The sequence below is a fragment of the Medicago truncatula genome, chromosome 7 (genome assembly GCF_003473485.1).
Source record: "Medicago truncatula cultivar Jemalong A17 chromosome 7, MtrunA17r5.0-ANR, whole genome shotgun sequence".
NCBI classification, from domain to species: Eukaryota; Viridiplantae; Streptophyta; class Magnoliopsida; order Fabales; family Fabaceae; genus Medicago; species Medicago truncatula.
Genome location: NC_053048.1, coordinates 30527566 through 30594980, shown reverse-complemented (window position 1 = coordinate 30594980; position 67415 = coordinate 30527566). Strand labels below are relative to the sequence as shown.

Genomic DNA, 67415 nt, shown 5'->3' with positions numbered 1-67415 from the left:
CAGTGCAAATGCTAATATTTAAGTATCTTCGTCCTGTCAAGCCAAAGACTCCGTCTCTTGACTCTCCAGACAAAGAAACTTAAATAGGGGCAGCTGTTATACCCTGTTTTTGGACCTAAAAATACTGGGCCCAATTTCATTTCAAACTTTGTCAATTATCAAATTTCAACTGCACGGTTCAATTTGTCTCTGCCTCGCAGTATTTTTAATCACAATTTTACCTATGTTTTTCTTGCATAAAACCTTTCAAAATGTCTTTACTTGTCTTATAAGTCATTCAAAAGTGTCTCTGAATCATTACATTGCTTTTTCTACAGTTTATTTCAAAATTTGCAAAAGTCATACAGAAGGGTATTTTGGTCATTTCCTGCAGTGGGACCCATTTTCATCCTTGTGACTGTCTCTGAGTCTTTTCAGATTATTTTTAAACATGTCATCAGTAAACTTTGTTAAAATTCATTTCAAATTTGCGTCTGAGTCAGCGTCAAGTCAATTTGAATCTGTTTAGGTCATTTTTAGCCCTAGGGGCATTTTGGTCATTTCACACGAAATTTTGGCATGGGGAGGTTACTTTGAAGTACCTCATTTAGGCCATTGGTTCGTTTTAGTCCGTTTTGTCAATTTTATTTGTGTTTCGCTTTACGTTTGGTCAAATTACCAATTTTATTTTAATTTTTAGTGTTTTTATTATTTTTGCATTTTTGTCCTCAAAGAGTTCCAAAATTGCAGTTCAGTCCACCTTTTTTTTAATTTTCATTTCAGTCTTTTTTGTCAAATTGCAGTTTAGTCCTTGAAGTTTTATTTTTTGCAGAAAAGTCCAAAGTTCATTTTTCAGGTCCAGGCCGTGCCATTTCCATACAAATCCAGGTGTCACATTTTCATTGGCTCAAGTGTACACATGTCAACTATATAAGCATTGAGTCAGAATCAAAGCCGGGGATTACACGCCACTTCACCAAAACAGATTCAATTTTTCTCTTTCTTGTCAGTTAGATCAAACCAAGAAAATCACAGAGAAATCACCAAGAACACAAGAACCCTAAGATTTCCAGAACCAAATTCATACACAAATTCATTGATTTTCACATCAATCCTCAGAGATTCGTGTGAATCTTCATCACCGGATTGAAGATTTCCCCTACAATTCAAAGTGCGAGCTCACATTGAAGCAAGCTCAAGCACTGATCATAGGGATTTTTCACGCAGATTCAAAAAACGTTGAAGCAAGCTCAAGCACGTAATCACAGAGAAGCAGAGAAAGAATCAGAGAAGATGAAGATGAACCGGTAAACCGATTTATTTTCGGTCCAAAAGCAAGCAAAATCATCAAAACCGTCAAGAACATTCAAGTTTTTCCCAAAGGTTTTCCTCCATTAAAGGTTTCAACCAAAACCTTAGGTAAAACTCATACTCTTTTTCAAAAGCAATATCACTGTTAAACCTAAAAATCACGCAAGCAAAACAGATCCAAAGGTTCCAGAATTCAAAGAAAACCATAACCGTAAACATCAAAATCTAGATCCGTAAGGATCAACGTTTTGAAAGCGAAAACAGGCGTCAAAAAGTAATCAAACGACGAAACGATGTAGATCTTTAAAGATCTAAATGATCTCATTCAAAAAAATCAAAAATCATTTCAAAACCGTAAAAGCTTTTTCAAGATCTACGTCGTTCCAAGCCGTTTTCAAAAAAACAAATGCCGGATTCGTGTTTAGGGTAAGAAGGCGAATCGTTTGATGTAGAAACTTTGAAGTTCTGGAAAATTAGGTCACCGGAGTGGTTTAGGCGCGCCGGAGAAGATGAAGCTTCCGGCGGACCTTCAAGGTCTCCGCCGTGGCTTCATCCTCACCGGCGGTGAGGGTTTAGAGAGAGATGAGAGAAGAGAGAAGAGTTAGAGAGAGAAAGGTGTGTGACAAATGAAAAAACCGGCGCGTTAGGGTTTTATATAGGGCGCTAGACCGGACCGGTTCAAGACCGGTCCAATCCCCTGCGTTGTGAGCCCTTAGATCTAGGGTTTGGGACCTTGGATCAATCCAACGGTCCCTGAGTATCCCTGTGAGATCCGTTTCCTCTGGTTTTGGGCTGGGCCTTCTGTTGTACGTTTTTTTGCTTCTTTTGCTGCTTGCACCATTTTCTTTGCTATTTGCACCTGTGGCCTGCTCATTCTTGTTTACAAAATTTCTAAAAAAAAATCCTAGTTGTTTCTTGGTACATTTTTGGCATTTTTATGGTGTTTTCCTGCATGTAAAAAATATCAAAATGGCATGAACAAATTTCCATGTGTTTTTACACTTTTGGTATACTTTTTGCTATGTTTTTGTTCTTGATACTTTGATATGTGTTATGAATAAATGATACCATATCTTATGATGAATATGCCTCTGGACATGTGCTTCTTTTTGCTGTTTTGAATATGATTTTATGGATTTCTTGTTTTACAAGCAACAAATGTTTGTTTTAGAGAATAAAGTGTCAAATTTCTCTATGAATTTGGTGTGATACCTTGCTTGCATATGTTTCCATTAATTTCATGTCATGGCTTGAAACCAAATTTCTTGCAAAATTGCCATGATGTGATGATTATGGGTTGCAAGCACCTTTAGGTATCACATCAAAGTTTTTAGGTTCATTGCCACTTTATTACCTTTTCTTTGCCATTTTTATGCATTTCCTTTTGATTACTTCCAACTATTGTGTGCTTTATGATTACTAACCATTTCATCTCATGTGCCATACCTTTCATAGCATTCCACCACTCTCTCCACTTTCTTTAGCTTAGCATTTATTTTTTTTACAAGTTTTAATTCATTTGGTAATGTAATTTGTTATCATTGGTTTGTAGCTTGGCAAAGGGGCCATAGAATGTATTTAGGCAATTTTTGTAATATGGACTATGGACACTATGGCGCACCGACACGCACACACTCACCTTAGATGTATGCATAGGATTGTATGGTTAGACAAGCGTTTAGGTTTTAAACCCTTAGAGAAAATCCATCCTTTTTCCAAAAAAAAACAATTGAACTTCACTTCAAAAATTTTCATAATAAATATGAAGTCAACACTTCATTTTTTTTCCTTTCTTTTTTTCTTAAGAAAAATTCAATCCATCTTAATCATTTAGACTTCCTTTCTAATCACTAATCAAACCTCGCTTTTTTTGCTAAATCTAATGCTCATGAAGCCTCCCAATCTCCTTCTTCAAAACCTTTTTTTTCAAAACTTAAAATCAAACAATTAAAACAAAAACAAGTCTTTTTAGCAAGAACTACGAACGGTTTTGATCCCTTAAAAGGGTACGTAGGCAATGAGTCAAAACTCATCCAAGCCGAAATAAAATCCAATTCTACTTCTTCTCTCCCCCATTCTTAACTAAATAAGCCTCCCATTTTCAAAAAGTAAGTAAAAATAAGCGTAGAAATCAACTTAGGAAAACGGCTCCTATAGAGGACTATAGTTACTCCGGGTGCCTAACACCTTCCCGTAGTAAAACCGACCCCCGAACTTAGAATCTAAAGGTTTTTTTCTCAATTTTTCCTTCCCAAGAAAAAAGAGAGATATCAACGGTCAAAAGGTTCAAGTCCAATTAATGGCTTGGCACCCAAAAACCATGATAACACAATCGTTACAATTAAATCAACCCAAGTAGTGTTGGAAGTACAACCTACGTCCATAATGTAATGTAAACATTAAAATTTAAGCAATAATATGAACATGCATTTTACTGTTGATTTTTATCTTTGATTTCATATGATGGTCATATAACATTTTTTCTTATGAATTATAGTAACTCGTAAACATTTTTTCCATAAGACCTTTGCAAAATTAACATCGTATTATATAATTCTTGGAATTGAGTTTGTCGCACAAAATATACTTAAACTATGGAATTGATAGATTGTTTATGAAACTATGACAAACCAAGTCACACATCGATTGAATTCTAGAAACATCGATCAATTAATAAGGAAATAGAAGCAAAAAAAACATGGAAATTACCTTCAAAATTTGAATCAAAATGAACATATAAACAATTGAATACAAACTCTTGTAATAAACAAGTATACTAGAATTCGATCAATTGTTTGAAAATCATATTACTTTATGAACACCAACAAGAACATCATTTAGTTAGTTAATTTTTTTTTTTTTGTAAAATATTGGAAATAGACAAAGAGAGTAAACAAAAATCTTAAATATTGAAAAGAGACAAAGAGAGTAAACAAAAATTTTACTATGTAAGATACATAATCGTGTTTATAATCTTCCGAGGAGTCATAATCATCAGCATCTAGAATCATTACATTATGATAATGATAGAGAAAGCAATAAAAAAACAATAGAGTGGATTTGAAGCCATTCCTCAAAATTATCATAATCATAAGGTTATTCTCTTTTATAAAATAAAATCCGAAACTTGAAACTTGATGAGGATTGAATAAATAACATACTTTCAATCCCAACCACTAGAGATGGTTAGCACGAACACGAGCATCAGAATGTAAACAATTGTTACCGAGAGTTAGACCTACCTAACATTGGGCTTGAAAAAATATATGGCCCAATGACCACTCAATCCACTTTCTCACTTTTGTTTTACTCTACTCAAAATATATTGACTACTTTCAACTTATAGTCATATTTTGTTGTTGTTTCTCACATTTGGCTATTGTTGTTTCATTATAAAACATAATATTTAATTCCATCTTAGTTTTTATTTAGTACGAATGATAGACCAATCAATAGCCACCAACGAGGTAGTCAACATAATTTTGGCTTTTTATAATTTGTTTTTTAAAAAAAAAAAAAAAATCGTTTTGTCATAATAGAGTCAGAGTTTGTAATTTTTTACTATACCAGCTTTTTCTTTTTAGGCCTAATTTTGTATACTATTTATCAATGATGAAAAGTGTAATAGAGATTGATTTGTTTATTCAAAAAAGCTTAACAACGTATTTTATCTTTGTTGTAAAATTTTTATTTTATTAAAGACTAATTTTTAATATAAGAGTTAGGCCTCCAAATTTATTAGAGCGGGTTGATGATGTGCGCTATCATCACCTATGAGAGCTAGAAAACACATCATGCTTCATTTTTTTTTTTCAGAAAAGAATGCAAGAAAGCAAAATGGTTATCCTTTAAAAATATCGATATTTGTGAGGTGAGATGCCCTATCCGTATATAAAATTATTACTTTTAACCAAAGTAATAATAATTTTGTATACTTTTTTTTTTAAGGAAAAAAAAAAGTATACAAAATTATTATTACTCAATAATATTTCTAACTCTAATACAAAAAAAAAAAAAAAAAAAGTAAATCATTTTATTAAAAATTAAAGCAAATTTTTACATATATCACTTTCAATGAATAAAAAATGAGAATTTTTTCTTATAATTGTAACCAGGGTGTATGTAATACATTTTTTTTTTTGAAAGGAAGGGTGTATGTAATACATTGATTAACGAATCCTAACCCAAATGTGATAAAAGGTGACATTTTTGAAAAACTAGTTGCAAAACAAACAGTGAATATATAATTTAATTTTTTTTTACCAAATGTAATAATAAAAAATGTCATAGCAGAGCAAGGGGTTCGATTATGGTGGAATACACGCCAAAACTTCATTTCAAAAGAGGGACAACAAGAAAGTTGGGAACTATATTTTTTTGGTCAAAGAAAGTTGGGAACAATATGAAAACCTTAAAATAGACTCTTTAAAAGTGAAAAATATACTCGGAGAATCATTTTACTTGCTAATATATGGGTTTAAATATAAATGTAATGGGGGTTAGAATTTAACATTATTTTATATTTATAACATATGAAATATTCATTATCACATGATATATATGATTTCAAGAGTTATATTTAACACATGAAAATTAGAAATAACGAATTCTAAAAAAAAAGAAATATTGGTGGTGCTATTGGTGATTGATACACATGACTCCAAAAATCATATTTGATACATGAAAATTTGTAACATCAACTGTGTATGATTAAAAAATGTTTGATTTTTTAATTCAAATTTAATTATATATTATTTGTGTTTTCATCCTTTTCTAGTTAAATTTTTAATATTTATATTTTTAAATTAAGTTCAATATCAAATTATCGATTAGGTGACAAAGTTTATATGGTGCCCCACTTGTCACAAGGTTGGTTTAGATATATGCATCAAAAATATTTTGGGACAATTTGTCGCTGATCTTTTTTTAAATTTCTAAGGCTTTGTTTGTAAATTTGTAGGAGAAGCAAGAGGAGGGTTGGGAAAAAAGAAGAAGGATGAAGTGGAAGAAATAGATTACATTTAGAGAAGAGGTTTTGAGGGGTTTTTTCCTTCAAAATATACAACTTTTTTCATCTAGGGGAACTGAATTCCTGGCTCTGCCACTGTATGCCCGATATTACGAAAGTTTATATATTATCATTGTACGTACAAGCGTGATTAATACGACACTAGTTAGATAAAATATTGGCTTAAATGCTCTTTTGGTCCACTAACTATTTAATTGGTATCGCTTTGATCCATTAACTAAAAAAAAGATTGTTTGAGGATTTTAAGTTTTTTTTTAGTCTCGTTTTGGTCCCTTCTGTTAAGTTTCCGTTAGTTTTAAAAAAAAACGTTAAGTGTGGACACGTGTCACCTTGTCATTGGCTCTGAGATTTTTTATTTACAAAAAAAAAAAAATTGAAAAAAATTTAATTTTTTTGTAAAAAATCCCAGAACCAATGACAAGGTGACACGTGTTAACTCTGGAACACGTGTCACTTTGTCATTGGCTTTGGGATTTTTTTTTAAAAAAATATATATATTTTTAAAAAAATAATATCTTTTTTGTTAAAAAAAAAAAAAAACTCAGAGTCAATGACAAGGTGACACGTGTCCAGGAATTAACTTTTTTTTAAAATCCTAACAGAAGGGACCAAAACGAGACTAAAAAAAAAACTTAAAATCCTCAAACAATCTTTTTTTTAGTTAAGGGACCAAAGCGATATCAATTAAATAGTTAAGGGACCAAAATAACATTTAAGGCTAAAATATTTAAACAAACAGTGGTAACATTATGAGAAGCTATCCAACAGTTAATTATTCTATTTATCTTTAACAAACTGTACGTGTGATATTCTAATTAATGCTGAAAGTGACGAACGGCATTTATGCTTTACTAGCTTCAAGTTTACGACACAAACCAGCTTTAATATTCTGATATGAATTCCAGCACTAGAATCTTCCTGTGGTGAAGAAACATTACTTAATGGCTAAAGCTGTGTGACACTTTGAGCAGAAACATGCTAATTGATCGGTACTCCCACCTTAATTAAAGGAATCTTGAAAATTAAAGGAAAAAATATAATTTTATACCAATAAAATTAGTTTTATTATGTTTGGATAATTTTAATTATAAATTATTCGTTATTCTATTCCAAGATATCAATTGAAGTTGAAATTATCGAAGAACACTTGTATGATGAGATAGTTTGAGTCTCTTATACTTTAATTAGAGGTTTTGAATTCAAATTTAGTGCTAAGAATACATCATAATCAAAACACTTGAACATAACATTTGGCGTCTATTTGTGATCTATCTGACCCGTTATAAGGATTGAACTTTGCACTTGTGTGTGGATGATATATGAAGTTGACATTTGTAGCTTTTGTCCCAAAATATAATTTTACGAAAATGTTTTGTGTGCACCCCTTGAAGGTGTATACGTCCGAAAACAAAGAGAAAAAAGATAAAAATAAAGTGATGTGATGGTTTGGTGATGTGATAGGACATGAGAGATAAAGAGAAAACGAGATGTTGAATGAATGTAGAAAAATAAAGAACGTCTATCTATCATTTTTGATAATTTTATTTTCAAAATTTATAATTAAACTTTCTTTTACATGATTTTTTTTTTTTTTGTCAAATAATTTAATAGTTAGAAATTCATCATTAAGATGATTAAGTGGGGAGTTCATTGTTCAAACTCTCATCCCTACGTATAGAATACGACATCTCTACCAACTGAACTATGTTCATAGGAATTTTACATGATATATCCAATCCAACCGATTGTTGACTAAAATAAATTTATTTAAAATCTAGTTACGATGGGTATAAAACACGTTTAGAATAAATTGATTTGGGAATTTTCCATTTTAGTGCAAATTAAAGTTGATTCTCACTATAGAATTGTCCAATCTCCCGATGCTCTAAATAATAACCATAGAAAATTTGTTAGTGAAATCACATTAATCCCATTATTTCCCTTTAAATAAGTCCCTCTTCACTCACATTGCACACAAGTCACAACCACTATCAATATATCTAATTCATCGCATATATAAACACCAAATTCACCATTAAAAATGTCACTCTTTCCCAATAGCATCTTTGGTCGAAGAAGATCAGAACCAAAAGATCATCACCAAACATGGCACCACCCATCATACCAAAACCATGGTTATGGAATTTCTCAAACCAACACACCCCATCATATAACACCACCACCTTTCCACAACGAACCATCACCAATTATTAACACTCAAATAGAGTGGAAAGAAACCCATGAAGCTCATATCTACAAAGCACACCTTCCGGGGCTGAAACGAAGCGATGTTCGAGTTGAAGTTGATGAGGATAGAGTTCTATGTATCATTTGTGAGAAAAGTGTTGAGAAGGAAGAACAAAGAGGAGGGTGGCATAGAGTTGAAGTTGCTAGTGGTCATTTTGTTCAACGTCTTACCTTGCCTGAAAATTCTAAGGTTGATCATGTTAAGGCTTATATGGATAATGGTGTGCTTACTATTCATGTTCCTAAGCATAGAGTTGGGAACACACGTGTTAGAAATGTTCAAATTTCTCATGTGTAAAATGTCTACAACCGTGTCTCTTACCTCTATATGAAATATTACTATTTAAAGAGAGACAAATTTATGAAATAAAATAATGTTTCATGAGTTTATATGTCTCTTTAAATAAAAGTGTTCATTAAATTAAGAGAATTTCAACCATCTTGTTTGAAGAATATAAACTAAAACTCTAGATCAGTAGCTTTGTAGAAGAGACACGGTTAACTAAATGTATAAATAATGAATAACTTATAAGTTGTGTTCTTCCATAATCAATATGCCTTATTTTTTTCATCCTTTCTATTGATCCATGTATATACATCAATTATAGATTCGAGGGCCATGCCTTGTTCATTTTGTTTTATGGAAAACATGATAAGAAAGTATTTCGAAGAATTTGAGTTACCCTTCTTAAATTGTATTATCTCTTAAAACTTTTTCAACCAAACATAGATATGTAGTTGGATGAGATAATCGGGAACTCTATATTTACAATTTTTTACAATTCAATTGAATTCTTTTTATTATTTTGTTTTGGGTTTTGTTATCTAAGGGCACTCTTTAAGATTTCTCAATTAAGAAATTATTCTTTGAAAAAGTTTAACACTTTAATTTCCGATGCATTAAATGCACAATTTTCCATAAAAAATTACTACTTAAAATCCTTAAAGAATGCCCTAAAGGCACTCGTTAACATTTCCCTTTTGTTATTTAGACATAATAGTTAAAACCTTTCATTCTATAATTTGTTTGTTTGGATAAATTAATTAACTAAAAATAAATTAAAAACTAGTTTAAGCAGTAGCTTTAAATGGACCCCACAAGTGGACTGTGAAATTGGACCCCTCAGATTAGTCGGTCTTTTGGCTGAATATCAAAAAATATTTAAAAAAAAGTTATCACAAAATAACAAATACGTTCTTGGCAAATATAATAAGACAAAAAGTAGCCACAAAATCTATCTCATTTATGTTGAATTTTTTTTCTTCTTGTAGTGTCTTCAAACTATTTCTTGTGATGGTATGGGAAATCTTTAGGGTGTGTTTGCATTAAGAGTTTGAGAACATTTTATAATGTTCGTAATTTTAAAAAGAAAAGCAAATCCTCCCCTCTCTCTTCTCCTAAACCCTCAATCCAAACACACCTTTAGAGTATAAGTTTCGATAAAGTATATGTTTTCTCTTGATAATCTTTAGAGTATTTTTTTTTGTTTGGAAGGTGGTGAAGGATATGGGAAATGGTGTGGAGGGAGGGATGAAGATGTGGTGGGACAAAGGATTGATGTATAACAAAAATATGAGAGGTCAGACAGCTTATGAGAAGGGGAATTAGGAGGATTTTGTATGAGTTTTAGAGTGTTAGTGTGTGAGTGTGTGTTTATATATATTGACATAAAAATTAAAGTAATGGAGAAAGAAAGTAAAAATATAATGTGAGTATGAGAGAAAAAATTGTTACAAAAGTTGTTAAAAAATAATAGTTTAAATATCTTTCTTAAAAATCGTGGTTGGGCTTAACACAAACCCCACAAAACCGGCTTGTGATGGGAGGATGGCCCCCACTTACAAACACATTGTCATGTCATCACCTATCCGATGTAGGACTCTTAACACACCCCCTCACGTCCAGCACTTGGGCTTGTTGGTGCATGAATCGGTAGGTGGCCCTTGAATTCGACAAGCTCTGATACCATGTTAAAATTTAGGATCTAACTCATACTTACAAAACCGCATTGTGAAGTGAGAATTACACTCACTTATAAATACATCGTACCATCTCATATCCGATCTCAACAATCATTTCTGTATATGTATTGTTATATAGTATATGGTTGCCATTTTGGACGTAATTCACACAGCACAAAAAGCATACACATATCTCCATCTTAAAAAAAAAAAAAAAAATTTAAATAAACCTGAAAAGAGATAAAGGAAATAAATGGAATATTCGTTAAACAGCAACTATTTTTGACAAAATGATAAAGTCAGAAATTAAATAAGGATCGGGTTATTCTAGGTTTTTGTTCTAATATAAAATATAATAAAATTCATTGAGAACTAATTAATATAATAAATGAGTAATATCCGAAAAATAGAGTAATATAACAAATTTCTAACTAATTTATATTAAAAGTTCACATTCTTTTAATAGATTGATAAAAAAAATATATATGTTGTCTCTACCAAATTTTTATTTATTTTTATATGTTGAAACATGAGTTCAAATTTTCCACTTCAACATTCAAGTCTAGACCATTATTTATACACTAATAATAAAATCTTGTATGGAAAAGCTAATAATAAAAGCAAATTAAAGGCATAATTGGAGGGTCCCATTTCTCTGAAAATCCTACAATGCTAGAACTAAAGTACTAATTATGCATAGCCTTCTTTCCTTTAATCTCCCTTTAATGAGTTTTCTTCTTCATAGATACTACATTTTATACAAATGCTTACCTTGTTTGCTTGCAAATGAATTATAGAACAATATTTTCTGTACAAGAATAAAATCTTCCTGTTCAAATTTGCCATGTTCCAACCGACACAATGTTACTATAAATGTACATTATTCCTAATACATGGTAGTAGTCACATCACATAACATTATAATAATTTTTAAAGCCACATCACTTGAAAATGTCATTCACCACCACTGCAAACGGTGTTCCTTCCAACTCCACGGTGGCGATGATGTTGGGCCGGCGAAGAATTCCAATCCACACATCATTCTATTGGGGTCATAATGTAGACATACTATTCCATTGCTGGCCCGGGGACAGCGCTGTCATGTACGCGGTGGCGCTGATCCTCGTGTTTGTAATGTCGTTGTTGGTGGAGTGGCTTTCATTTACCAATATTGTTAAAGTCAAACCTGGGACATCAAACGACGTCGTTGGCTCACTTTTAAGGACGGGCCTGTATGGTGTCCGTACTGGATTCTCGTACTTGGTTATGTTGGCTGTTATGTCGTTTAATGGTGGTGTGTTTCTAGCTGCAATTGGTGGCCATGTTATTGGGTTTATGGTGTTTGGAACAATGGCTATTTTGAAGAAATCTAGTGGGTTGGATTCTTCTTCCAAACCATAGATATTGTTCGATCCATCGTTTTTGGTGTGATTATAAAAATGTCGTATTGTAATAAACTGCCAAGGAAAAGAAAGTATATATAATGGTGATTTTGTGAGTTATTATAAATAAAAAAGTTCTTTGATGTTGAAATGTAAGAACTTTATGTTTTGTGCTCCATTTATGAAATGTTAAATAAAGAGATTTTTCTATAAGCTTTTGAATTTTGGTTGCTGATCAATCAACATGCATATCGTTGAACTTCTTAAAAAAAAAAAAAAAGCATTGTTGAAGATGATGTGTGTTCAAATTGATTCGAGCATGTTGAAATATCAATTAATTTAGGGACTGATTTAGATAACGAAAATGTCAAATCAATTTTAAGTTAAAAATAAGACTAGTTTTGCAGTTAGGGGTGTTCAAAACTAAACAAAAATAAATTGATAACCGCAAAAAAAATATGTTTTGTTTGTATGTCTTCAGCTCAATTTTACACTCATTCATACAATTTGGTTTGATTTGCGGTTTTTGTTTACCCACCCGAACCAAACAATCCACAAACATAGAAACATTAATTCAGCTCAAACACTCACTGAGCACACCAAAAAGTCACTCAACCCTATATTTTTCTTTTTCCAATTAACTAATATACGGACAAATATGTAATCGTTTTTAGTTCATTTTCAAAGAAAAAAACTAAATCATATCTTGACCATCTCTCCTCCAACTCGGCTAGAAATGGCAACACAACCCTCCTCCAATTAACTAACATGCATTTTTTTTTTAAATATTGTTTTCGCTAGGGGTGTTCATGGTGCATAACTGAACTGAAACTGAACCACATTAATGGTTCAGTTCAGTTCTTAAAAACCACTTTGAAAAAAAATGGTTTATATCTCAAACCAGTTTCAGTTCGGTTCAAAACCGGTTTATAACTTTTAAATCAGTTTAATTCAATTGAATTAGTTTAAAACCGATTTTCTTGTTAAATCCAGATTCTTTTATACCAAATTTAAGTGTATTTTGAATAACTGGTTTTTAATGATTTTTTGCTAAAAAAGAAAAAAATTGGATTTTAAACCAATTTTCCAGTGAATTTTTTATAATTAGTTTCTTCAAATAAGAAATCAACAAATCAAAGCCTTTGAATTATTGAATTTCTTAACTTCACCAAAAATAATGACGCAACTTTGCAACAAGCTTGAACCAAATCAACTAAGGAATTGAATCTGGATTATAAACTGTACAAATCACACGCCGTTGAAGCTTTGCTTAAATGATTCTTCGGCATAGCAGCTGGAGGAGAGAGAGCTCCACCACCATATCCGGCGGCGTCCAGTGATGAGACCAAACAGAAGTTACCGGTGTTGCAGGTCTAGCCGGCGAAACGAAAGATGTTGATGAAAACTCTGGAGAGAAGTAACCATACGAGTCTCTACCCATCCTCTCTTTGTCTCCCCTATCCATCCTCATTGTCTCCTCTCTTCCTTTCTCAATAGGGAGTTATAAAAGCAGTTCAAATACAGCGTTTAAGTTTGGTTAACTGAACTTTTTTAAATATGTGGTTCAGTTTATGAACCATTTAATTGGTTACAGTTTTTTTGGGATGTGATGTGGTTCAGTTCAGTGATTTGGTCCAGTTAACCATATTTTTGCATACCCCTAATTTTGAATGTGGGATGGGGGCAGGGTTGGATGTTAAATTATTACCCTAAACGAAATTTGGGGGGTGCAGGGCAGGTACAGAGAAGCGGGGGCGGGCAGGTAATGCTAAAACCCGCTCCCGTATCTTTCGATTGCCATGCCTGAACTCGGGCACCTCTCCTCCATCATCTTTCTAGCGGTGTTGGCTTTAAAGTTGAATTTTTATTATTATTGTTTTTGGAGTTAGACTCTATCATAAGAACCTTATGTTTGTGTTTAATTGTTGCAACTTAGTTAATTGTTGCATATTTTTTAATTGAAATCAATTGTTAAATGTTGCACCTTATATCTATTCACCTTAAGTTTATTTGGAGTTATTTCTTAATCATTGCGGTTAAATAATAAAAATTGTTGACATATTTTCTTAAATTTTGCATTTGTCTTGGAAAATTTCGTACCAGCCTAAACTGTATGTTTTTTTTTTATATTAAGAACTACTCTATTAGTAGACTTGATGTGATGGTTCATTAGTTTATAATAATATTGCTCAATTATTCAGTCAAATAAACTTAGATTATCATGAACATATTTTTTTCTGGTTTTCAATTACGTATACACTTAAAAACAAAAACAAAAAATACGTATACACTTCAACACAATTAGTAGATAAATTATTTTTTTACTTTACTATCATCAAAATATCAATGAGTAGTTCTAATATATATCATGATCAAAGAGATTACAAAATATATAGGAAAAAGAGAAAAAGATCAATGTTTCAATAATGTGAATAACATGATTAAAACTTAAAAGGACCAAACTACTGACTATTATAAATAATATTCCCTCCGTCCCTTAATAAATGACCTAGTTGACAATATGTATTATTGACTTGATATACTTTGACCATATTTTTCTACTAATTCACAAAGATAAATAATATCATGTAAGATGTTGTTGAATTCGTCTCGATGAGTATTTTTAAAATATTAAATTTTTATAATTTTTTTTAGTAAATAATTGAAGATATTAAAGATAAAACATATGCATTGATATGTGTGTCAGAGTCAACTAGATCATTTATTTAGGGACGGAGGGAGTAAATGATAAGACAATATTTTCTTTTATAATTTTTAAATAAATGTTCGGATGCATTCGTTAACATTTTTTATTAATAAAAGGTTCAACATCACAAACCCAATAGTCTCTTATCTACCAAAAATAATAATATGCCAGTAACAAGTCAAATCAAATCCTTTCCTCAATTTCCTAATTCTATGAACCTAGCCACAAAGCCATATCATATTCGAAATTGTATATATAAACCTAAAATATAATAAAACAAAAAAAAATGGATGAATGCAACAGAATAAGACAAAATAATGGACAGTGTAGTAATCATGGCCCGTTTGTTTTAGATTTTAAAAAAATAGATAGATATTTCTTTTGTATTTTTTTTTAAAATTTACTCAAAAATGGTAAAATTTATTTCAAACTCATTTCATATAAGTTAAAAAAGAGATTTTAACTTTTACTAACTTAAATATTCATTGTTCGAGATTTTATATGGTAAAAATCACATATTTTTTTAAAATGACATTTTTTAAAAATGATTTTTATAAAAAGCTATTTGAAATAGCTTTTTTTTAGAGAATTTTTTCAAAATTTTAGTATTCAAAAAAAATTATAACAAAATGATGAAATACTTAAGATGATATTTTAAGATAAACTATTCAAAAGGATTTTTCATTTGAAGCTTTCCTTAAAAATTTCTGTTAAAAAAATTATAACAAAAACACATTACACTACCAAAATCTATTTTAAAAAAAGTTATAACAAACTGGCCAAAGAAAAATGGCAAAACTGATATTGCTAAACTGTTATCCTTAACACACTTTGAAGATGATCAGCTACAGTGAAGTAAATCTATGAAGAAAAAGAGAACAATTTTAATTTTAAAAACAAATAAAATAATATAAAACAAAAGAAAATTGGTTACGTACAACTTATGGTAAAGAATTATATAAACATTTGATATGTTAGAATGTATGTTTGAACTTATAATATCCCACCTTTTAGCACTTAGACTCTATTTAGCTAGACTGAATTTTGAGTTTACAGTGGATTACTTATAACTTATAACTCTAAATGACAAAAATAAACCTACTTAGTAACATTTTTCTCTCGAGCTCATAGTTATTTTTACTAGTTTATAACATATTTTTTATAGTTTAAGTGGCTTAAAACTTTGTTTTATATTACGTATTTTATCTTACTGAAAAAAAAAATTGAATATTAATTTTTAATATCATTTCATATTTATCAACCAATTTAAAATCTATATTTACCAAATACATAAATTTAATCAATTAGTTTTTCTTTGAATGACAAATAAATATATATAAATAAATGAAATCGAAAAATCTCATACAAATGTACAAACATATATAAATCATGAGTACAAGAAGTACTCAAACCAAACAATAACAAAGTCAAATGAGCTCTCCCACAATAAAACAAGAGCGAAAACTGAAACAACACCAAAAAACTATCTAGCCTCCTATCACGATCAACACACCTCAGTCGAACAAGAGGAAAACTAGGAATAAACCCCACAAACAACCAACCCGCAGACAAATCCACCACATGCCACGATCGGTGCCAACAAAGACTGGGTTTATGATCCCAGTCATAGAAGGAACATATGTCTTCTACTCCAAAAAGATGTGAGCATTTCAGGATTTCTACGAGGACCGCACAATAATTTGCCATACTAATAAGAAATCTAACCTCTCCTTTTCCCTCCCACCTAAGTCTAACATAATTGTTATACCCTGATTTTGGACCTAAAAATACTCGTTCAAATTTCTTTTTTTAACACTGATATTTGTCAATTCTCTGTTATTTTACTCTGAACCTTTACTCTTTTTTCATCTGCATATTTTAATGTCTCTGTCTCAAAGTATGTTCAATCATGATTTTCTTGCATAAAGCTATCCAAAGTGTTTTCCTTGCATTACAAGTCATTTAAGCACTCTCTGAAACGTCGCATTACTTTTCTTGCATTTTATTTCAAAAATCATGCAAAAGGGTATTTTGGTCTTTTCCTGCAGTGGAACCCATTTTAGTCCCTGTGTTTGCCTCTGAGTCTTTTCAACTTGTCTGTACGAATTATTGTTGAGTCTTTGTTAAAAAAATCATTTCAAAAATTGCATCTGAGTCAGTTTAGTCCCTAGGGGCATTTTGGTCTTTTCCTGTCAAAATTTCGGCAGAGAGGTATTTTAAAATACCTCATTTTTGTAGCTGGTTCATTTTAGTCCTTTTGTTGATTTTATTTTTGGTTTCACTTTACGTTTTTTCCAAATTACCAATTTTAGTCCAATTTTATTTTTAATTGCATTTTAGTCCCCAAACAGTTTCTAAGATTGCATTTCAGTCCCAAATTCTTAAATTTACTTTTTTAGTCTTTTTTTTATATTGCTGTTTGGTCCTTCAATTTTCCTATTTTGCAGATAAGTCCTTAAGGTCAAAAGTCCAAGGCAGAGCCAAGCAAGGTCCAATTCCAGGTGGCATTATCTCATTGGTCCAAGATCACACATGTCAGATTATAAATAGTGCACAGTGCCACACAAAGCCATGAATCACACGCCAACTCAACAAACACAATAAAACTTTCTCTCTCCTTTCTGTTAAGATCAAAAATCAGAAATTCCCAAGAACATGAAGAACACAAAACCCTAATTTTCTGCAGAAATCATAGAAGTTCATCAGAAATCAACGAACTTCGTATCAATTCTCAGAGATTCGTATGAATCTTCACCACTGAATTGGAGATTTCCCTACAATTCTAAGTGCGAGCTCACATCGAAGCAAGCTCAAGCACTGATCATAGGGATTCTCTCGCGTAGATCTAAGAAGCAAGAAGCAAGCTCAAGCACGTAATCACAGAGAAAGAAACAGAGAAAGAATCGGAGAAGATGAAGAAACCAAGCCAGTAAACCGATTTATTTTCGGTCCAAAAAAATCAAAGATTCGTCAAGAACATTCAAGTTTTCCGAAGATTTTTTCTATCAAAAGTTTCAACCAAAACTCAGGTAAAACTCATCTTTCTCTTTAAAAAGTTGTAATCACGGTTAAACCTGCATGAAAACGAACAAACAGATCTAAAATTTCCAGAACCATGAAAAATGAAATCGTAACCGTAAGCAACAAACTTAGATCCATAAGGATCCAAGCTTTATTTGTGAAAATCAATGTCAGATTCGTGTTTAAGGTTTAAAAACGAACAAGAAAATGTAAAAAAAATTGAAATTTTGGTTGTTTTCTCGTCGGAACCCTAACTTCTCACCGGAGAAGATGAAGTTTCCGGTGGAACCTTCATCTTCTCCGGCCAACAACCACCGGAGAAGGGAGGAGAGAGGTGAGAGAAGAGAGAAGAGAGAGAAGCTCTGAGTTTAGAGAGAGAGAGGGGGGTTAGCAAATGGAAAAAACCGGAGCCTTGCCTTTTAAATAAGCCAGTGAACCGGACCGGTCCAGTCCGGTCCATTCCCCTTTGTTCCTGGCCGTTTGATCTAGGGTTTCAGGGTTCTGGATCAATCATGTGGCTCCTGTGCGCCCAGGCTTCTAGGTTTTGGGTTGGGCCTGATTTCCTTTGGTTTCTCTTACGTTCTTACTTTTTTTGTGCTATTCACACCATTTTTCTTGCTATTTGAACCAGTGTTTGATCAAAAATCTTGATAAAATTTCTAGAAAATTCATGCTTGCTTTTTGATGTTTTCTTGATGTTTTTATGACATTTTTGCATATTGAGGTTGATAAAATCTTGTATGATTGATTCATAGCATTTTAATTCTTTTTGGATTATTTCTTATGAATTTTTCGTCGTATCTTTGACCTTGATTTGTGGATATGTGATAAAAGCCTTTTGATGTGTTGATATGAGATAGTTATGCCTATAATCACATGTTGATCTTGCTGTTTTGCATTGATTCATGAAACCTTGATTTTGTGAGCAATATATGTGTGTTTTGGGAAATGAAATGCTAAGCCTATTTTAAAAAAGGGGTTGGTATGAAATCACGCATGAATGCTTCCAATAATTCCATGTTATAGCTTGAGATAAAGAAAACCATTTCAAATTTACCATGGCATGAGAATTAGAGGTGTCATACCCCAATTTTTGACCTAAGGTCCCACTGACACGTGTCGCTTAACCCTGATCAATCTCTGACGTTTTAGTAAAAAAATTCGGCAGGGAGGTATTTTAAAATACCTCATTTGATTCCGAGTGGGGCCCTCTTCTCGCAATTTTCAATCATTTTATTTCCATCTTTTATTTTTAAATTAATCCTAATTTTTATTTTAATAAATCAATATTTCTTTTAATTCAAATTACTTCTTTTTTTTAGATAAGTCCAAAAGTCAAATCTGCACTTAATTTATTTTTATTTTCTCATTTATTATTTTATTCATTTGTTACTATCCGGAAAAATCAAAAAGGGTCCCAATCCAAAAGCTACAGCTATCACACGCTTGTGCAACAATTCCAGTCCAAATCCAGTTCATGTACTAGCAGATAGGCGCGTCAATTTTCCAGGAAATAAGAAACAACCACACTTCAATTCACTCCAATCCAAGCCAATTTTTGCTCAGATTCAACAAACCCTAACCTAAATCCTCCCACTATAAATATAACCTGCAAAACAGAACACAACAGAACAGAACACAGGAAATACAGCAAAACACGAAAAAAAGAACACGGCAGAGCACACGGAAAACACACAGAAGGAACGGAACAGCCAACACGGAAAAAGCATAGAGAAAGAATTACATCGAGAGCCAGCAACATCACAGAACCAGCCAGAAAGAAACCAAATCAAATCAAAATCAAAAGGTATAAAAAATTTCTTCCCTTTTAGATCTAGGTTGAACCGTGCCTATTTTGAAAATTTCATACATAAAATTGGAACCGGAAGGAAGAATAGAGTAGGTTTAGAGAAAAAAAAAGTAAAAAAATATAAGTTTAAGGTTCCGGCACGGTGGCGCCGCCGCACCGGCCGGCCAACCGTCGCCGGAACCCACCTCACCTTGGCCGTCGGAGAAGAAGATATAGAGGAGAGAAGAGAGAACTTTTAGTGAGAGAAAAAGAAGTAGAGAGAGAATGAAAATGAAAAATGAAAGAAAAAACCGGCCACTGCATATATATAGTGCCCTGAACCGGTTCGGTTCTCCTGAACCGAACCGGTTTAAGCCCACTTCCCTAGCCTGTTCTCTAAGCCCAATTCCCTTTCTGCTTGCTATTCTGCACCCCCCCTGCTTACTTCCTGCACCCCCATCATCTTTCTTTTTGCCGTTTTCATGCTTTTTTTAATTTCCCTTGCATTTATTTTTTTCTCTAGCATTTTTATTTTCTTTTATCTTATTATTTACCAGCATTCGCATATTTATTTTATACCTTTTATTTACTTGCATTGATTTAGAATGTACAATAGGCATTGATGTAAATAATTTATTTATTTTTCTTGTCATTTATTTTCTGCAGACCTTAGAATGTAAATAGGCTTTTATGTAATAGTCGTAGATGCATATGTGTGTATGTCTCTTCTCTGCTTGGTAGTTTAGGTTAAAGGTCCTTATGGTGGTCCAATGCCCCATGAGGTACCTACGCTTTTGCTTTCTCGCTCCGTTAGTTTTAACTTCAGTTATTATTCAAAAAACAACAAAAACATGCAAATAACAAAAATCACAAAAAAACATTTTCATAAACAAACCTTGATCCTAAATCAAGTGAACGTTTTCTTATTTTATTTTCTTAATCAAATATCAATCAATTTAATCATACTTTGAGTCATCTTCCTTCTAATAAAAAACACAAATCAACTCTTACTTTGCCATTTGGCTTTTCCTTTTAAAACTTTTTTTCAAAACTAATAAAAAACACAAAACCAATCAAACGTCGTTTTCTACCCCGAACTACGAGGTTTTGATCCCTCACGGGTACGTAGGCAGAGGACCATGTCCTTCCAAATCAATAAAAAATGTAGATAAATTAGGTCTCACCTTCTTTTTCTTTTAATCATCACATTAACTTCTTTTTCAAAAGCAAGCAAGTTATAGCACATTAAATTAAATAAAACCAAGAGGTTCCCGCAGAGTACTACGGACATAGAGGGTGCTAATACCTTCCCTTTATGTAACTAACCCCCGAACCCTAAATCTTTTCAAATAGGGGTAGTTTGAACTTTTTTCCCCTTTTCTTAATAAAATTAAATGTTCAGTCGTGAAATAATTAGTGAGTCAAAAGCTAATCAAATAGCCTTGATCTCCAAAAAATGACGCGACAGAAATGGCGACTTCACTGGGGATCCCCTAAGAGGGTTGAGCCTAACTTGGCCTTATTTAATTCTCTATGCTATAACTTGCTTAAAACAAAAAAAAAAACAAAAACAAAAAACAAAAAGATGGAAATAGTTGTACATATCTTCTCTTTTCTTTCTCCTCTTTTCTCTTAAACATGAGTGGTGAGATAAGTCCTACACCCGGGCTTGAGAGAAACATAAGATAGGACGGTGGTATAACCAAAGTGCCTTTCCGAGAGTCAAGTCTCGTGTTTGGGTTCATGTGGTACAACCCCACTCAATGGAGGGATCTTGGAAGTAATTTATGTCGGCATGAGTAGTCGTGTTGGCATCGTATTTTCAAGTGACTGTCAAAGTTGAGGACCTTTAGTTACCTTAAACCCATCTTGGCCTTTTAGGACGTAGTGCGGTGGCTAATCAAGAGTAGTCTTGAACTAGTTGATACGCGATACTACACTCAAACGAAACTTTCCTACGAATCTTATTGGATCAAGAGTAGTCTTGTAACTCGATAATATTCGGAAGTGGTTAATGACTTTGGGAACTTGGTAGAACCCGTGATACAGGTACATTTGAAACCATAGTCCCTACCAAATGGCGTTGTTACCCTTAAGCTCCGACATTGTGGACCTAACATCACCACGTTTTCACCGTTTGTGTAGCATAATCATGCATACATGCATTCATTCATAAAAACTTTTTCTCACTAATATCGAAGGACTTAGATAAGTTCTTGTAAACATCAAAGATAGGGTCCTTATAAGAAGGAACACCAAGAAATCCAAACTTCAAAAATCTTAACTAAGCTTTAGCTTTTGTTAAGAACTTTTTCCTTGGTTTCGTTCTTACTTTTGAAAGGGAACCAATTGCAACGTCTTTACAATTTTTAAATAAAACAATGTTCCTTATCAAGTTTACAATTACTTTGACAAGTCCTTCAAAAAAGAAACGTGTCTGTTTTTGCATAAGCATGCATCATTTGCATTCATAGTTTCAAGTCAGAGTCTTACACTGTGTCTTTTCTACTAAAGGTCAGTCCATCTCAAAAGAGTCATGGCATCGTCATCTGGAACCCACTCGCATTTACAACACTCGAACAATCATGAGGAAAAGATGGAGTTCCTCGAACAAGAAAATCAACTGCTTCGTGAGGAAGTGGCAGTCATGCGAACTAAGATGGATGAAATGACTGAATTGATGAAAGCATTGACGGCTGCACATAATCAACCACCACCTCCTCCTCCTATCAGCACTCAGGCCGAAGCAACCGTCTCTATTGCCCCCGAATGGGCGATACCTGTCAGTATTCCACCAAATTCTATGCCAGAAGGTCGTCCTTGGGGTGTCCCTATTTGTCTCAATGAAGTATTCCACCCTATTGCTTGTGAATCTCAGATGCCTACTCATCAATATGCAGCTCATGTTCCTCCGCTTCCTGCAAAAGCTCCTCCAGTTGTCATGACTTACTCAACACCTATGATGCATACCATTCCACAAAATGAAGAACCCATCTTCCATTCAGGGAACATGGAGCTCGATGATAGAATGAATGACTTGCGGGAAAAATATGATGAAATGCATCGAGAAATGAGGGCTCTCCGTGGGAAAGAAAAATTTGGAAAGACCGCTTATGATCTCTGTTTGGTGCCGAATGTCCAGATACCTCACAAGTTCAAGATCCCAGATTTTGAGAAGTATAAAGGGAACTCCTGCCCCGAGGAACATTTGAAAATGTATGTAAGAAGGATGTATGCATATGCTCGAGACGATCAGGTCCTCATTTGCTACTTTCAAGAAAGTTTGGCTGGTCCCGCCTCAAAATGGTACACGAATCTAGAGAAAACGAGAATCCAAACTTTTCGTGATCTATGTGAAGCTTTTGTGGAGCAATACAGTTATAACATGGATATGGCGCCGGACCGAAGTGATCTTCAGGCTATGACTCAAGAGAGCAAGGAAACGTTCAAGGAGTATGCCCAGCGATGGAGGGATACCGCTGCCCAAGTCAGCCCGCGTGTAGAAGAGAAAGAAATGACCAAGCTCTTCTTAAAAACTCTCAATCAGTTCTACTACAAGAAGATGGTCGGAAGCACGCCCAAGAACTTTGCTGAGATGGTTGGTATGGGTGTACAATTGGAAGAAGGAGTCCGAGAAGGACGATTGGTCAACAATACCCAAGAAATTGCCGACTAGGTGGAGACAGGATCTCTCTTGCACCTTCCATCAAGGGGCACAAGGTCCTGACGTTGAGCACTGTTTCTCCTAGGAAATTGAAGTCCAGAAGCTGATCGACGACAATGGGTTGCATTTCGAGAAATTGAATCCGAGTGTGTAGCTGCAATTGGGTCGACGTTTTACCTTCTGCTATTCAATTTGTTTCCAGTGATGTGTTTGTTCGTCTATTATCTTTTCAAAAAAAACATCCTTTCATCCCGCCCAGGATGAGAGTGAACTAGTGTAGGGCTTTTTGCTTTAAGATTTGTCATCATTAATAAAAAGGTCGTTTTGATCCCGACTTTACTTTCATTTTGTGCTTTTTCTTGGAAAAATGGTAATACAAAAAACCCAAATAATAATTAATCATTCACAAATATCTGCATAATCATAACTTTTGTTTACTTGTCAAAATCAACAATAAATCATGCATTAATAAACCCGTTGAACACATTTACCATGTACTCTCTTCCAACTTTGAGTTCCTTGTATCCGAAGCTGAAAGAGGCATGAATGAAGAGACTCATGACAAGATCTCTCGCCTACTGGGGCATCTAGCCATCAAAGCTACCAAACAAAAATCATGAAGATAATCCAGAAGATGGCACTCACTTACAAAGACTAGTTCGAGGTGCTACCATTCGCTTTGCTCGGATATCGTGCTTCAGTACACATTTCAACAGGGGCATCCCCCCTCTTTCCCTCAAGTATACAACAGGGAGGTGATGCTTCCCGCACGATCAAAGTTCACAACAATAGGAGTTATGTCAAAGTCCAAGCTTGAACAAACTTAAAATGCATGACGACCTTGTACAATCATGTCAAAAAAGTTTGAAAACAAACTTTCAACAAGAAGGTTCGTCCCCGTGAAATTCAAGAATGAGACTTTGTGCTCAAAAGGATACTATATTTCCAATCAGACTCCAGGGGCAAGTGGACGCCTAACTATGAAGGATCGCGTGCAATAACTTCTCCAACTATGGATGACAAACTCGCACTTCCTATGAATGCCGGTGCGGTCAAGAAATACTTTGTAAAAAACAAAATAATAAAGCTCGATAAGTCGCAAACCTTAAAGTACGGCTTAGGCAAAAATGAGCGTCTCGGTGGACTGAAAACCCAAAAGGGCGGTCCAGGCAAAAGTTAGAGACATGAACAAAAATGGTCATCCTGATAGATTGAAAACCCCAAAGGGCGATCTATGCAAAAGTTAAGGATCAAAAGACAAAGTAACTGCATCCGGTCGGGCACAATCCACTTGGGGCATCCAGCTATCAAAAGACCTCCGACTCGAAGCATCTGCAGATCAAAGACTCGGAACAGGGGCATTCAAAGTTGTTAGGGAGAATAATGGTTACAGTGTTCAATGTACCCTCCCCATTACATTTACCATTTTTCCAAAATTTTCAAAAAAAATCCGTGGAGCCATGCCCTTGGCAGGTCACCACTCAATTCATCAAACTTGAGTCTGTGCCCATTTATTTGGAACTCTCATTTATTCTATTTGCATAATTTCTTCTTAAAGCAAAAAATTTCAAAATACAAAACTTTTTTTACATCTCTTGAAAAGTGTGAACAACAAACACATTCTCTTTGAACTCGTGAGTAGGTGAAGTATACATCAGCATCCGCCTCGATAACGGTTACACTCCGGAAGAGAAACATGACTAAGTACTATGGAGAGGTCCTATACTTTGAACAAAATGCTGTCACAGTCAAAAAATACAAAAAAATAATACAAAGAAGTTCGCTAAGTTGAAAACCTGAAAAGGCGACTTAGGCAACAGAGAGCGTCCCGGTGGACTGAAAACCCGAAAGGGCGGTCCAGGCAAAAATTAGGGGCAAAACAAAAAATATTCCCGGTGGACTGAAAACCCGAAAGGGCGGTCCAGGCAAAAATTAGGGATTTTTCAATAAAACAAAAGGCATGACTGCTGAAGCATACCAATGGAAGGACACACTGTGCCGGTTTACAAATGGCGACTTCTTCAGACTTCTTTCATCGACAATGGGCTCACCCCCCAGGAGGCACCAGTGGCTACCTAGTGCCAGGTTCTTACACCATCAACGACTCGATTTGCTCACAATAATATCATCTCCAAGGAAGGTTGCCGAATGTTTGTAATGCAATGTTGGTCCGACTCCCATCTTACCTGTCTTGTCTCAGTTCATCGATTCACGAGTCATGTACATTCATATATCCATACATTCATGCAATCATACATTCACCATTATTTTCACATAATCATACGTTTACGCGTACACGACATATGCATAACATCAATTCACACATAATTGCATCAGTCAAAGCTTACCATTGTGTCAAGCCGCAAGTTTCTACAAATGAGCGTCTTCCATTTCAATTTCAAATTCAAAAGTGTCATCCCCGGCGAAAAAGCCGTGCTAGTTATGTCACTAATCAATGTCAATTTCAATTTCAAATTCAAAAGTGTCATCCCCGGCGAAAAAGTCGTGCTAGTTATGTCACTAATCAATGTCAATTTCAATTTCAAATTCAAAAGTGTCATCCCCGGCGTAAAGCCGTGCTAATTATGTCACTAATCAATGTCTATTTCAATTTCAATTTCAAAGTGTCATACCCGGAAATAGCCGTGCTAGTTATGCCACTAATCAATTTCAAATTCCGAAACGTCATCCCCAGCGTAGCTGTTCCAGAGATGTCACCAATCAAACATTTCAAGCGACCAAGTCCAACCAACGAACAGCTTGTGTTGTTTATTTCAAGCGACCAAGTTCCAACCAACGAACAACTTGTGTCTTTATTTTAAGTAACCAGTTCCAACCAACGAACAACTTATGTTTCAAGCGACCAAGTCCAACCAACGAACAACTTGTATCTATCTCTTTACCTTATAACGAGTAACCAGTTCCAACCAACGAACAACTTATGTTTCAAGCGACCAAGTCCAACCAACGAACAGCTTGTATCTATCTCTTTACCTTATAACGAGTAACCAGTTCCAACCAACGAACAACTTATGTTTCAAGCGACTGATTCCAACAAACAACTTATGTTTCAAACAACTTATGTTTCAAGCGACTGATTCCAACAAACAACTTATGTTTCAAGCGACCAAGTCCAACCAACGAACAGCTTGTATCTATCTCTTTGCCTTATAACGAGTAACCAAGTCCAACCAACGAACAGCTTGTGTCTATCTTATATCTTTATGTCAAGTAACCAGTTCCAACCAACGAACAGCTTATGTTTTTATGTCAAGTAACCAGTTCCAACCAACGAACAGCTTATGTTTTTATGTCAAGTAACCAGTTCCAACCAACGAACAACTTATGTTTTTATTTCAAGTAACCAGTTCCAACGAACGAACAACTTGTGTTTATTTTTTTCCTTCTTTATAACGAATGACCAGTTCCAACGAACGAACAACCTATATTCACCTTTATCAAGTCACCAGTCCACCAACGGACACTTGAGTTTACCTTTTATTTTGCTTCAAGTCACCAGTCCACAAACGGACGCTTGAGTTTACTCTTCATTCTCTCGCAAGTGTCATCCTCATTACGTCTAATCTATGTCATTTTGTCTTCATACAGCTATTTTACAGATAGTGGACAACCCTTTTCCCCAGTGAAACTGTATTCCCCTAGCAGAGTCGGATCCCTTTCTTCAAAGAATTTGGGTATCCCATTGTTTTTATTCCAGCCAAGTCACCGTTGTCATCCTGCATTCATAATTACATCATGAGCATTCATAACGTCTTAGGCCAAAATTGGTGCACTTTTATATTTAAGTCTCTTCGGCCCATCGAATCAAAGATTTCATCTTCAAATCTCTGAACGAAGAAACTTAAATAGGGGCATCTGTCATACCCCAATTTTTGACCTAAGGTCCCACTGACACGTGTCGCTTAACCCTGATCAATCTCTGACGTTTTAGTAAAAAAATTCGGCAGGGAGGTATTTTAAAATACCTCATTTGATTCCGAGTGGGGCCCTCTTCTCGCAATTTTCAATCATTTTATTTCCATCTTTTATTTTTAAATTAATCCTAATTTTTATTTTAATAAATCAATATTTCTTTTAATTCAAATTACTTCTTTTTTTTAGATAAGTCCAAAAGTCAAATCTGCACTTAATTTATTTTTATTTTCTCATTTATTATTTTATTCATTTGTTACTATCCGGAAAAATCAAAAAGGGTCCCAATCCAAAAGCTACAGCTATCACACGCTTGTGCAACAATTCCAGTCCAAATCCAGTTCATGTACTAGCAGATAGGCGCGTCAATTTTCCAGGAAATAAGAAACAACCACACTTCAATTCACTCCAATCCAAGCCAATTTTTGCTCAGATTCAACAAACCCTAACCTAAATCCTCCCACTATAAATATAACCTGCAAAACAGAACACAACAGAACAGAACACAGGAAATACAGCAAAACACGAAAAAAAGAACACGGCAGAGCACACGGAAAACACACAGAAGGAACGGAACAGCCAACACGGAAAAAGCATAGAGAAAGAATTACATCGAGAGCCAGCAACATCACAGAACCAGCCAGAAAGAAACCAAATCAAATCAAAATCAAAAGGTATAAAAAATTTCTTCCCTTTTAGATCTAGGTTGAACCGTGCCTATTTTGAAAATTTCATACATAAAATTGGAACCGGAAGGAAGAATAGAGTAGGTTTAGAGAAAAAAAAAGTAAAAAAATATAAGTTTAAGGTTCCGGCACGGTGGCGCCGCCGCACCGGCCGGCCAACCGTCGCCGGAACCCACCTCACCTTGGCCGTCGGAGAAGAAGATATAGAGGAGAGAAGAGAGAACTTTTAGTGAGAGAAAAAGAAGTAGAGAGAGAATGAAAATGAAAAATGAAAGAAAAAACCGGCCACTGCATATATATAGTGCCCTGAACCGGTTCGGTTCTCCTGAACCGAACCGGTTTAAGCCCACTTCCCTAGCCTGTTCTCTAAGCCCAATTCCCTTTCTGCTTGCTATTCTGCACCCCCCCTGCTTACTTCCTGCACCCCCATCATCTTTCTTTTTGCCGTTTTCATGCTTTTTTTAATTTCCCTTGCATTTATTTTTTTCTCTAGCATTTTTATTTTCTTTTATCTTATTATTTACCAGCATTCGCATATTTATTTTATACCTTTTATTTACTTGCATTGATTTAGAATGTACAATAGGCATTGATGTAAATAATTTATTTATTTTTCTTGTCATTTATTTTCTGCAGACCTTAGAATGTAAATAGGCTTTTATGTAATAGTCGTAGATGCATATGTGTGTATGTCTCTTCTCTGCTTGGTAGTTTAGGTTAAAGGTCCTTATGGTGGTCCAATGCCCCATGAGGTACCTACGCTTTTGCTTTCTCGCTCCGTTAGTTTTAACTTCAGTTATTATTCAAAAAACAACAAAAACATGCAAATAACAAAAATCACAAAAAAACATTTTCATAAACAAACCTTGATCCTAAATCAAGTGAACGTTTTCTTATTTTATTTTCTTAATCAAATATCAATCAATTTAATCATACTTTGAGTCATCTTCCTTCTAATAAAAAACACAAATCAACTCTTACTTTGCCATTTGGCTTTTCCTTTTAAAACTTTTTTTCAAAACTAATAAAAAACACAAAACCAATCAAACGTCGTTTTCTACCCCGAACTACGAGGTTTTGATCCCTCACGGGTACGTAGGCAGAGGACCATGTCCTTCCAAATCAATAAAAAATGTAGATAAATTAGGTCTCACCTTCTTTTTCTTTTAATCATCACATTAACTTCTTTTTCAAAAGCAAGCAAGTTATAGCACATTAAATTAAATAAAACCAAGAGGTTCCCGCAGAGTACTACGGACATAGAGGGTGCTAATACCTTCCCTTTATGTAACTAACCCCCGAACCCTAAATCTTTTCAAATAGGGGTAGTTTGAACTTTTTTCCCCTTTTCTTAATAAAATTAAATGTTCAGTCGTGAAATAATTAGTGAGTCAAAAGCTAATCAAATAGCCTTGATCTCCAAAAAATGACGCGACAAGAGGCCACAAATGCTTTAAGTTTCATACCAAAATTCTTAGGGTTTGCCATTATTTTATTACTATCTTTGTGTCATTTTATATGCTTTTGTCTCTTGTTACTTTTATGATTTCTTTCACTAACAAGTTTATCTCCATATTTCATACATCTCATTAAGCATTGCATTCCTATTTCAATTTTACATAGTTTAGTTTTTTTTGCATTCTTTTATTTTCATTTGGGAAATGTAATATTTAGATAGTTTAGTTTCCATTTTAATTTTCGCAAGACCGTAGAATGTATACTAGGACAAAATGTAACGGACTATGGACTATCTCTAATAATGTACACCGACACAAGCACCGACACTCGCACACACGTTGCATGATTATCGATTTAGGTGTATGTTTAGGAATTCGACGCCTAGCGAAATTCCTTCTTCGAAATAGGCTAAATTTTTCAAACAAACTTTGGAGTCAATACTCCAATGCCCTTTTGTGAAATAAAAATAAAGATCAAATTCGACATTTTTCTTCTATGCCTTACGGCTTCTCTCCTCCTCTTCAAAAATCATTTTCCAAATAAAAATAAGATCTCAATCATCTTCTCTCCCCCATTCTTCACTGAAATAAAACTTCTTTTCTTTCAATAAGTAGGCAATAAAAGTAAAACGTAGAAATAAGCTTAGGAGAACGGTTCTTATGGAGTACCATAATCGCTCCGGGTGCCTAACACCTTCCCGTAGCGAAAACGACCCCCGAACTTAGAATCTAAGGGTTTTTTCTCAATTTTGCCCTTCCCAAGAAAAAATAGAGACTATCAAAGATTGAAAGGTTCAAGCCAAATTAATGACTTGACACCCGAAAATCGCGATAACAATAATACTAAGAATATTTGATAAATCTGAAGGTAAAACAAACTCCCACCCCAACCATCTATGCACATGATACCGAACATGACTTAAAAAATGACATCTAACAAAAAGGTGATTAGTTGACTCTACATACTTGTTACAAAAAAAAAAAAAAAAAAAAAAAAAAAAACACAATAAATAACCCCAAGGTCAATTGTAATCCTCCTAAAAAAGATATTTTAATGGGTCGAAATCTTATCTTGAAGCAACTTCCAAGAATAATCTTTCTCCTTGAGAGGAGACCAAGACTCCTACACCAAAAGATACTAGATAAACCATTCCTCGAAACCCAAAAGTCTAAACCTTCATTAAATCTCTAAAGACATGATAAACTCTCCAAAAATTACTAACTCACACTCAAAAGGATTTCTCCTCCATTTAAGATCTCAAGTCCACCGATATAAACATTTAGCTTATTTGCCATCACCGTAAGTTCATCTAATATCCACTATTTTTTATCATATAAAGTCTTGGTGTGTGTGAATTTTGTTACTAGTATGTTTGACTTGTACTCTTTGCTTTAACTTCGTGTATAACCGATATAATTACATTGGGGTTAGGATATTACTCCGTCTGTCTTAAATTAGGTGTCATCTTTTTTTTTAAAAAATTGTCTCAAATTATCTACCCATTTTATAATGTCGATACACATTTATTAATTTTTTCAACTAAATACCTTTATTTATTGCATTTCAATTATCTAAAACTACTCCAAAGATGTTTTAGTAAATTATATATATATTTTACTATTAAAATTAATATTATTAATAATTTACTTTTTCAAAAAAATATTATTAATAATTTCTTTAACTATCGTATTAAACTGAAATGAGAAACCAAATGTGAGACGGAGGGAATATTTAATTTATCTTTGGCTTAATTGCACTTTTGGACCCCTATCTTTTCAAAAGTTGCGGTTATGGACCCCTAACTAATTTAAATACAAAACAACCCCCTATGTTTTGATTCTTTGGCAGTTTTGGATCCCCAAGGCAAAAATAAAAATAAAAAATTGACACGTGGCACCTCACTTAGGGTGCCACGTCAGCGTTGACCGAGTCAACAATGGACTGGGGGTCCAAAACATAGGGGGCTGTTTTGTATTTAAATTAGTTAGGGGTCCATAACCGCAACTTTTGGAAAGATAGGGGTCCAAAAATACAATTAAGCCATTTTATCTTTTACTTCAAAGGTTTTACTTTATAAATGTTTTAAGCAAATATGTGTATGATCTTTGTGACTGTATCTTATTTTCTTCAATTTCTTTGTGTTTGTTATATGAAATGTGTCTCTACATACCACATTCTTGGCTGTGCATATAGAATTTTTGAATTCTGGGTTTTTTCCATCAAGAGAAATCATTATTCTTCACTTCTTTTATTAATAAATATTTTTCAGGTTAAGGGTGTCACACTTAGAAACTTCCACATTGCAAAAAGGGACAAACATGTATCTTGAGGAACATTGTGGCTAAGTAACGGGTAGCACTTGGGTGACATTTGGTCAGGGGCGAATCCATGTTTGGGCAATGTGGAGCTATAGCTTCACATGTTTTTTCTTTTTATTTTATTTTATTTTTTTTATAATAGATAAAACGCAGCAGCAGAATATTGAACTTTTACAATGTGTTTCATGCTTGAGTCCCGCAAAGTCATTTGCAGCTTTTGATGTGAACAAATTATTGAGGATGACTGAGTTTTATCAAAATAATTTTATAGATGTGCCGAAAGTGACGTTACACACTCAACTTAAGAGTTATGTTATAGATGTTTGTGAAGGTGAGAAAAACACAAGAAGGGGGGGGTTGAATTGTGTTTTCTTTTTCTGTCTAAAAAAATTCTTCTTCTGATAAAACTTCAGAAGCAGTTTGAGAGTGCTTCTGATGAAATGATCAGAATCAGATATGCAGCGGAAAGAACAGAGCAGAGAAAAGAAAGACAAAGACACAAGCAGTTATCCTGGTTCCTTCCACAACACGGAAGTAGTCCAGTCCCCCTTGCACTTCCAAGGAGATTTCACTATAATCACAAGATTACAACTGCTCAATACTTTCTAAGTATGAGACTTCACAAAACTATGCTCAAGCACACACGCAAGAGTCTTCCAATGCTCAAGCACTAAGCAAGAGACTTCTAATGCTCAAGCACGCAGGCAAGAGACTTCTAATCAAACAAAAATACAGAGAATTGAGTTTGAATTGAACACTTGATATACAATCAGTGGTGTTCACAATACAATACAGAAAAGACTCTAGACTATGAATTTCTAAGATGTATCAAATCAGTGCAGAAATTCAGTGTGCTTTGTAGTATCAAATTGACAGAGTTTTGGCGCTTTTGTATTTATGTATATCTCTGTTTTATCTTCAAGTCTTCACTCCTTTATATAGAGGCGTGAAAGAGACGTTGAGATAATCAGCACGTCTAAAGAGTCGTTTGAAATCCTTTGATTATCCACCAGTGATCCTTTGCCTGATTTGGGTGTAGTCCTTTGAAGAATAAACTTCAAATTCATTCCCATCTTGAGTTGTACAAATTCTGCAGGCATGGCTGTTGTTTTGTCTTGTAGCGTAGACAGAAAACAGAGTAGTGGAGGTAGTGGTTGTACACTTGTACTTTGTCAACTCTATTAATGAGAGACAAGTGCTCAGTGTTATCCATATATCCGTTGATACCTCCCTTTCAGTTCTTCGTTCTTCTTTGATAAGACTGAATTGAGAATCAGCAACTTTGAATCTTCAGTTTGATTAAAGGATCAAATGTAGCTTCTGGTGAAAATATTGCTTCTGATGAAAACTTTTGCTTCTGATGAAAATATTGCTTCTGATGACTTTCTGCTTCTGATGACGTCATCTCTTCAGGAGCAGTTTAGCTTCAGGAGCAGTTTAGCTTCAGGAGCAGTTTTCTTCAGATGCTCAGAATTTCTTTTTCTTTCCATTGTTCTTCCAAGACCTATTGAAATAACTTGAGTAGCCTTTGGTCCTGTACACTTGAACAATTATTAGTAATAACCAATTGACAATTTTTAATACCTTGTTATCATCAAAACTTAATAAGGTTTATTGTGAAAACACATTTTGTTCCAACAGTTTGATCTCACCCAAATTTTGCTAAGTTGAAAGGCTTTCTGATCTTTGTGCAAAACTTGTGGAAACAAATAAGTGCAACACATTTGCTATGGTTTATAAACTTTTGAAGTTAGCTTTGCTCTTGCCGGTAGCAACTGCAAGTGTTGAACGTGTGAAGAGTAACCTATGTAACAAAATGGATGATGAGCGCCTAAATGATGTCATTTTAGCTCATTTTCAACAAATGGATATAAGACGATTTTCATTGTAATGCATTGTATCAAACAATATTATTTCTTATTTTTAATATAGTTTGAATTATTGTTTCTTTCAAATTTTAGGTCCACATGTACCTAAAGTCTGGATCCTCCCCTGCATTGGGTTGCCAATGTCATGTGACATTTGTCAACTACAATGTCACAATCATTTTGTACACTTGTGACATTGTGGTTGGATAATATCGTCATTGGCACTCAATGTCACTCAAGTATTTTACCCAAGTAACACTTCAGAATTCAGATTGGTTAAGATGAACCATCCAACAGAAGCTCCCACATACACCCTGAGGATTTTCAGGAAATTTACTTTGGTCCTTAACGTCCCTAAAAATAAAACATTCATATGCAAATAGAAAATAGATCGGAATATGAGCTCTTGAACAAATTTATGTATGGTCCTGAATGTCTCCCCAAAGCCTCTACCTGGTGGATAAGATCAAAGAGCCATTTTGCAACAATAATGACCAAAAGTATATTTATATAACGGGTCTTATTAAGGAGTGTCCCGAGACACTCCTTAAACATTCCTAATAAAAAAAAAATTGATAAAAAAAATTAAAAGCTTCAATTTATAATGCAATAAATGCACAAAGAAGCTCATTGACTTAAACTTCTAGAAACTTTACATCAATATTGTTTACTTTACGATATAATCAAGATTTTACTAAGCAATAATTTGATAAATTAGTCATTATTACACCCTAAGAATATTTTTATTCCAAATTTTATTCAACTATGTAACAACTTCCAATCTTTAAAACATACTGACCGTAATTCCCCCATAACCGACAACAAGCAAAAACAAAATAGTACAGAGACATCCTTAAAAATAACAGCTAAGAAGTTTACGTAACACATTTTTTAATTTTTATCATCATTAGACATTGGTTCCTCATTTCATTATAAAAGTTTAGTCCAACAAGAAATTAAATCGTTGCAATCTCAAATCAATCTCTCAACAAGAAATTACTATCATTCTTTGTAGTTATTATGGGCATGCCTATGGCTCCAGGACAAAGCATGCCTATGTCCAATGGCACAATGATAATGAACATGCAAATGAGTTTCTTTTGGGGCAAAAATGCCATAGTGCTTTTCTCAGGGTGGCCAAATAACAGCCTTGGAATGTACATCTTAGCTATTTTGTTTGTGTTCATTTTAGCTTTGGCTGCCGAGGTTTTGTCGAACCAACCATCGATCAAACGTGGGACTAATCCACTCAAGGGAGGATTGATTCAGTCTGGTGTTTACTTCTTTCGTATCAGTTTCATTTACTTGCTTATGCTTGCTGTTATGTCTTTCAATGTTGGAATCTTTATAGCTGCTGTTCTTGGTCATTCATTGGGATTCTTTGTCGCGAGATCACGTGCTATTGCTGTTGCAAATGGGGAAGATCAACGATCCGACTCGGCTACACTTAAGATTTGAACTATTTTGTACTACATATATGTTTTTCATGCTGCATGGTTTTGTTTATTAATTAATCTTTATATAGCATGTTGTGTTCAAAGATTTCTACCTTTTTCATTAGGGTTTACAGCCTTATTTCCATGGTTTATGTAAAGGAAAGACATACCAATAAGCACTTGAGAGAGTGGAGGTGCAATGAACTAAATACGTATGTAGTTGGATTTCATGCTGTCATGTGTGTCTTTCGAGTGAATTCTCAATCGTTAGATTAATCTAATGATCGGTATAAATCAATATTTGTAGACGTTAGATTAATACAATGATTGAGAGATATGCAGTGTGGTCGGGTGGATTTGTTTTATGTTAGGGAGGTGCCATGACACCACCAAAATTTTTATTTTTTTATTACATATATTCTATAAATTGTAACATTGTTCTTGAAAAAAAAATTGTAACATTGCTCTATGTATATAAATTATAATTTTAGTGGCCAAATTTTGGGTTGCGAAAGTGGCTAAACCAACCACTACCCCATCAATTAAGCTATTAGAAGTTCCCTTGAGAGAAATCGTCAAGCTCTGCCAAATTTTTAGTAACTCCAACTGTATTTTTGCTTAATACACTTCTTCTTTTTTGTCAATATGTTTTAGTTGAATTTAATATTATCCGAATTGAAATTCTAGTTGGAATGATCATTGGTTAGATTTACTTATTCCTCAATCAAACTCAGGATTATATATCAGAGCCTCTTTTCACTTAAGAATAGAAGGTTAAAACTTGTCATCGCGAGCTTAGCTTAGTTGATTGGAACAATGCATAAAATATGCAAGGTCGGGGTTCAAACCCCGGTCACCAGGGGCAGATGCTTTCATCAGCAAGGGGTGGCTATGGCTACCCCAAAGAGAAAAACAATTATTGAATAAGTAGGCACATAATATATAGTTGACTACCCCAAGTTTAATTTTATATGGAATAACTTTTTGTTTGAATTTATTTACTTTTCAATCGAACTTTAGATTATTTGATATGTCTTCTAAAAATTAGAGGATTAACACCCAAAAAAGAATAATAATATTCTTTAATTAAACAAAGAAAATATGAGAACAACAAAAATCTATTACAATTAGTCCAAACAGATTTCATTAACCCTTTATTATTATTAATTTATTTGTATTATTAATATATTTGTAAATTAGGAAAAGAAAGGAAACGATGCTTTATTAACCTTTTATTTGTAAAAAAAAAAAAAAAATTAACCCTTTGAACACTTTTTTTTTAGATGACTAAAAAATAAGCAATTAATAAATTATAATTCATTCTTGTTGCTTTAAGTGTATTTTATAAAGTACATTTTATATAAAAATAGTTGTTGTGATTTATTTTTTTGTTTATTGATAAAATTTATTATTAATTTTAAAAAATATTCTATTTTGCTGTTTCTGTGGCCACCTCAAAAAAAAAAAAAAAAAATTCTAGCTTCGCCACAGCCCGTCACTTCCAAAAAAGAAGGTTAAAACCAAAACGATTTAATATTGACCCTTCTATATGTTATATGGTCAATATTTATTGCTGATATGCTACCTCTATACATCGGAATTTCTTGTGTAGTTATATACACACTGCATTAACCAAGTTTAGGTCAATAGTTTGGAGACAAACTCACATATATGAAGATACTATTTAGTGTGACAACTTAGTTATATAACACAACAACTTCTAATTGAAAATACTTTTAAAGATGCATGTTTTTAATTGGGGCTATAATAATTAAAACGGTTAATTGTAATTTGGACCCTCTAGTTTTCTAATTGTGCGATTTTAACCATTCTAATCTTTAATGTGAGATTTTAGCCCCCTCATTTTACCTTACTTTTGAACAAATGTTAACCAGAAGAGGTACATAATTCAGCTCTTTCTCCTTAGCTGCTTCATGCATATCATCCAAAAGCTTCTTCAGCATAGCAGAGTGAGATGACACACATTTAGTTCTAAGCTGATCCAGCAGCTCATCAAAGCTCTTCTGTAGATCCATCCACTGATCATAATAGTGAATAGGAGGTGCAGGAACTGTTCTGCGAAGAATCAGTGCCTGAATCTCATCACTAAGTCTGATCAGTTGTTCCTCTATATACTCAGACTCTAGGATATGGTCAGGGATGGGTGAAGGTTCAGTTTGAGTTGTATTTGATGTGGTTGGTTGGTCAGAGGTTAAGTCTATTATAGTGGGTGAGTCTGGTTGTTGTTGTTCTGTTGTTTGATGGTCAGAGGGTATTGTTTGATGGTCAGGAGCTGTTTGGTCAGAAGCAACTTGTTTAGAGGCAGTTTGCTCCTGAACAGTTTGCTCAGGGATGGTTTGGGTTTCTGTTTGGGTTTCCAAAACAGTCTTTTCAGGAACTGTCTTAGAGGCCTTAGTGGGTGTTGGTTGCATTTCACCACCTAGATGTTTTTCTAAGTTGTGAAGGGTTGAGGATTCTTGGTGTTGGGGAGTTTCTGAAGTAGTTGCATCTGAAGCTACTTCAGAGGCTTTTTGTGTGGTTGAGTTATGTGGTGAGTTTGTTGTAGGTTCTGGGTTGGGTTGAGGTTGTTGTACACTAACAGGTTCAGGATTATCTGGATAGAGTGGATGAGTAGGAGGCAAATTGAATTTCTCACAAAGTTTAATTCTATTCTTAGAAAATTCTATTTGAGTTTGCTCCCAGTCAAGTGTTCCTAAATCTGTTAGTTTGGTAGGTTTGGTTTTAAGAAACTTGTCTATGTGTTGGCTAAGGGGTTTGTCATCTGATTCTGTTGATGATGAAGAGGGTGAAGAGGGTAGAGATGGAATCTGAGTATTAGTTGGAGCATTAGATGGATTACCTGAAGACTGAGCTTCTGGATGAACTGCTTCTGGAGCTTCTGAAGCTGGTTCTGATGAAGTTGCTCCTGAAGCTTGCTTATTCTTCAAGGCTTGAGAAAGCAGAGTTGCTCCATACTTAACAGTTTCTAACTCCGATGCTAAAGCAGCAATGTCAGGAGTAGGCACATACCCTGCAGCCTTGAGACGTTCATCCCTTTCTTCTTCATACAAAATCTTCATCCTTTTCTTCTCTGCTATCTTGGATGCAGCAACCTCCCTAGTATACTGCTCCATTTCTGCAGTCATTTCGAAGCTGGGCATGACTATGGGCTCAGAAGTTGCAGTCCTTTTTGCTTTCTTAGGGCTTGAGTCTTCATCCCAGTTCTCTTCCAGTTCTTCCAACATTTGTGCCCTTCTTCCTTCACCTGTCTTCAGATTTCTTGTTAAATTAGACCTCTTCCTTTTGATGGTCTGAAGAGCAGCTTCTCTTTTATTTTTGGGACTTGGAGGCTTTTCAGAAGCAGCTTGATCAGAAGCAGCTTGTTCAGAACCAGTTTGTTCAGAAGCAGGCTGTTCTGCTGTTTCTTGAGTACTCCTTGTCCTTTTTCTGATAAGAGGGACATCATCCAAATCCTCCACTTCCTCAAGAATGGTGGACATAGCAGATTTTTCCTTCTTAGCTTTCTTATGCTTCTGAGCACCCACCTCAGTAGCATCTTCAGCAAGGTATTCTTCCTTGGTGATCTGCTTCTTTTTAGATTTTCTGCCTTTGGCCACAGGCAGATCACCACCATACATTTCTTCTGGGATATCTTTCAGGCTGATTTTCTTGTTGTAGCTCTTGTAGTAGTCTAAGATGTAGGCCCTCTGCACATCCAGGGGATCTTTCTTGCAGATAGGGATGTGATGAGTGACTAGATCAGATATGACATCAGATTCATGCATATCTGTATCTAGTTTCCTGCATGTTGAAATCAGCCTCATCTTGACTAGAGTTGCCCCATTGATTATTTTTCCTGTGACTGCTCCCAGCTTCTGATTATCATAAATACCCACGTCTTTCAGGGCACTTAGGAGTCCTCCTTCTTGAAAGATTATGGAGAGCAGCCTTCCATAGGGAACAAACTTCCTGTTCTCCATCTGGCTCTTCTTGAGTTCCTTGATCATGTATTTAAACATATACTTGGGAACGTTCATTGTTGTTTCCTGAGAGATGGTATGATGCAGAAAGACTTTGTGACCAAGTGAAGGTTGATCATTTCCTCCACCTTTGGGAAAAATGTTTTCATTTTGGATCTTCAGCAGCATTTTCTTTTCCATGCTTAAGGTGCTGTAAGGCTTAGCATCCTTTGATCCGTAGATAGTGTTGTTTACTATCTCCTTCCATGGGCTTGTTCTGGGGTTAGGAATCTCTTCTCCATCGTATGTCCCAGAAGCATCCCTTCTCATGGCTTGAGCAATCACATGCTCATTGATTGTTACAGGAATCCCCATGACGTTTGATCTAATCTCAGTCCCAGTGAAGGCGAGTAGACCCATTTCTTCTCTGGTTTTTCCCTCCAAAGTAGGATCAACCAGAATCATCTGAGCTTCTTCCTGTTTAGCAGCAACTTTGTCAAACACTGAAGCTCTTACCCAGAATTGTCTGACAAGCACTTCATAAGTAGGACCGTTGAGAAGACTGAAGTAACTCATTAGCTTCTGCTTCTTGTAGAATCTTACCAAGTCGCATCCATGATGAGTTAGAGAAGTGAAATCCACAGGATTTTCCGCTTGAATGATTAGCTCCCATTCCTCAATCGACATAGTTCTTCCTTTGATTTCATAAGCAGGAGTATCTATATCCATATTCGATGAAGAACCACCGGCAGAACTTGAAGATGCCATTGATTCGAAGTAGAATTAGGGTTCTAAGGTGTTTTGAGAGGATGAGAGAATGCGTTTACTTTCGCAGAGGGTTAAGACGAAAAATAGAAAGTGTTTGTTGTGAAGTGAGTAGTGTGTGAATTGACTTAGTGTTTTTATTAAACCGTTTGCAATTCAATAGAGACAAACAAACATAGCATTAATGACAAATTGGGGGCGCGTGTAAGTATGTTAAAAAGCGAATAAAAACATCATTGCCCTTTTTGTTATACTCCAATACAAATAAACCACGTCAGAGACTCTTCAGAAAACTACCTTTTGGGTAATGAGACAGCTGTTACATAAAGTAACTTCCACCGTTCCCACTAACCAAGCTATTCAGAAGCAAAGAATAACACTTCTGAAGTTTTAGTGCTGACGTCATCTTCAGAAGCACATTTTCCTCAGAACCTCAATTAAGAGCTTCTGATGAACCAAAATGCTTCTGAATAAACTTCAGAACCAAACTTCTTATTCAGAGGCAAGCAATTTTTCAATCAGACACAAAATGCATGTTCAAATTTTTCTTAATAAAATCAAATCTTTCAACAGACAAAGGTTTTGTAAATATGTCAGCCCATTGATGTTCAGTATCAATGAATTGTATATCTAAAATTCCTTTTTGAACATAGTCTCTGATAAAATGGTGTTTGATTTCAATATGCTTGGCTCTTGAATGTAGAATTGGATTCTTTGACAAACAAATAGCAGCAGTATTATCACAATAAATGGGAATACTGTTAGCATTGATCTGATAGTCTTCCAACTGATGTTTCATCCAAAGTAGTTGTGTGCAACAACTTGCAGCTGAAATGTACTCTGCTTCTGCTGTAGACATAGCAATAGTTGCTTGTCTTTTGCTTGCCCAGGATATCAGATTCTCTCCCAGGAATTGACAATTTCCACTGGTTGATTTTCTTTCAATCCTATCACCAGCATAATCAGCATCACAGAATCCAATCAACTTATAATCTAGGGATTTCCTATACAGGAGTCCAAGATTAGTTGTTCCTTTCAGATACCTGAAGATTCTCTTAACTGCAGTTAAATGAGATTCTCTAGGATCTGATTGAAATCTTGCACACAAGCATACACTGAATAAAATATCAGGTCTAGATGCAGTGAGGTATAACAGAGAACCAATCATACCTCTGTAAAGCTTCTGGTCTACTACTGTTCCAGTATCTTCTTTGCTTAAGGTGCAGGTTGGATGCATTGGAGTGTTCATCATTTTACAGTCTTCTAGCTTGAACTTCTTCAGAAGCTCCTTTGTATATTTTGTTTGATGAACATATACTCCTTCTTTACTTTGGTTGATTTGAATTCCCAGAAAGAATTTCAATTCTCCCATCATACTCATTTCAAATTCATCCTGCATTAACTTAGAAAATTCTTTGCAAAGAGATGCATTAGTAGAACCAAATATTATATCATCAACATATATTTGCACAATCAAAATATCTTTCTTAAGAGTCTTTCTGAAGAGTGTTGTGTCAACTTGTCCTCTTTCAAAATCATTTTTAATTAAGAAATTACTTAGTCTATCATACCAAGCTCTGGGAGCTTGTTTCAAGCCATATAGTGATTTCTTAAGTTTATAAACATGGTCAGGATGCTTAAGATCCTCAAACCCAGGAGGTTGTTTAACATACACTTCTTCTTCAATGACTCCATTAAGAAAGGCACTTTTGACATCCATTTGATATAATATTATGCCATGATTAATTGCGTAGGATAGAAGTAACCTGATTGCTTCCAATCTTGCAACTGGAGCAAATGTTTCAGTGTAATCAATGCCTTCTTGTTGACTGTAGCCTTGAGCAACAAGTCTGGCTTTGTTTCTGGTTACTTCTCCTTGTTCATTCAGCTTGTTTCTGAATACCCATTTTGTTCCAATAATGTTCTTCTGAAAAGGTTTGGGTACCAGATCCCACACGTCATTCCTTTGGAATTGATTTAGCTCTTCTTGCATAGCTAATATCCATCCATCATCTGAGAGAGCTTCTTCAACAGTTTTAGGCTCAATTATTGAAAGCAGTCCTATCAATGACTCTTCTTGTCTAAAATGTGATCTTGTTCTTCTAGGACTTTCTTTGCTTCCAATGATTAGCTCCTCAGGATGTGAAGATTTGTGCTTGAATTTAGGTTGTATAACCTGCTGAGTGTTATCTAGAAAGTCCTCAGAAGCAATTTCATTCTGTACTTTTGAGCTAGGTTCTGCTTCTGAATTAGACTCAGCTTCTGGAGTGATTTCAGCTTCTGGACTAGATTCAACTTCTGTATACTTTTCAGAATCAGAAGGTTGATCAGATTCTGATGCATCTTCAGAATCAGTTGTACCTGCATTACTTTCACTTTGCTCTGAAGTTTTACTTCCAGGCTCTCTATCATCAAATTTTACATGCATAGATTCTTCAACACATTGTGTTTCTGAATTATACACTCTGTATGCCTTTGACCTTTCAGAGTAACCTAAAAAGATTCCTCTTTGAGCCTTGGCATCAAATTTCTTCAGATAGTCTTTAGTGTTTAAGATGTAACAGGTACATCCAAACTGATGAAAGTAAGAGATATTGGGTCTTCTTCCTTTAAAGAGTTCATATGCTGTTTTCTCCAACATAGGTCTGATATAGATCCTATTTTGAATATAACATGAAGTATTGACTGCTTCTGCCCAAAAATGTTTAGCTAAGTTGTTTTCATGGATCATGGTTCTGGCCATTTCTTGTAAAGTTCTGTTCTTTCTCTCTACAACTCCATTTTGTTGTGGAGTTCTAGGAGAGGAAAACTCATGGAGAATCCCATGTTTTTCACAAAAAAGTTCAAATGGCTCATTTTCAAATTCTCCACCATGATCACTTCTGACTTTCAAAATTTTCAATTCTTTTTCAGATTGTATTTGAGTGCAGAAGCTGCTAAACACTTCACATGCATAGTCTTTACTTTTAATGAATTTTACCCAAGTCCATCTGCTGTAATCATCAACAATGACTAATCCATATTTACTTCCATATAAGGATGCAGTGTTAACTGGACCAAAAAGATCAATATGGAGTAATTCTAAGGGTCTGGAGGTTGATACAATGTCTTTAGATTTGAACGAACTTTTCACAATTTTCCCTTTCTGACATGCACCACAAAGTGCATCTGAATGATAATCAATGTTAGGCAATCCTTTGACCAGTTGTAACTTGCTAATTTTAGAAATTAATCTCCAATTAGCATGTCCCAACCTTTTATGCCATACCCATTTTTTATCATTCATTGACAGAAGGCAAACTACCTTCTGATCAGCCAGATCAGAGAAATTTATTTTATAGACATTCTCAACTCTCTTTCCCTTGAATGTAATGGATTTGTCATCCTTGTTAACTAGTGTGCAGTTGGTCTTACTGAACGTTACATCATACCCATTGTCACAAAATTGACTTATGCTCAATAGGTTATGCTTCAGACCATCTACTAGCCACACATTATTAATTGAGATGGAGGAATTACCAATAGTACCTGTACCAATGATCTTTCCAGTTTGGTTGCCACCAAACTTCACTTCTCCTCCATCTTTCATTGTAAGGGTAAGGAACAAAGCTTTCTCTCCAGTCATGTGCCTTGAACATCCGCTGTCTAGGTACCATGACCTTTGTTTCTCTCTTGCCCTTAAGCACACCTGCATTTTTGGCCAATTCAGATTTAGGTACCCATATCTTCATGGGTCCTTTTGGGTTAGCTTTGGAGGTTTTACTTTTCCTCCCTTGTACCTTAGGGTGAATGCTGAGTGGCTTCTGATCATTCAATACTTTAGGTTTGACACCTTTTGGTATTGTTTTCTCAGAAGCAGTAGCTGCTTTGTTCTTCTGATCCTTTTGTTTTGGAATTTTAGATTCTGGTTTAATCAGATTCTGATGAACAGGTTCTGATCTTTTCAGAATTTTAATCTTTTGACTCTTAGGATCAGATTTTGTCATTACCTTGATCTTAAGATTCTCTGGCTTTGATGTGATCTTAGCCTGTGAACCTGAAGCTTCAGGTTTTGACTGAACAGCAGTTATAGCATTTGTACCTTCAGGCACAAAGGTGGATTTCAATCCATCCTTGATACAATCACAGTAGCTCTTGAGACTGTATTCTTTGGATTTCTCCTCAGAATATCCAATCCCTTTGCCTTTGTTCTTGTATGTGCTGTAGATCATAGAAGCAACTTTGCTTCTGTCTATTCCAGCCATAATAAAATCATCCAAGGCAATCTCATGTTTATTGCCTGAACCTTTATCACATTTTTCTTGTAGCTTCTGACAAAGACTCTTGAGTCTATCTTCATATGTTGCTGATATGAGGTTAAACCCTTTGAGTTCTTCTTCAGAAGCTTTTAGTTCCAATAGAGTTGACTTTTGTTGTTTCATCAAATCAACATATTTTTCTTTTAAATCTGTCAACTCATTGGTTCTGTGTTCAAACAGTGATAAAAGTTCTTTTAGAGAATCAACAAGTTCTTGTCTAGGGATTTTAGAATATACCTCATTTTCATCTTCTGAATCTGATTCAGCTTCTGATACTGCTTCTGATGATACTGTTGCTACCAACCCAACGGCTGCCTTAGCATCATCATCAGCTTCTTCTCTATCAGAACCAGATTCACTATCCAAATCTTCCCAGGTCGCCATCAAGCTCTTTTTGATTTGCTTTCTGAATTTACTGGAATTGAAGCTTGATTTCTTGGATTTGCCTTTAAACTTCTCCTTCTGAAGATCAGGGCAATCAGCAATGAAATGACCAGGCTTCTTACAATTGAAGCATCCCTTCTGATCTTCTTTCTTGGAGTTCTTGTAGCTACCTCTCTTGCTCAAAAATTTCTTCTGCTTCCTTGCCAGATACTCAAGCTTGTTGGACAGCATAGCCATTTTTACAGATTGATCTTCATCAGAATCTCCATCAGGTGATTCTTCTTCAGATTCACTGGCTTTGTAGGCTTTGGAAGATTTTGAGATCTTTCCTTTAGATGGTAAAGCAATGGATTTACTCTTCTTAGAGGTTTCATGCTCATTTAAACTCATTTCATGCACTTTGAGTGAGCTAACAAGATCTTCAACACTTAAAGTATTTAGATCCTTAGCTTCCTCAATAGCAGTTACTTTGGGTCTCCATCTTGAAGGTAAGCTTCTCAAAATCTTACTAACATGATCAGAAGCAACATAGCTTTTCTTCAGTATTTGCAATCCAGAAACTAAAGTTTGAAATCTTGAGTACATTTCTTCTATACTCTCATCATCCTTCATTCTGAAAAGTTCATACTGATGAACTAGCATCAAAGCTTTAGCCTCTTTTACTTTCTTGCTGCCTTCAAAGTTTGCACATAGAGAAGCAAACATAGCCTTCGCAGTAGATTTGTCACTCATTTTCATGTATTCGGTGCGAGGTATAGAAGCCACAATAATCCCTCTGATTTTGTGGTGCTTCTTGTAAAGCTTCTTCTGAGCAGGAGTATGTATTTTTCTATCTATAGCAGCTCCTTCTTCATCTAAATCCAGGTCATCAACTCCATCTTCCAGTATGTCCCATAACTCTTCATCTAATCCCATGATAAAGCTGTACATATTAGTTTTCCACCAAGAAAACTCTTCTGGATCTCCATTAAACCTTGGAGCTTTTCCAGAGTCTGTTTTCTTGTCAGCAGTATCATAGTCATGCTTGACGCTTGTGTATTTTGGAGTAACTGATTCCTCATCTCCAGACATGTTTTTCTAATAGATCTTGAACTGTAACACGGTTAAGTGCTGTGATAACAGAGCAAGCTCTGATACCAATTGAAGGTGAGAAAAACACAAGAAGGGGGGGGGGGGTTGAATTGTGTTTTCTTTTTCTGTCTAAAAAAATTCTTCTTCTGATAAAACTTCAGAAGCAGTTTGAGAGTGCTTCTGATGAAATGATCAGAATCAGATATGCAGCGGAAAGAACAGAGCAGAGAAAAGAAAGACAAAGACACAAGCAGTTATCCTGGTTCCTTCCACAACACGGAAGTAGTCCAGTCCCCCTTGCACTTCCAAGGAGATTTCACTATAATCACAAGATTACAACTGCTCAATACTTTCTAAGTATGAGACTTCACAAAACTATGCTCAAGCACACACGCAAGAGTCTTCCAATGCTCAAGCACTAAGCAAGAGACTTCTAATGCTCAAGCACGCAGGCAAGAGACTTCTAATCAAACAAAAATACAGAGAATTGAGTTTGAATTGAACACTTGATATACAATCAGTGGTGTTCACAATACAATACAGAAAAGACTCTAGACTATGAATTTCTAAGATGTATCAAATCAGTGCAGAAATTCAGTGTGCTTTGTAGTATCAAATTGACAGAGTTTTGGCGCTTTTGTATTTATGTATATCTCTGTTTTATCTTCAAGTCTTCACTCCTTTATATAGAGGCGTGAAAGAGACGTTGAGATAATCAGCACGTCTAAAGAGTCGTTTGAAATCCTTTGATTATCCACCAGTGATCCTTTGCCTGATTTGGGTGTAGTCCTTTGAAGAATAAACTTCAAATTCATTCCCATCTTGAGTTGTACAAATTCTGCAGGCATGGCTGTTGTTTTGTCTTGTAGCGTAGACAGAAAACAGAGTAGTGGAGGTAGTGGTTGTACACTTGTACTTTGTCAACTCTATTAATGAGAGACAAGTGCTCAGTGTTATCCATATATCCGTTGATACCTCCCTTTCAGTTCTTCGTTCTTCTTTGATAAGACTGAATTGAGAATCAGCAACTTTGAATCTTCAGTTTGATTAAAGGATCAAATGTAGCTTCTGGTGAAAATATTGCTTCTGATGAAAACTTTTGCTTCTGATGAAAATATTGCTTCTGATGACTTTCTGCTTCTGATGACGTCATCTCTTCAGGAGCAGTTTAGCTTCAGGAGCAGTTTTCTTCAGATGCTCAGAATTTCTTTTTCTTTCCATTGTTCTTCCAAGACCTATTGAAATAACTTGAGTAGCCTTTGGTCCTGTACACTTGAACAATTATTAGTAATAACCAATTGACAATTTTTAATACCTTGTTATCATCAAAACTTAATAAGGTTTATTGTGAAAACACATTTTGTTCCAACAGTTTGATCTCACCCAAATTTTGCTAAGTTGAAAGGCTTTCTGATCTTTGTGCAAAACTTGTGGAAACAAATAAGTGCAACACATTTGCTATGGTTTATAAACTTTTGAAGTTAGCTTTGCTCTTGCCGGTAGCAACTGCAAGTGTTGAACGTGTGAAGAGTAACCTATGTAACAAAATGGATGATGAGCGCCTAAATGATGTCATTTTAGCTCATTTTCAACAAATGGATATAAGACGATTTTCATTGTAATGCATTGTATCAAACAATATTATTTCTTATTTTTAATATAGTTTGAATTATTGTTTCTTTCAAATTTTAGGTCCACATGTACCTAAAGTCTGGATCCTCCCCTGCATTGGGTTGCCAATGTCATGTGACATTTGTCAACTACAATGTCACAATCATTTTGTACACTTGTGACATTGTGGTTGGATAATATCGTCATTGGCACTCAATGTCACTCAAGTATTTTACCCAAGTAACACTTCAGAATTCAGATTGGTTAAGATGAACCATCCAACAGAAGCTCCCACATACACCCTGAGGATTTTCAGGAAATTTACTTTGGTCCTTAACGTCCCTAAAAATAAAACATTCATATGCAAATAGAAAATAGATCGGAATATGAGCTCTTGAACAAATTTATGTATGGTCCTGAATGTCTCCCCAAAGCCTCTACCTGGTGGATAAGATCAAAGAGCCATTTTGCAACAATAATGACCAAAAGTATATTTATATAACGGGTCTTATTAAGGAGTGTCCCGAGACACTCCTTAAACATTCCTAATAAAAAAAAAAATTGATAAAAAAAATTAAAAGCTTCAATTTATAATGCAATAAATGCACAAAGAAGCTCATTGACTTAAACTTCTAGAAACTTTACATCAATATTGTTTACTTTACGATATAATCAAGATTTTACTAAGCAATAATTTGATAAATTAGTCATTATTACACCCTAAGAATATTTTTATTCCAAATTTTATTCAACTATGTAACAACTTCCAATCTTTAAAACATACTGACCGTAATTCCCCCATAACCGACAACAAGCAAAAACAAAATAGTACAGAGACATCCTTAAAAATAACAGCTAAGAAGTTTACGTAACACATTTTTTAATTTTTATCATCATTAGACATTGGTTCCTCATTTCATTATAAAAGTTTAGTCCAACAAGAAATTAAATCGTTGCAATCTCAAATCAATCTCTCAACAAGAAATTACTATCATTCTTTGTAGTTATTATGGGCATGCCTATGGCTCCAGGACAAAGCATGCCTATGTCCAATGGCACAATGATAATGAACATGCAAATGAGTTTCTTTTGGGGCAAAAATGCCATAGTGCTTTTCTCAGGGTGGCCAAATAACAGCCTTGGAATGTACATCTTAGCTATTTTGTTTGTGTTCATTTTAGCTTTGGCTGCCGAGGTTTTGTCGAACCAACCATCGATCAAACGTGGGACTAATCCACTCAAGGGAGGATTGATTCAGTCTGGTGTTTACTTCTTTCGTATCAGTTTCATTTACTTGCTTATGCTTGCTGTTATGTCTTTCAATGTTGGAATCTTTATAGCTGCTGTTCTTGGTCATTCATTGGGATTCTTTGTCGCGAGATCACGTGCTATTGCTGTTGCAAATGGGGAAGATCAACGATCCGACTCGGCTACACTTAAGATTTGAACTATTTTGTACTACATATATGTTTTTCATGCTGCATGGTTTTGTTTATTAATTAATCTTTATATAGCATGTTGTGTTCAAAGATTTCTACCTTTTTCATTAGGGTTTACAGCCTTATTTCCATGGTTTATGTAAAGGAAAGACATACCAATAAGCACTTGAGAGAGTGGAGGTGCAATGAACTAAATACGTATGTAGTTGGATTTCATGCTGTCATGTGTGTCTTTCGAGTGAATTCTCAATCGTTAGATTAATCTAATGATCGGTATAAATCAATATTTGTAGACGTTAGATTAATACAATGATTGAGAGATATGCAGTGTGGTCGGGTGGATTTGTTTTATGTTAGGGAGGTGCCATGACACCACCAAAATTTTTATTTTTTTATTACATATATTCTATAAATTGTAACATTGTTCTTGAAAAAAAAATTGTAACATTGCTCTATGTATATAAATTATAATTTTAGTGGCCAAATTTTGGGTTGCGAAAGTGGCTAAACCAACCACTACCCCATCAATTAAGCTATTAGAAGTTCCCTTGAGAGAAATCGTCAAGCTCTGCCAAATTTTTAGTAACTCCAACTGTATTTTTGCTTAATACACTTCTTCTTTTTTGTCAATATGTTTTAGTTGAATTTAATATTATCCGAATTGAAATTCTAGTTGGAATGATCATTGGTTAGATTTACTTATTCCTCAATCAAACTCAGGATTATATATCAGAGCCTCTTTTCACTTAAGAATAGAAGGTTAAAACTTGTCATCGCGAGCTTAGCTTAGTTGATTGGAACAATGCATAAAATATGCAAGGTCGGGGTTCAAACCCCGGTCACCAGGGGCAGATGCTTTCATCAGCAAGGGGTGGCTATGGCTACCCCAAAGAGAAAAACAATTATTGAATAAGTAGGCACATAATATATAGTTGACTACCCCAAGTTTAATTTTATATGGAATAACTTTTTGTTTGAATTTATTTACTTTTCAATCGAACTTTAGATTATTTGATATGTCTTCTAAAAATTAGAGGATTAACACCCAAAAAAGAATAATAATATTCTTTAATTAAACAAAGAAAATATGAGAACAACAAAAATCTATTACAATTAGTCCAAACAGATTTCATTAACCCTTTATTATTATTAATTTATTTGTATTATTAATATATTTGTAAATTAGGAAAAGAAAGGAAACGATGCTTTATTAACCTTTTATTTGTAAAAAAAAAAAAAAAAATTAACCCTTTGAACACTTTTTTTTTAGATGACTAAAAAATAAGCAATTAATAAATTATAATTCATTCTTGTTGCTTTAAGTGTATTTTATAAAGTACATTTTATATAAAAAATAGTTGTTGTGATTTATTTTTTTGTTTATTGATAAAATTTATTATTAATTTTAAAAAATATTCTATTTTGCTGTTTCTGTGGCCACCTCAAAAAAAAAAAAAAAAAATTCTAGCTTCGCCACAGCCCGTCACTTCCAAAAAAGAAGGTTAAAACCAAAACGATTTAATATTGACCCTTCTATATGTTATATGGTCAATATTTATTGCTGATATGCTACCTCTATACATCGGAATTTCTTGTGTAGTTATATACACACTGCATTAACCAAGTTTAGGTCAATAGTTTGGAGACAAACTCACATATATGAAGATACTATTTAGTGTGACAACTTAGTTATATAACACAACAACTTCTAATTGAAAATACTTTTAAAGATGCATGTTTTTAATTGGGGCTATAATAATTAAAACGGTTAATTGTAATTTGGACCCTCTAGTTTTCTAATTGTGCGATTTTAACCATTCTAATCTTTAATGTGAGATTTTAGCCCCCTCATTTTACCTTACTTTTGAACAAATGTTAACCAAATGGTGTTGAAATGGCTTTTTTTTATTAACAAATTTATTTTATAATTTAAAAAACTAGGTCACTTGATGTGATAACACAAACCAAAATATCCTCTTCCCTATGGATAAACACAATAACCAATTCTTATCATCCCCCTCTTTAATCTTTACTTTCTTGAACCTCCATTTTCATTTACCAACTATCTCTTCTTAATTCTTCTTCGCTATTTTTTATTTCACCTTCAATCACATACCAAAAGTAAAGGTTTTGAAAATTTACTATTATTTTGAATAAAAAAATTGTTTGATTTAATGATGTCATACGTATAGTAAAATCTTTTAAAGCCATTTCACCACTTTTGAAATTAATTTCTGTATAATACTTTTTCTGATCCATTTTATAAGAGACAGATGGATCAACAAATATTAATAAATTTGATTCATAATATATATTAAATATATTAACTTTTATTGACTCATTTATCTTTTAAAAAAAGATTGGAGGGGGTACTTGTTTTGATGTTAGATTGGTTCAAAAGCCAATAGCAGAAGGCATTTTCAAGATGAGTTATTAACTTATTGGTCAAGCAATCAAAGAACTCCTAGACATTTTAACTAGACCGTTTAGCAATCAACTTGAAACATTGTTTTGACATTCAAAATGACAACTTATAACATTATAAATCCAAAAGATTCAAACATTCGAAATGACATTCTTTTGGTAACATACAACATTCAAAATGAAACATTACAATCCAACAAATTCAAACGTTCAAAATGATTGTAGTGAATTCGGAAACTCCAAATCTCAAATCAATGAAATTAAGATTTGTGAAGCAAATATCAATAACCAAAATATCCAAAAGTAACAATAACAATCTAGATCTAATCTAGAAACCAAGTGTAAAGTAAAACCACAATCAAACCAAAAAATAAATAAGATAAAGAGAGTAAAGAGAAGAGAAAAACATCAAAGAATTGTTTACCCAATTTGGTCCAACAATGACCTACTCTTGGGAGAGAGATCTCTCCTCTTGACTATTAATGAGTTCTTTATGCAGAGAAACAAAAGGGTTGCAAAAAATCAACTTCACCAAGCTCACCCAGAACAAACCTAATTTTTACCAATTTCACAATCTCTTCCCATGAACAAGTAACTCAATTATTTACAAGTCTCCCAAGGTGTTTTCTAATTGTTTCCCAACTCTAGAATCTAACCCCAAAAGAGAACCAACACTTATAAGTTATAAGCTTTTGATTTCCTAAGGATCTTCTCTTTTGATCTCCCAAGACTCGCCCAAGTTGCTCACAATGACTCTCATATGATGTGTTTCTCAACTACATGAATCTCTCCACAAAAGACACCAAGCCTCGCCCAAGAGTCCCCTCTTTTGGTTCTTCAAGATTCACATCTTGAAGCTTTGGAGCTCACCCAAAGACCTTCAACCTTTAGTATCTAAATACCCTAAAAGTTCTCTCATTTGGTTTCCATAAAATTCACCAAGTTTACTTAACAAATAGGTCAAGGAGTGCTTAAATAGTGTTTCAAATCTTGAGAAAAGTATGTCCCAATTTTTCAGTTTATACACAATAAAACTGAACGTTATCCAAAATCATGCCACAATTTTTGTAGAAACAAATTTAAATTTATGGATCAAAATCGTGTCACAGTCTTGTTGAAACACATACATCAAATTTTAACTCAAAACTCAACACTGATATTATTTTAACCAGCACGATTGAAATAAAATAGCTATTACAATCCAAAATTTTAGCTACATGTTTTGTTTTTATGTGATTTTAAGTTTTTAGAATTAATGATAATTTTTCTACTTTAGTTATTGACTTTCTTCTTTTGTGGTGAAGGGGTAGGATTTAACTGTTCATGCCTTATCAAGAGCTGTTTGGCATTTCTATTTTTCTATATGAGCCACATATCAATGAAACGTAGAAGTACAAAGAACTCTTATAAAAGTCACAAATAATCATTGACAACTCAAAAGATTCACCTAGAATAAAGGATTGCAATAAAAGAGAATTTCCCCCAATAAGTGTGGAGGGTAAAAAGAATGAAGGAAGAAGGGAGATGAAGAAAGAAGCTAATAGCATGTCATACTATGGATAATCTAAGAAAAACTTTGTATTTTCATTCCTTCAAATTTTGAAGGAATGAAAGAGATTCATTCCTTCAAATTCTGAAGAAATGAAAGAGATGGAAATATAATGACTTAAATTTTAAACAAAGATTTACGACATAATTTAGACAGTTGCGATTGTATTCAACTATAATTTTCTACAATATCAAGGATTGCAGAACAATCGTTACCATAATCAAAATTTAAAAACTTTATTAACATTGGTAGCTAATTTTTTTACGACACTAAGATCAAGCAATAGAACATAAGGAATATTTATCTGCCTCTCTTATGTAAGAGGATATTCCTTTTCATTATCAACTAGGATACTATTAAAAAAAAACAAATCTTACATTGTCTACTAGATATAAAAGTAATAGGGTTTAAAAAACTACAAAACTATTTCCATATTACTAACCAGTTTTAGGGCTAACTCTGTCTCACAAGACCGATTTTATTGGTTTATTTAAACAACAACTACTTCGATTTACAAAATACATCGATTAAGCCACCATTTCCTTGGATAAAATTTAACTTTGAAATTGACACACAACCAATGTATAGAGACTACATTGTCTTCCCTATTGGCAATAAGGAACAATAATCTAAGAAAAACCATTATATAGATCCATATCTAAGAGCAAATCCTCCCAATTCCATTGGCTACTACTACCCTCTCCTCCACTTACCATAGCTTCAAATCCTTCTAATTGAAAATCCATTGGAAACTCACCAACCATACCTTGTTGGTCCAAGCATGAATACACCATCATGTCTTGTTGTGATTCAAGCATATGATTCTTTCCATCAGCATCAAATGTTGTCATGTCACTCTCTTGTTGAACTAGAACTTGGTCAGTTGGTGACTCTCCTTGGCTCCTTCTCTTCACTGAGCTTGAACCAATGTTTCTTGCCTGTGGCCTAATGATTTGAACATCTTTGGATGATTGTGACCTATCTTGATCAGCTTCTAGAGCATTTAGTTTTTTGCTTAGATGACAGTTCCAATAGTTTTTCACGTCATTTGCTGTCCTTCCTGGTAGCCTTCCTGCAATCAGGGACCACCTGAAGAAAAAAAAATTGTAGCAAATAGCTTAGGGTCCATTTGTTACTAATTGCAAAAAGGTGATTTTGTAAATTTTAAAGATTAATTTTTAGAAATTTAAAAAAAAAATTAAAAGTTGAAGCTATTTTGTGTTTGTTCATCCTAATTAAATTTACCTTTTTAAAACAAGGGCTAAATATGTTTTTGGTCTCTATAAATATGTCAACTTTTCGTTTTAGTCCCTCTAAAAAATTTCTTTGACTTTTAGTTCCCCAAAGGTTTTCCATCTTCATTTTTGGTCCCTACTTTAAAGTAAACTCATATGTAGAATTCATATTTTCAATAAAATTTTGCAGAAAAAATCATAATATTATAATAATCTCTCGCAAAAGAAAATTCTATTTTTTAACAAAACATGAATTAAAAATGAATTTTTATATTTTTTATGGTTAAAAATTAATATTTAATTTATGTTTTGTTAAAAAAATCTAACTTTTTTCTAAGAAAGATTTTTACAATATTCTACACATTTTCACACAATTTCATTAAAAAATACAAAAATTAACTTAAAAATAGGGACCAAAAGTAGTGTTTGAAAATTTTATAGGGACTAATAGTTGAAAGAAAAATGTAGAGGGACTAAAACAAAAAGTAAATATATTTATAGGGACCAAAAACATATTTAACCCTTAAAACAACCACATATAAAAATGATTTTTGGGAGAAATTATTCATCACAGTTTCTTGAAGCAATTTTTAGATATTTTTCGGATTCTCTTTTTCAAAAGAAAATTGTAACACATGGGAAAAACTTTTATAAGTGATAAAACTTTGTTTAGAATTTTTTTTTTTTCACAATAAAACTATAATAAGCGGACTCTAAAGGGGTCAATAACTAAAATCATTTGAGTAATGTTTAGATAAACAACTTAACTAAGCACTTATTATATCAATGCTTATGAATAAACTATTTTTTTTTTTACAAAATAAACTATTTTTATTTGTAAAAAAATGAAAAATGTTTTCATATGAGCTGTAAGTTGTTTTTGTAAGTTATTATAGATAGTTTTTGAAAATAAACAGAAAACAACATAAGGACATATCTTAAGTTTTTTTCATATAACTCCCACTGATAGTTATCTATTAAAAGATGAATTTGGATTGGCTCTAGTTCGTTTAGAAAATATAATTTGAGGAACTATATATAAAGCAATTAGATATATTGATACGAATTCCTCAAAATTTAGTGACTTCAACTCCATTAGCAACCACTTATGAATCCTTTTTTAGATTACACCCATTATCTCAAGTTTTAGATCAAACCAATCCATTGACCCAAATAGTTCATGGGAGAAAATTGAGTTATTTGGGTCCTGGAGGATTGACGGGACGAACTGCTAGTTTTCGGATGCAGGATATCCATCCTAGTCACTATAGATATATTTGTCCAATTGACACCTCAGAGGAAATCAATGTAGGACTTATTGGATCCTTGACAATTCACGCAAGGATTGGTCGTTGTGGATCTATAAAAAGTGCATTTTTAAAAAAAATTAGAGATCAAAACAAATACGAATGCTTTATTTATATAGATAAGCTCAAAAAGTGAATCCAAACATCTTACTTGCTAAAAATCTAAACACACCAAAATACCAAATCAATTGGTTCAAATTGAATGAATATTACACATCCTATATTATATACTTTTTTTCAGCGAGAACATCATTTACTATACTTGAACACTAACTTTTTACTATGCACACTCTTCACTAATGAGCTTTAACACCTTTGGAAAAACTGCATAAGGCTATCATGGCCCATGCCTAGTTGTTAGAACTTAGAACACATTAGAAAATACCAAAGGAAAGTCTTAAAGATCAAAGTTTACCTGTTGCCTAATAATTTGTGGAGTTTGACAATCATTTCCACTTCCTCCTCAGCAAAATTTCCTCTCTTTATGTTAGGACGTAGATAGTTCAACCATCTTAGCCTACAACTCTTTCTGCATCTGTTTAGACCTTCAACAAACCAATGTTTGATGAAAAAAGAAAAATAATCAACTAAGTAAGTATGTTGGTTCAATTGTGTAAGAACCAATTGCAAAGATTGAACAAGTAAGTCATTTCATGATGATTTCATTTTAATAGTAAACCCAAGGTTTTTCTAGTCAAGAAGAGTATGGACCAATCTCTCAAAATAACGGATCCGTTTTAAGAGGTCGACAGTTGATTTTCAATAAAAAAATGTTCTTCCATACATATTTATCAGAGATGGAACCTCAGATGACATACTTCAAGAGTCGGTCATTTCATGATGATTTCATTTTAATAGTGAACCCAAGGTTTTCCTAGTCAAGAGCATGGACCAATCTCTCAAAATAATATGATCCGTTTTAAGAGGTCGACAATTGATTTTTCAATAAAAAAATGTTCTTCCATACATATTTGTGAGAGATCGAACCTCAGATGACATACTTCAAAGAAGTAATTAAATATCCGTTTTAGAGAAGACAAATAGAAATATCAAGAAAAAGGAAAAATAATTGATTAACTTTTACCAGCCAATAGTGGAACCCTATGCCACTTTCCTTCACCATATTGTTGTATGCATTTCTTAAGCAAGTGATCTTCTTCTTCTGTCCATGCAACACCACCCATCTCTTATGAAACTCTTCAACCACTACTACTTTTTCACCCTCATATTCGACCCACACCTGCATCTTTTATATATATGTGTGGTGGTGATAAACACATACACACCTACACACACACATGTTTCTTGAAGTAAGATGTGCCAAACTAGCCAGCAAGGCAGAGTAATATACTATGTCGTATGCTTCAAAATTCATAGTAAATGGTCCATTGCTCTTTCTAAAACTCAGATACCAAGCTCTATGTTTTTAAATAGACATCATAAGTATCCAATGGTGGTCCTCATCATCTCAAAGAAATTGGATCTCATCATACATTAGAAGCTTGTATTATTTCCTATTCAAAGCCAAACCTATCCCATCTGTATGTTTCTGTCATTTGTCATCTCATTAAGATTAGGAGAGTTTTCTTAGAATAACAATAATGCCAACAGTGAAGTCTTTCAGAATGCATAAAGTTAGTTATCGAACAAGGACGTGAATCATCTCCGCCTTTTACTCCCCTTTAACTAAATATCAACCATATTTTAAAATACACTAGACAACTGCAATTGCAGCCCCAATCAATGTTTCAAATTGGGGACCGTATCAGGTGATACGGTCCCAATATTGTGGTTGTGGTGGTGCCAATCGCATCAGGCTACAATTGCAGTGTGATTGTAAATCACTATTAAAACCGCTTTGTAATGTCAGGACATAGTAGGCGCAACTACTGCATTGCATCGCGCATCAACAAATTACGTAGTGCTAAAAAAAATTAGCTTTCTTCTTTCTATCTTAAATTTAGGAGTAATTTAAAAGTATTAGCTATAATCGGTGGGTCCTCATCGTCTCAAAAATCGGTTTTCTAAGATTGGATTAGGTTCAATCCTAATTCTAAGATTTTATTAGAACCTTCTAAGACTCGTTGGACCGCCCATTATTGAATGACTATGGTCATGCTTCGGATTTTCAGCTCTAAGTGTGAGCGGGTGTGTTAGGAAGTTTCATGATAGAATGTTTGACCTTATGTAATTATGTTAGTAATTATGTTGGTTATTACTTTGTAATTACTCTCCATTATTTTGTAATTACTCTCCTAGATTTGACTCTAACTATATATATACTCTTGATCATTATCAATGAAATTCACGAATTGATTTCCTTTATGGTATCACGAGTCTAATTTCCCACGTAACCTACCCCTTTCTTCCTTGCAACCGCCGCCATTTTCTTCACCCAAGGCGCCGCTGCCTATTCTCTTGAGCCGCCCACTGTCGATCAAGTGTCTTCCTTTCCCGCACCAACCACCGTGCCAGCAGCTCTCTCTCTCTCTCTCTCTCTCTCTCTCTCTCTCTCTCCCTCCCTCCCCCCCCCCCCTCTCTCTCTCTCTCTCTCTCTCCCTCTCTCTCTCTCTCTCCACACCATGTCTTCCTCCCCTTCCATGTTGTCGTTCACTGTCGTGTCCTCCATCGATGTCGTGACCTCCAATTCGGTGAAACCCAATTTTCACTCGGCCCTTGTCGTGACCAATATAAAAATAAAATAAAAACATTGCTTTTGTGCTAGAAATGGAGAAGGATCACTACGCCGTCTGGGCTGAATTTTTTGAGATTAATGCTAGCGTCAACAAGGTTATCGATCATATCATTCATCAACCTGGAAAAGAGAAGCCTACTTCCATTTACGCTAGTTTTGAAATGTGGATAGTTCTTGATTCAACGGTTCTTCTATGAATTTATTACACCTTCTCTCTTGATCTCCTTACCACCATTATGGAAAAATGATCCACTATCATGGCTTCTGATGGGATAAAACCGCAAGTGCACGGTTCTACCGAAGTAATAAAAAGAGTATCGTTCCGACAGGAAGTTATGAATTCAATTAGCTTTAAATAATGATTAGATGAAAATTTCAAAGGTTAAAAAGTTTGGATTTTTAATTAAGAAAATAATAAAAATAAAAGAGCTTTGGGATTATTGGTCCGTCATGGCGACAAACCCTTCACAAACCAAATCATTAAACCTAGAACCTTATTTTAGACCTAATTTCTAAAGACAAGTTTCTCTTTAGTCTATCACATATCCTTTCGGTCTCAGTGAGTGTGTTCCTCTAGCAATCACGCCTATTTTCATGGTTGATTGCTATTAGAATCCTTGAAGTTCAAAACTTTATATGTCTCAAGGTTTGCTAGACTATTTTCATGTTTCGCAATCCTTGTCTAAATTCACTTGTTCGAATATCAAAACTCCACTTTCGTTTTATGAATTGATATTTGAGATGATGAATTAACAATTACTAACCCTCCACTTTCGCTTTTACAGTTTGATAATTGTTAATTCATGTTAAAATGGTGAATTTAGATTAGAAACTATGGTTACATAAAATTAGGGTTTAAGACTTGGTTTGATTAGGATTATGTCATTAGACTTATCCAACAATCCCAAGACAAGAAGAGTCTACTCACTAACGTTCATTGTAGACATAGAGAAGAAGAAGAAGAAGAAGAAGAAGAAGAAGAAGAAGAAGAAGAAGAAGAATAACATAAAATAAAATAAATAAAATAAAGATGAACTTTTATTCAAAGAAACAATTGTCACTTATTATTTCATAGAACAATTGTTATGATAGCTAGCTACTCTATTTATAGTCTATAACGACTTAAAACCTAAGCAATACATCACTAGAATGTTCCACAAGAAACCAAGAGTTTTTAGGTCAGAAATAAACTAATAGGTAGCTTGTTCGGAAAGCAAAAGCAGCAAAAGGACTAAAGTGGGGCGCACCTCTTGTATATATTTGAACAAGATCTTCAAATTCTTTGCACATTATATTTTTGTATGAGATATTCATATTTTTGTCCTCAATCCTTGCACCAGATATTTTTGTATAAGATCTTTTATATTTTTGGCACGAATCAGCTCCAATTCTCCTTTCGTTTGCTCCAAGACTCAATCTTTAGAATATTTTGTTCCTGAAATATAATAACTTGCAATTGTAGTAAAATAGTTCTAAAAAGGAAATAAACTAAATAAAATAAACTCAAATATAAATAAAACGGACTTAAATATTATATTAAAATAACTAAGTATTGACTCATCAGCTGCCTGGAACCGTTTGGCTGATATCTTTGAGGACAATCAAAACTCATGTGTTGTTGCCCTTGAGAAGGATTTCTCATCCACTCGCACGGAGGATTTTCCTAATGTTTCTGCTTGCCAGCGTCTCAAGAAACTTTCTGATCAGTTAAAGAACGTTAGAGCACCTGTCAGCAGTCATTGTCTGGTCCTTCAACTGGTGTCTGATCTTTTTGAGTAGTACCGTGGGGTTGCCACCTTAATCTGCCAAAGAAATCTACTGCCATCATTCTTTCAGGCTCGTTCCATGCTTACCTTCGAGGAATCCGGCCTGACAAAAATGCACAACATTAGTTCTCACACTGCCTTGCATATTGTAGCTCAAAGGGACTTTGGCGACTCCTCTCAGCAACTCTCAAATCATCGTCAGAACAACTACTCGGGATTTGACCGCAACAGAAACAATCAGAGTCACCCCAGAGGACATGGACAATGTGGTGTTTCACACTCCGATGGTTCCTTTGGACCCGCGGCAACGGCCTCCACTGGCCTTCTCAGCCCTGGTAGCAACAGTATCCACCCTGGTCTCCTTTCGGTTCGACCCCACCTCCTTGGAGTGTGCCTCTTTGCCCTTATCATACATCTCAGTGGATTCGTGCAACTGGTCCTTCGTGGAAACCATGCATTCTAGGCCATCGCCCTCAGGCTCACAATGCCACGGCTTCACCATTACCCACTAATTATGCATCTGTTATGCATACCATGTCTCTCACTCCTCCGGACAACACATGGCACATGGACACTAGTGCTTTGTCTCATACAGAAGTATCACAATGTAATCTCACGTCTTATTCTAGTTTGAATCATTTAAATCAGAAACTGATTGTTGGCTATGAATAAGGTATTTTAATTCGAGGATCTGGTCACACAACTTTACCTACATCTCACAAACACAAACCCTTTAACCTTAACAATGTTTTACACACACCACAAGTTATTAATTATTGTGCGGCAACTCACTATTGACAATAATGTTTATGTGTCTTTGACCCATTTGGTTTCTCAGTATTTGACTTTCAGACGAGGATTTCTCTCATGAGATGTAATAGCTTTGGTGATCTCTATCCAGTCACCTTTATTTCACAATGCATGTGATAGAATTAAAGATATGTTTGTTTATAAGTGGTGGGGCAATCATAACCTTACAAGCTGATTTTATCGGGTTAAATTAGGTCTCATCTAGATTCTAAGAAGTACAACAATAATAGTAACTGCATCCGCTATATATATTTACCTACATTTTGTCACATTATCAAGGTTTATATCGTAATTGTGAACGCATTTATAACTTTTTACGACAGTCTCATCCGATAAATTAATTCAACTCTTGAAATACAATTGGAGAGAGGTGGTAGGGTTTCAGAAGTTTTTATTTTTTTAAGGTTTGGCATACCCTTTTCAAAATTAGTTGAAGTTAATGATTGAAGACTAGAAACATTGAATCAATCAAAAAAAAGCTAGGACCATATCTTTGCACAAGAACCACAGAACATTGAACCAATCAAAAAGTGAACTAACTATCCATGAATGTAGTTTGGGATAGTCTTTATTGATGCCATGGCCCTCTTAAGTAGGTTGCTTGGGTGTATAAGTTTTTGCGGTCCATGGATGCATAGATTTCAAGATAAAGACAAATAGAAGGACTTGTTAAAATCAAACTGGTCCTTGAACCTTGTTTTTTTGTTGTTGTTGCTATGATATTGATTATATATTGCTTTCATTATTATTGTGAGTTTGGGACCTATCTTCGATTCTTACCATCTGATGATGCACATGGTTGTACTTCTATTTTCAGCATAATGGTTGTACTTCTATTTTTAGCATAAGCACTAAAATGAGAATTGAGAGGACCATGGAGAAAATGTGATAGAAAAGCATAGGACATGATAAAAATTTACCCTTCTTCAAGTTTTTCTAGTGAGTGTGTAGAGAGAAAATTATCTATATTCCACTCTACAATATTATGTGTGAAAGAAGACATCTTATGATGGTTATGATAAGATTATAAGTGTCATACTCATACATAAAATCATTTCTGTAGAAATATTTGGCACTGAGAATAATCGAACCCAAAACTTTGATGACGAGTACACTTTAAGGTCTCAAGTCAACGCTATCAGACCAACCCAATTGGGTTATTCTTATAGGAATATTGACACCAGATGCAGTGACTCCACTAATGAGATATGGAATACATAAAATCATGAAATATGGTTATCATGGATTCAAAAGTTAAAATGGCCCTAGCAACCAATTAAGATGTTAACCAATATCTCAAATTTTATGTTGATAGTTTATAGTTTATTTGAAACTCAAAATAGAGCAACAAACATAATGCTGACATAAATTACAATATATAATCTTCCACTAATTCAAGGCATGACAAATAATAAGCATCCTTTCATGTTAACTAGGTCTCTGAATGGACAGTTTGTCGGGACTTATATTGAAGACTCCAATCGTCGGAAAACGATTTCCTAACTTAATGTGGTTTAGATTAAGGGATATTGTACGATCAAGATTGTGAAATTAAAAAATGTTTGTCGTATGGATCATTTTTCAATCGAATGAGAAGTCTCATTTCATGTTGATTAGATTTTTAAATGGACAGTTTGTCGGATTGACTTATACCAAAGACTCCACTCGTCAGAAAATGATTTTCTAACTGATTGTGGTTAGACTAGGGGTAGGAAATATTGAACGGTCGAGATTGTGAAATTTAAAACCAATGGTCGGCTTGATCATATTCAGTCAATGTGAAGCCTCCTTTCATGTTGACTAGGTTTCTCAATGGACAGATTGTCGAATTAACTTATATCGAAGTCTGTTTAATAATGTAATAACTCCTATCCCCCGTTTGTTAGACAAGGTAAAGATGTTGTCCTTAGGTTGGTTGAAAGCTAAAAAAGCTATCTTTATTTTTTAGATATAAATCTCACATTTTGAAAGTTTGATATGATCCATTTAAAATTTTATTTTGTATGAATATAGTTAAATAAGTAATATGATATAGCTTCAATAACTAACAAACTAATATATCAATGCTTAAATCCCATTTTCATATTTAACACAACATTTTGGAGAAATTGTTTATATCTATACAATACTAGCAAAAAGACAAGCACTCGTGTGTTTGTCTTTTTACTCTTTTTATTGTATTAATGTGTGTAAATTATAAACGATGATTTTTTTTTTAAGGAATAAACGATGATTTTTATGAAATCATGATTTTGATTAAAATTATAAAGATTTGATGTTTGTTAATTTTAAATAGTAACAAATCCAATGAGAATAAATGGCGAGCTCTAGCAAGGATGAGATTGTGAAGCTCAAGGAGAGACTAAATGGTGAATTTGAGATGAAGGATCTTGGTCCGACAAAGAGAGTTCTTGGGATAGATATCAAGAGGAATCGTGACAAGGGCGAACTTTTCTTATCTCAACTTGGTTATTTGAAGAAGGTGGTGGAGCGGTTTAGAATGTCAAACTCTAAAACCGTGAGCACTCCCTTGGGTCACCACACAAAGTTGTCCATACAACAATGTCCTCAATCCGAGGATGAGAAGCAATTGATGGAAGGTACTCCCTATGCAAGTGGGGTTGGAAGCATCATGTATGGAATGGTTTGTAGTAGGCCGGACTTGGCTTATGCGGTTAGCATTGTGAGTCGGTTTATGGCAAATCCGGGAATTGTGCATTGGCAAGCTTTGAAGTGGGTTTTGTAACGCCCTCATTGAATTATTTGATTATTTAATTATTTTTATTGAGTTAGGATATATTTATATAATTTATGTAATTTTAAATAATATTGGTTGATTATGTGGTGTGTATTATTTTATTATATAGTTTATTTTAATATTAATTAGAATAATGTGAGAATTAATATTATTTTGGAGGTTGGGGAGTTAATTAGGAATTAATATAATTAAGGGGAGTTTAATGAAATAAAGGAGGAGTTATATTTTGGGAGTTAGGAAAAGAAAAGGTTAGAAACAGTTTTTAGGTGAAACAAATTTTGGGAGAGAAAAACCAAGGACAAGGGAGAGAAGAGCAAGTAGAGTCAAGGGAATCCGATCGTTGTGCATTTTTCTTCTGAATTAAGGTAAGGGTGAGACTATCTCTCAATGATAATGGTTATATAATTCTGATTTTGGTTTAGCATAGTTCTAGTTGAAATTGGGAATTGGGGGTTAGGTTTTTGGAGTATGATTCTTGGATTGAAAAGTGTAGAAACCATGGCAATTGTGTTAAGAATCGATGTTCAGATTGTAGAATAAACATAGGTTGAGTTTCCTATCAAATTTGGGGTTTGGGTGGATGAAAAATTGGGTTTTTGGCTGAAAACTGGTCTGTTCCCGTAGGGTTGTTCGTCGCAACTCGCCACAGCGAGTAAACTTACTCGCCTCGCGAGCTTCACAGAGACAGCATCACCTGTTTCGCGTTCTTGCGTCTTTTTCACATGTTTCTGTTTTGAATTGGTCTTTGGTGTAAACATGAAAGTTGTAGATAATTTTGTTAGCTTTCCAATGGCTTTGGTTTGACTCGAAAATGATATTTGGTTTTTGAGATATGATGAAAATACTCCAAGGAGGTCCTAGTGAATTTTTATGAATTTCAGCACAACTTTGTCAGAATTTGAAATGAAAACTGGTATTGATTGGTACATAATTGGTCTTAGGTGTAAACACGAAAGTTGTAGGTATGGATGTTAGCTTTCTAATGCCGTTGGTTTGACTTCAAAATGATTTATAGAACTTGAGTTATGATCAAATTACTGCACGTAGGTCACAGTGAAGAATTGTTTATGATTGATGAATTAATATATGTATGTATATATTTGTGAATACGATATTGTCAATGATTGATGAAGTGTTATATGTATATATGATGTTTTAAGATGTTGATTACCATTTGATGTTGTTATATCTTGATATTGTTGTGTGCTGCCATGTTACTAGTTATTATTGATTAAGATGCATCTGTTGGTTAATATGTTGGTTAATATTTGATTAAAGTGAGTTAATGTTTAATTAAAGTGGGTTAATGTTTAATTAAAGTGGGTTAACCTTTGATTAAAGTTGGTTAATATTTAGGTGACGTTGGTTAATGTTGTGGGAAATGTTGGCTGGTGTTGATTAAGGTGAAATATATATATATATATATATATATATATATATATATATATATATATATATATATATGGCGTTGAAGTTGTTGTTGGCTATCATTAGTTGTATTATTGCGGTGTAAGTCTTATTCATATGTATAAATATATGTATTTGTGGAGGGGTGGTTGTCGTCGTTCATACTGTCGGTGTTTGTAGTTGAGTTGTATGTAGACATACACAGGTGGGTCAGTTGCATAAGCATAAAAGTGGGAGAGCTTCGGCTCTGGAACGCCTTATCGTTCAAAGTGGTGGAGCACTAGTTGCTCAAAGTGGTGTTAGTGGTGAGGACTTATGTCCTGATGAGAATGCTTTAACCATTCGACAGCGGTGTGGGTCACGGCCCTGATTTTGGTACCACATGCATAGTTGCATTTGTTGAGGAGTCTTAGTGGAGTTGTCATGTCTTGCATGAGTCTTAGCGGTGGTGTCGAGTTGTTGCATGAGTCGTTGTTGTTGGTTTTAATTATCATTTGGTTGATGTTGTTAATGATGATATACTTATATATTGATAAATTATTATTATGACAGGGTGATAGATTTAACTGATGAGTTAGATATTTATTATTGATGATATTGTTGATTATGAAATATATATATATATATATTGGATAATTGTAGTTATCGTCGTTGTTGGTTGAATTAGTAAGTGTTACTAAAGTTAAAAAATTAAGAACATTATTGTTAAATATATGTAGTTGTTTATATTGTTATGATGTGATGATTATGTCGTGTCGTTTATATTATTATGAGAAGATGTTTATGATATTGATTACGATGTTATGATGACTGTTTATGATGTTGAATATGAGATTGTTATGATGTTACATGATGGTGATTATGAATGTTGTGATGATGATTATGAGATGTTATCTATGAGTTGTTAAATGTACTTGATGATGGTTATGTTAAGTTGATAAGTTGTCTTTTATTCATGAATTGCTAATGGAATGTTTGATGAATAATTATTATTATGAAATGATGATGTTACGTATTGTTGCTAAGTTGTCCTCTATTCATGAGTTGTTAATAAGGTGCTAGGTGGAGAATGTTAACATGAATTAATGATGTTGTTATGTTGTATATGAACTATGAATATGATATTGTTACGTTGTTTAGGTCATTGATTATGAAGTTGTCATGTTGTATACGAATTATGAGTATGATGTTATATGATTATGATTAAGATGTTAATTATGAAGTTAAATGATGTTGTTTATGATATCGAGTTATGACTGTTGATATGATGAGTATATGATATGGTTTAGGAGTCGTTAAAAGAATTACTATTACTAATTGATGAAGTTTAAGTTGTTAGATGCATTTGATGAATTATATATTATTATTATTGATTGTGAATCTCACCCCTTCTGCTTGAAAATGTTGCTCTTCGTATGAGTAACTTGCAGGTGATCGAGAGTAGGTTGCTGTGTTTTTGTTGTCGTGAGTGGCTATCCCTCACTGAGTCGTTTAGGTGCTCTGATACGTAACGGGATGGGAACTTTGTTGCATGCTTTTCTATTCCTTACGTATTGTTTATAAATTTACATGATTAAGTTGTTAATTGGATTTTTATGAGATGTTTTGATGAGGCCTTCGTGCCAAGACTTTTTATGTTAATGAATTTAATCCGCTGCAAAGTTTGAAATAATATGTTAAAGGATAAATTAGTTAATTAACTTATTTATGATTTTATGAAGTGTAGCATTCCGTTTACATGTTGAATACTCTGATTAATTAAATGAAATTTTTAAGTCGGGAAAACGGGGTGTTACAGGTTTTGAGGTATTTGAATGGGTCGTTGAAGGGCGGTTTGAAGTACACAAGGGCAGCTCAAGATGAAGACGCTTTGGAGGGGTATGTTGATGCGGATTATGCGGGCAACGTAGACACTAGAAAATCCTTGTCGGGTTTTGTGTTTACTCTCTATGGCACGGCGATTAGTTGGAATGCAAATCAACAATCCGTGGTGGCATTATCTACAACTCAAGCGGAGTACATCGCACTTGTTGAAGGTGTGAAGGAGGCCATATGGTTGAAAGGGATGATTGGTGAGTTAGGGATTACTCAAGAATGTGTGAAGATACATTGTGATAGTCAAAGTGCCATTCACTTGGCAAATCATCAAGTGTATCATGAAAGGACAAAGCACATTAACATTCGCCTGCACTTTGTTAGAGACATGATTGAATCAAAAGAGATTGTGGTTGAGAAAGTGGCATCGGAGGAAAATCCGGCGGATGTGTTCACCAAGTCATTGCCTCGATCAAGATTCAAGCATTGCTTGGACTTGATCAAGTTTGTCGAAGAGTAATTCCCTTTTGGAGAGAGCAGCATGGTGGTTGATGGTTAAATTGACATCACCACCAAATTAGAAGTCAAGGTGGAGAAATGTTGAAAATTGGCTTCAAATTTGTGGTTTGGGAGAACAGAGGAATCGTGTCGCGATTTGGCAATCGTGACACGATCGGAGAGGCAGTGAGCTAAGTTTGCTGGAAGCAAAATCGTGCCACGATCTTGGGAAATCGTGACACGATTCAGAAACTTGCTGGTTAAGTATCTCTGATAAAGACTGGTCATCCTGGGGACCGTTGCAAATCGTGACACGATCTAAGGAAATCGTGGCACGATTTCTTCAGGGCAGGACTAATATTTAAAGTGTTCTTGTGCTTTTTTGAAGACAACCTTGAGAGAACTTAAGAGAGAAAACTTGGAGATCAAAGATGGGATCCTTTGGGGTGTGTTCCTTTGATGAGAGTGTTTCTTAGGTTGGGAAAACAACATTGTAATCACCTTGGAATTATGGGTTCATAGTGTGAGGTTGGGAAATTACCAAAGGGTAGATCTAGGGTTTTGTCTTGTGTAAAGCTTGATAAGCTAGATTCTTGTAACTCTTTTGTAACACACTCACATATTGTATTGGAGAGCTGCTCTCTCCCCCAGATTAGGCCACAATGGCTGAACTGGGTCAACAATCTTGCTCGGTGTTTGTTCGTTTTCTTTTATCGTTTATCTTGTATGCTTGTTAGCTCTTAGTGTGGTTTTGCTATACATTAGGCTTAGGCTGTTTTGTTGTTGTTAGCTTGGAGGCCATTTGCACTCATAGATTATCTCTATCACTTGCTC

At 34.3% G+C, this 67415-nt stretch overlaps 5 protein-coding genes across 5 annotated transcripts; 4 read left to right on the top strand and 1 right to left on the bottom strand.

Moving 5' to 3' along the window:
• The first annotated feature begins 8282 nt into the window (after window positions 1-8282).
• LOC25479774 (18.1 kDa class I heat shock protein) lies at window positions 8283-9137 on the top strand. The gene has a single exon (XM_013587802.3). It carries the CDS (start codon window positions 8361-8363, stop codon window positions 8862-8864), a length of 504 nt encoding a protein of 167 aa, XP_013443256.1. The 5' UTR covers window positions 8283-8360; the 3' UTR covers window positions 8865-9137.
• Window positions 9138-11359: 2222 nt separating this feature from the next.
• LOC25479773 (copper transporter 6) lies at window positions 11360-12104 on the top strand. The gene has a single exon (XM_013587801.3). It carries the CDS (start codon window positions 11480-11482, stop codon window positions 11927-11929), a length of 450 nt encoding a protein of 149 aa, XP_013443255.1. The 5' UTR covers window positions 11360-11479; the 3' UTR covers window positions 11930-12104.
• Window positions 12105-34323: 22219 nt separating this feature from the next.
• LOC120576785 (copper transporter 6) lies at window positions 34324-35260 on the top strand. Its single transcript, XM_039827246.1, has one exon. The coding sequence runs from the start codon at window positions 34375-34377 to the stop codon at window positions 34810-34812; it is 438 nt and encodes a 145-aa protein (XP_039683180.1). The 5' UTR covers window positions 34324-34374; the 3' UTR covers window positions 34813-35260.
• A 12576-nt stretch (window positions 35261-47836) lies between these two features.
• On the top strand, window positions 47837-48773 carry LOC25498659 (copper transporter 6). The gene has a single exon (XM_013593592.3). The coding sequence runs from the start codon at window positions 47888-47890 to the stop codon at window positions 48323-48325; it is 438 nt and encodes a 145-aa protein (XP_013449046.1). The 5' UTR covers window positions 47837-47887; the 3' UTR covers window positions 48326-48773.
• A 3926-nt stretch (window positions 48774-52699) lies between these two features.
• Window positions 52700-56511, bottom strand: LOC25480613 (transcription factor MYB1). The gene is made up of 3 exons (XM_013586917.3): window positions 55917-56511; window positions 55248-55377; window positions 52700-53379 (listed from the first exon to the last, which is right to left on the bottom strand). Exons 1-3 carry the CDS (start codon window positions 56014-56016, stop codon window positions 52920-52922), a joined length of 690 nt encoding a protein of 229 aa, XP_013442371.1. The 5' UTR covers window positions 56017-56511; the 3' UTR covers window positions 52700-52919.
• Window positions 56512-67415: the final 10904 nt, after the last annotated feature.

Coding starts and splice junctions, on each gene's coding strand:
- LOC25480613 (XM_013586917.3), bottom strand. CDS start 56,016: ATGGGTGGTGTTGCATGGACAGAAGAAGAAGATCACTTGCTTAAGAAA. Junction 55,378..55,916: donor TAGGGTTCCACTATTGGCTG/GTAAAAGTTAAT, acceptor GGTTTGTTGAAG/GTCTAAACAGATGCAGAAAG. Junction 53,380..55,247: donor CACAAATTATTAGGCAACAG/GTAAACTTTGAT, acceptor TTTTTTCTTCAG/GTGGTCCCTGATTGCAGGAA.
- LOC120576785 (XM_039827246.1), top strand. CDS start 34,375: ATGGGCATGCCTATGGCTCCAGGACAAAGCATGCCTATGTCCAATGGC.
- LOC25498659 (XM_013593592.3), top strand. CDS start 47,888: ATGGGCATGCCTATGGCTCCAGGACAAAGCATGCCTATGTCCAATGGC.
- LOC25479773 (XM_013587801.3), top strand. CDS start 11,480: ATGTCATTCACCACCACTGCAAACGGTGTTCCTTCCAACTCCACGGTG.
- LOC25479774 (XM_013587802.3), top strand. CDS start 8,361: ATGTCACTCTTTCCCAATAGCATCTTTGGTCGAAGAAGATCAGAACCA.